Below are 72,089 nucleotides of genomic sequence, written 5' to 3'. Positions count from 1 at the left end.
ATAAATTTACAGCTAAATGTTAGAAATGTATTTAAAGTGCACTAAGAATCTTCAATATATAGACAAATGTGTGTTTAGAATGGAGAAGTCTTGGCCAGGCACGGCGGCTCATGCCTGTATTCCCAGCATTTTGGGAGGCCGAGGCTGGTGAATCACAAGGTCAGGAGTTCAAGACCAGCCTGGCCAAGATGGTGAAACCCTATCTCTACTAGAAATACAAAAAAAAAAGTAGCTGGGTGTGGTGGTGGGCACCTGTGATCCCAACTACTTGGGAGGCTGAGGCAGAGAATTGCTTGAACCCAGGAGCAGGAGGTTGCAGTGAGCTGAGATCACACCACTGCACTCCAACCTGGGTGACCGAGCAAGATTCCGTCTAAAAAAAAAAAAACAAAAAGAATGGAGAAGTTTTTTGTGGGAGTTGGGGAGGGATTGAGCTTCATCATTTTAAGTTTAAGACACTTGGAGCATTTTCTCTTCCAAGGCACATGCACATTCCCTTACACACCCTCTGAATCCCAAACGGCATTCAGCCTGGGTGGGGTAAACATGTGACGACACACCTGGAGAAATAGCTGAATCATCTATCAGTTGCAGTTCAGGTATTTGGCCCTGGCTGGAGGCATAATGATGAGGCAAGGATTCTTGGTTTCTTGTCTACCTCCTCCCCTTCCAGTGCTTTCTTTCAACTTCATAGTTCCAGTTTGGGAGCATTTGGAGTGAGATAGAAGTGTGAGATAAAACTGGAAATATTGGGACAGGCAGACAGAAAGAACTTGAGAGTTTCTCTCTCTCAGTCTGCCATTTTTTCCTCAACACACCAACACGGCTAAGTGCACAGGTATGTTTATTGCAGCACTATTTACAATAGCAAAGATTTGGAACTAACCCAAATGCCCATCAATGATAGACTAGATAAAGAAAATGTGGCACATATACACCGTGGAATACTATGCAGTCATAAAAAAGAACGAGTTCATGTCCTTTGCAGGGACCTGGATGAAGCTGGAAGCCATCATTCTCAGAAAACTAAAGCAGGAACAGAAAACCAAACACCTCGTGTTCTCACTCATAAGTGGGGGTTGAACAATGAGAACACATGGACACAGTGAGGGGAACATCACACACTGGGGCATGTCGAGGGTTAGGGGTCAAGGGGAGGGAGAGCATTAGGACAAATACCTAATGCAGGTGGGGCTTAAAACCTAGATGACGGGTTGATGCGTGCAGCAAACCACCATGGCACATATATACCTATGTAACAAACCTGCACGTTCTGCACATGTATCCCAAAACTTAAAGTAAAATAAAAAAAAAGAAAGAACCTACCTCCATCCTGTATTCCTCTTTAATGATCACCTTCTCTTTTCTCTTTCATACCTCAGCTTCCTGAGATTTGTCTGAAGTCTCTTTCTTACCCTCACATTTGGCTTCTGGACTGTTCATTGTGGCCTGATGTGAGCTTCTATCTTGCCTCTGTAACTGCTTTCACTGAATTCATTAATGACACAACTGCAAATCTAGTGGGCACGTTAAAGTTTTTATCTTAGGCAACATATCTAAGGTCTGATATTCTTCTTCTTCTTCTTCTTCTTCTTCTTCTTCTTCTTCTTCTTCTTCTTCTTCCTTCTTCTTCTTCTTCTTCTTCTTCTTCCTCTTCTTCTTTCTTTTTTTTTTTTTTTTTTGAGATGGAGTTTTGCTCTTGTTGCCCAGGCTGGGGTGCAATGGCATGATCTCAGCTCACCACAACCTCCGCCTCCTGGGTTCAAGTGATTCTCCTGCCTCAGTCTCCCGAGTAGCTGGGATTATAGGCATGCGCCACCACGGCCAGCTAATTTTTGTATTTTTAGTAGACACGGGGCTTCTCCATGTTCGTCAGGCTGGTCTCAAACTCCCGACTTCAGGTGATCCACCTGCCTCGGCCTCCCAAAGTGCTGGGATTACAGGCGTGAACCACTGCACCCAGCCAATCTCCCCCTTATTCTTAAAACTCCTTTCCACAATTTCCTTCTTACCTTGCTGTCCTCTTACTTCACGAGAGTCTTTCCCCTTTCATGTTGGTGTTCTCCGGTGGTCTCTAGGTACCTCTTCTGATTTTATTTTTCATACCCCATGTCTTCTACTCATGCAGTTTCAAATGGTCTTTTTCTGAGCTCTGGGCCCATATTCCAATTGCTTTGTGGAAGCCTTTCACATCTGCTCTGTGGATATCACAACATCAGCCTATCACTCATGTGCTAAATTTGTTCTCTCCTCCAAAATCGGTCCTTCCTCTTGTGTTTCTGATTCTGCTTACCACTTCTACCACACACTTGATCTCCCATGTCAGAAATTTGGAAGTCATCCATAACTCTTTCACCCTTACCACATACATCATTGTCACCAAATTCTCCTGATTTTGCTTCTTAAATGACTTTCAAGCCTCTCTTTTCTTTTGCCTGCCCATTTTTTCCTGCTGTGGTTTAGCTACTCATCATTTTAAATCTTAACTGATTTTTTTTTACTTCCAGTTTCTTTCTCTTTAAGACTCATTTGGTATACTAATATAACAATTATCTTTAAGAGATATTAATCTTAGGTCACTTTCCTGCACATAATTCTTCAATGGTTTCCCATTATTTATAGAATAACAATGGAAAATAGTGTGTTTATTATGTGCTAGGTACTGTTCTAATTGCTTTACATATATTAATTCATATGTTAATTCTCCTAATAATCCTGTGAGATAGGTAACTGTTATTATATTTTTATCTCCACTTAACAAATGAGGAAACAAGGGCATAGAAAGTGTAATGAATTTGCACAGTTGGGGCAGGAATTAAGCCCAGACAGTCTTAGTACAGGGCATATGCTTCTAACTGCCACTCTATTCTGCCTTTTTGTTGCTAGCACAGAATTCAAGGTCGTTGCTGATCTGGTCTCTGCTAAACAGTCTGCTTCACTTCTTGCTCTACTGGCAAAACCCCCCATTCTCCTGCCAAACTGGACCAATTATCATAATCATCAAACATAGCTCCCAATGGTCTGTTTATTTTTACATATGCTCTTCTCTCTTCCTAGAAAATAGTTGCCCATTTCTAACACATGCATTCATGTATTTTGCTTGGCTGGTCAAGAGTCAGCTGAAGTATCACTTCCTACAGGCTAACTTAGGGTTTTCTCTTCTGCTCATCTTCAAATCTGGGGCACATATCTATAACATAACTCTCTAATGTGGTATACTTAGTCTTCATACGTGCAACAGTCCACACAGTGTCTTCTTTGTACAATTGTACCTAAAATGATTATTGAATAAGTGGATGGATATTAAAAGCTATGGTAATAAGTTTATACTTAATTTGGGTTATGAAATGTTCCATTTGTTAAACACTTATCAAGAGGGTAATAGGATCAGAACTGCTGCTCATATGTTAACCTTGTGGTAGCATGAAGTGTTGATGGGACATGAAAGGTCTCAGGCAGTGCCAAGGTATTGCATAATAACGGCTTGATCTATGGTGGTATCAGTGGGAAGACCAAGGCAGGATGGATTTGAGGGGTGCCGTGACAGTTGAATCCATCAGACTTCACTTATACATTAATTCCTAGAACAAATAGTTATTAAGATCTATAGGACACTGATGTCCACAAAGTTATAGTAGTGAGCAAAATATACAGGTTCCTAATGTCAGGGAGCTTCTATTCTAGAGAAGAGAGATGAACAATAAACAGTTTAAAAATAAACAAGAGTTTAATATCAGTCATGAGAACTGTGATGGGGAAAGTATAAACAGTGTGATGTAGCAGAGTTTCTGGGACCATCTCTCTGATGCGGTGATATTTTGGCCATATGACAAGAAACTACCTGGAGGAGAGAAGTGCCACATGAAACCCTAAGGAGAGAACAAGTTTAGTGTGTTTGAGAAGCAGATACAAGGCCAGAATGGAGAAATTATGGAAAGAAATCAAACTACCTGGTAAACGGGTATGAGGTCAGAGATTACATGGAGAGCTTTAGGCCATGGAAAGAAGTTTGAATTTTGTTCTAAGAGTGATGGTAAGAGAGAGAAAGAACACTCATGGAGTGGAGAGAGAAAGAACACTCATGGCTCTGGAACATTAGTAACAATATTCATCAAAATGAGGAAGCTGAGAAGTGCTAGTCTGATGGGGAAAAATAATTTTAGTTCGAGGAATTAATTGATGGCTCTGAAAGTGGGAAATGTGAGTTTAGGGACTGAGAAATTAGTCCCTCAAACTAAAATTCTCTTTCCTCATCAAACTAGTACTTCTTCTCAACTTCTTCATTTTGATAAATATTGTCATTTATATGTAGTCAGATTTCTAAGGAAGACAGTGAAGACAGAGGCTGCAAAAGAGAGAGGACTAAGGACGAAAGCCAAAGATAAAGCCTCAGAGAAGTGGAAATGATGGTAGAGGAAGAGTCCTCAAAGGAAATCTGTAAGGATAAGGAAGAGCTGGCCGTGTTCTCAGACACAAGAATGGGGCCACTGGCAGAAGAGAGAAAATGCTGTTAAAAATGCACAGTAGGGTGACTATGGTTAACAATATTACATTCTAAATTTCAAAATAGTGAGAAGAGAGGAGTTTGAATCTTCTCACCACAAAGAAATGATAAATGTTTGAGGACATGAATATGTTAAATACTCTGATTTGATTTTTCATACAATGCATACATGTATTGAAACATCACACCATACCCCATAAATATGTACAGTTAATATGTGTGTAAAAAATAAAGTTGTGACGGACTAGGGATCAAGGTTAGCTGGGATCAGGCAGCAGCATGTAGGCCTTAAGGAAGCATGAACTGCAATCTGAGGCTGCCTAATCAGGGCAGGGAATGTAGGCAGGGAGAACTTCAGCCAGTTATATTCCTAGACTCAGCCAGGCAGCCCAAAGCCCAGGTCTAGTTTGATCATGCACCAGCACCAGGAGCTCATGCTGCCTGGCCCTCCTCAGTGAAATTGGCCCATAGGTCATCTCCCAGGAGTGAGGTTAAGTTGAAGGAAGTTAAGGGGTGGGCCCTGGGGGTTGACGAATGTTTAAAACAGCCACTGTGGCCTCCTGCAATAATTAGTCAGCAAGGGATGTGTAAAACCATTTTTGAGGATCAGTGAGAGCTCAGCTGAGGTTGGAAAGCTTTGCTTTATGGTGGCCCAGTTTCCATGGTTTCCTTTCTTATGTGGTTTGGAATAGGGAGCAGAGAAAACCAATTATTAGCTACAATAAGTCTAGCTTGATGTTAGAGGCTACTATATGCTTTTTACCCCCGGTGCCACAATATTATTTTAAATTTTGTAGAAAAACAGACAGATTATAGGTCAAATTAAAAAAATTTTTTTTTTGAGATAGAGTCTTGCTCTGTTGACCAGGCTGGAGTGCAGTGCCATGATCTCGGCTCACTGCAACCCCTGCCTCCCGGGTTCAAGCGATTCTCCTTCCTCAGCCTCCTGAGTAGCCGAGATTACAGGTGCCCACCACCACGCCCAGCTGATTTTTGTATTTTATATTTTGTAATTTTGTATTTAGTAGAGATGGAATTTCACCATGTTGGCCATGCTGGTCTCAAACTCCTGACCTTGTGATCCACCCGCCTCGGCCTTCCAAAGTGCTGGGATTACAGGTGTGAGCCACCGTACCTGGCCTAAAATTTGTTATTTTTTATATTAAAAAATTATATATGATTTCAGCCTAATTTTGAAAATCTGCAATAAGTGAAACCAAGGTTCTGCTTTAACAAGCCTACACCAATTTATATTCAATTCTAATTTTAAAATAAATGTGAAAATGTTGGATCACTTGTTATAATGACTTGGGCTCTTATCCTAGCAAGTATGTGCATTGGAGACCAAGAATGTACAAATAAATAGTAATGGTATAACACAAATTTCAAAATTTTTGAGTGACAGGTTAACAATGCCAAGTTTTCCACTGACTGATATTTTAATGTCACACCCCCAACAAACCTATAATTAAAGTTATTTTGGCATTTTCATCTCAAATCCTTGCTTTTGGGGGGTGGGCGGTGTATAATTCCACTTTTTAAATGAGCTTCCAGATACAATTTGACATAAAATACAAAATCTTATTCTGGCAAAAATTTCCCCTCCACCTTTGCATCGTGAAATATAGGAATATGTGACTTGTCAGTTTAAAAAGTTATAAAGGTATTTTAAAAGGGAATTGAAACTTTTGTGTTTGTTTGTTTGGACTTGTTGACCAGAATGTGTATGTGAGAACTAAAGTCCAGCTACTGTACAATTCACACAAACATAGAGGTCATTAGAACGTACAACAGGCAGTTTTGGGAGAAGGGAGTAGCCCCACTTACTATGCTCCTCTTCTTTTAAGAGCATTAATTATTTTATATTTTTCTTTGAGAGAAATAATACTTGCCATGTCATCATTCCTAGGAAAAGTATTTGGGTCTATAGCTATATATTTTAAACAGCATATGAATAAGAGAAGCAACAGTATCAAAATAGAAAACACACATTGAGTCAAGGCAGTGGGTGGAGAATCAATGATCACTCCTTTTGTACACTGTCTCCTTTAATCTTTTAAGCACAGAAATTTCAGGTGGAATTCTAATGCCTTCCTTTCCCATGCATTCCATATATATGTATCTTGTATGTATACATGTTAATAGCAGGGGATAAATCTCTTGAAGAGTCGTCTTCTACTTCCGCTTCCTTGGGTATGGACTCTGACATAGGAGGGGAAAAGCTTTAGATACTTTTGAAGCAAGGAGTTAGATTCCCCCCATGGAATTCAGAAAGTAAAAGGAAAGTGCTTGGGAAAAAATCTTACGCTGAGGTAGGAGGTCATAGAAAGGCCATTGAATTCTTACAGGAAGGTCATGGGGGCAGTGGGAGGAGTCATGGACCAAGGATGATTTGAAGAATGCCATCCTTTAAGGAGGTTTTAAGCACATCATTGGTAGGGAAACATCAATATGGTCTTTCTTGCCCAGACAATTATAGGAAATGTCTCCCAAAACACTTCATAGCCAAGGCTGGGGGTGGGAGTGGGGTGAAAACTACAACAACCATCATTTATTCACATCAGATTAAGTACTGACTCACACATACACATTCTTCCTAAAACTCTTGGTCATCTTATGTGAGCAAGGGCTTTATTTTCCTCAAGAGGAACATTTTTCTTATAAATCTCTTTCCCTCCCTCTCCCCCAAACTTATGCACAATCTAAATTCCTTCAAAATAACAGAGTCTGAGCCTCAAATTCATCCACACGTTTTACAGCTCACTCCTCAAATTCTCTGGTGTCACCAGAACATACAACTAAGTAAGACAAGGAGTGATGTCAGGTGCTACCTTTGAGTTAAATGTAGTATTACTTAGTGCTTCTTGATAAACCTTTATGGCAAATTAGAGGTTTCCCATTTCCCCAGTCGGCTGGCTATAAGATGTTGGGAGGGTGTTTTTTTCTTTAACACAAGGCTCTTAAGAATTTGTAGCAATGCATTTTTAATACTGTCAATAAACAGCTTCCTCAAGACTCAGAGGGGCAATAATGGAAGCTGTTAACATTAAGTGTGAAAAGCAACAGGCTAGCAAAGGTTAATCACATGGCTGCCCACTAATGACCTCTACAGCCCTCAGTTTAAACCCAACAGCACTTGTAAAGACCAATCACGTGAATAATTTCCTGTCTGAGGTAGCCTTTATGGTTAAGAATAAAAGCGGAGCTGATTGTGAATGGAAACCCCCCGGTAGGGGAGGTGGTTATTATTTTTAAGCTGATCTAAACACCTGGGTTTCCCACTGGACCCTATTAAACTTCTCTCATTATGTCTAAATATTTCAATCATTTCTGCAGCAGTTGTGAATTAGTGCATTACTAAGGTAGGCAAGAAGTAAGGAAGGGGGCAGTTGACAAATGGCAAACCCCCCCTTCCCCAAGGTGATGACAGTCAGGTAGGGAGAATCCCAGGCTTTGGGAAAGGATTTGGAGGGGTCATCCCTCCTCTGTAGCTCTCTGACCCCACCCCGCCTCAAGGAAGACCACACATAAAGCCATTCAGACCAAGAAAATTTTACTATTTTAAAGGCCTCCAGATGAGGAGATTCTTTAGCTTGCCCTGGTAACCCATTTCATTGTTTAACAGCCCTCGCTATCAGCCAGCAGTTTTCCCATTGGAAGAACTTAAGTAATTTCTGCTGTGGTTCAGACCCATCTTCCCTGCCTTGTCTTTGGGTGGCTGTATTTTGCTGATCTTTCCACGTTTTATTATTGACTTGGTTAAACATTACTCCTCTCCCAATAAAATTGCTGAAGTCTTTGAAGATTTTATTTTCTACCTCCGACTTACAGATCTGAACATATTTAGGTGAAAAGCCTTGACTAAGGCTCTCATCTTGTAACAATGACATTTTTAGGTTCATGGCAAGGACAGGGCTTAAAAGCAGTAATAGGGCTTCAAGATTCTAATTTGGTACCTAGAATTTGGGTGGTCCTTTGGACAGTGGGTCAATGCATACTCAATGTTTCCTCTCTTCTCATTTGCATCATCTCATCTCTTATTACATTTTTTGGAATAAATTCCTTTTTTCTGAATTATTTTATAAGACCCCATAAAGGACAATGTGTAGCAGAGGTATAAGAACAGGATATGGATACAGAGTTAGATGTCTAATTTAAGATTTTGTCTCTATTTACTTTCTATGAGAACTTATTGTTTATGGTAACTTAGCATAGAAGTTACCAACCACACTAAGATTCAATTTCCTAAAAGCAATACCTGTTTCTTAGAGTTGCTGTGAAGAAGAATGCAGTAACTTATATATACTATCCAGAATGTAGCAGGCATTCAGTATGTGTCAGATCTTGTTTCTTTCTTCTTTGTTAGCAGCCCTGAATCCAGCGTGGTGGCTTATACTTGATTAAAGATTCACAGGAGGCATTCAAATTTAGCATGTTGGAGATTATTTGGTTCCAAGTAGCAAACCTACCACTTGAATTAACTTAGGCAAGAGGGGGATTTACTGTTTCCCATTTCCAATCAGCAGCTTGTCTCAGAGATACCTGGAAACAGGGGCTGTCTGGGGGACTGTCACCAGGACACTCTTCATCTTTCTTCTCCACTCTTCTCCTAGATTCCTGACTGTATTTTCTCAGCTCCACTTCTACTTGGCTTGAAAGATGACCTTCTATGCTCTCAGGCCCGCATCTCTCAGCTTTACCACTAGAGAGGGGGCCAATCCCCTCTGATCTCCAGTTAGAAAACTCTGGGGGTAGGATTTGGATTGGTCCAAATGGGTCATGAACCCATTCCCAAGCCTGTCAATTGAGGTTGGGAATTGGGAGGAAGAACTGTGATTGTCACTTTCTATTAAAGTCATATGGTTGAAGTAGCAGTAGGGTCAGTTTCCTAAAAGAAGAGAAGCATTCATACGACTGTACACCAAGCCCATCCTCCTGTTAGCACGTAGTGCTCAGTAAGCCTTACTTGAAAACAACAGCAAACCAGAATCATGAGTAGATGCAAGGGACAGCAAGATTGAATACTGACATTGATTTCCATTATTTGGCTTTCTCCCCAGGTCCCCAGGGCCCAGGCTCTAATTAAGTCACCTCTCCTTGGTCTACCTTCTCCAGGCTGCACCTGGTTCCAAGCTCACAGCAACCTGAGGCCTGTGATTAAAATCTACCTCTCTATCTCTTTCCCTAAAGGCCAAGCTGTCTTCTGTGGGACCAAAAAGCTGACCTGATGAATTATTCTGTGTCAATAGTAATAATATTTATGATTATAAGGCACATTCCTATGGATGATATTAATATGCTAATGGAAAAGGCATGTGAAAAGAGAACAGAACAGGCATTTTTTCAAGTGTTTTCTGAAGATGCTGCATCTAGCCCACCCCTGCCCCACCTCAGATACACACAAACTCATATAAACTTAAGATGGCGTGAACGTCAGGCTAGATAGGAAGAGAGGGAAAGATTAATGGGAATAAATTATCAAGAGGCCAGGGTCTTGTGGTTATATCTGGAAATCATGCTGTGTGGGAAGACAGCCACTTCATCTAGTACTAGCCTCTGCTTTAGCCTTCCTGATTCTGACACTGTTTGTTCTCTTTGGAGTTCAGGATTTTGTGACATTTTATCAGGGATACAAAATCTGGCAAAATATGGAGTTAACTGAATTTTAAATATTTATTTCCAGCATCGTTTTGCTTCATTTTTATTGGTTTTATAGGGCCAGTAAAATAATCGAGTTATGAATATTTGCTTGGACTGCATAGCAGAGGCACCAGATCTGTCTGACTCGACACTACAGAGAGAGTGAGAAAGAATGCCGGAGTGAAGCCTCTACTAATCCCTGAGGATGTTGCTTTTTCCCCTGTGTCACAGCACTTCGTATTTATGCCCCCATCACTTATTTGAAGGCTGACTTACAGCAGAATAGCATATATTCACATATCCCATTCCAAAGCACTTATTAAGTGCCTACTGTGAGGTGAGCACTGTCTTAGGCATGAACGATTCTGAGATGAGTAGTACAGAGTTCCAGCATCAAGTTTCTTACAGTCTACAGAGGACACATGTAAGTAAAGAAATTACAAAATGGTGCCTACTAAGCGCAATAGAATATTCAAACAGAAGGGGTATGGGAGAGAGACTAGTAAACTGCACAGGGGTTGGGGAGTGAGAAAAATCTTCTAACGAGGAAGTGACATATGAATTTTACATCTGATGGGATTTCCAAGCACACTTGATGAGTCTCATTCTCCCACACTGCAGCAAAGGGTGATCTGATCCATACAGTTGTAGCTCTTCACTAATGATATGAGCCAGCATCCATTGAGAAACCTCTATTCCAGACACTGTCAGGGTGCCACATTTATGATCTCATTAAATCCTTACAACTCTTTGAGGGTGAGTGCTCTCCATTTTATAGATGAAGAAGATGAAGCTTAGAGAGTGAAGCTTGTGCAGGGTCATACAGTTGACAGGAGGCAGTGCCAGGATTCTAACTCAGATGGGTTCGACCCTGGGGCCCAAGCTCTTGCCCAAATAGTGTACATAATCAAGAGAGGCCTCGGGTACAGCACTTGGCACTTTAGACTTTTCACAGTGCTTTCACCTGTTTTGACTCATTTGAACCTCTCTTAAGCATCCTGGGGATGACACTGGCAGGGCATTATCATTCCATTTGAAGACAAGGAAAATGAAGCTTTAGAGCAGGGAGGTCACACAGTCACACAGTTAGTAAGAGGGAGAGCTGGGCTAGGACTCAGGCTGTTTGACTTCTAGCATGGTGCTGCTCCCTTCACTGCAGAATGAATGGAGAGTCAGCCACATACATAGAAGTGATTGCTATGCTCCCCACATGCTGCCCTGCCTTCCACCACCCCATGATCCCACCACCAAGTTTCTGTAATTGATTTAAAAAATCCATAGAAGAGGCTGGGTGCAGTGGCTCATACCTGTAATCCCAGCACTTTGGGAGGTTGAGGTGTGCAGATCACCTGAGGTCAGGAGTTTGAGGCCAGCCTGACCAACACGGTGAAACCCCATATCTACTAAAAATACAAAATTAGCCAGGCGTGGTGGCACGTGCCTGTAATCCCAGCTACTTGGGAGGCTGAGGCAGGAGAATTGCTTGAACCTGAGAGGCAGAGGTTGCAGTGAGCCGAGATTGAGCCATTGCACTCCAGCCTCGGCAACAAGAGTGAAACTCCATCTCAAAAAAAAAAAAAAAAATCCGTAGAAGATTTCTCTACACAGACATGCAGACAGGCAGGGATGAGGGAGCAGGAAAGATGTCTTCTTTTCTGCACCTGGTAGGGATGGGAAAGACCTACCTTATATTCTTTCTCAAAAACTATTCTAAAGAAGGAGGAATGTAGGCTGTTATGTCATGAGTCTAACATGTCACTGAAGAAAATTAGATGGTCTTCAATTTTTATTTTAAAGGAGCAATAAGAGGTGCCACCTCTATAGATGACATATCATGAGAACCGATAACAGTGTATCACTGAATGTCAACAAACCACAGGTTATTATCAAATAGATATGGATGGTTAAAACATGGGCTGTAAATGATATTACCACGTAGGCTGAAAGATTAACCATATCCATTAGTCAATGAGGTGAGCCTTGGTCGCACCTTCAGTGGCAATATCTTTAAGGGTTTCCATAGACAAAACTACTTTCTCCTTGTCAAGCGAGACTCCTCCAGGGTTCAAGGTCTCCCCTTTTGTACTTCACCAAAGAATTCCAAATAAACCTTCATTAGGAACAAACAAAAACTTTCTTCATGTGATTTAAACTGTTCACAGACTTTGAATGTTTAAATCTCACTCTTTTGAAAAAATGTTATCTTATTCTTTTCTTGAAAATTTAATAGCACTCAAAAACTTTTGCTCTAAGGAATATATGGAAAAAAAAGACATATATGGGAGACTCAAACTTAATTTCTCTTCTACTATGACCTCAGGTTGAAGGCTGAGTTTAGTTAGATGCATTTCACAGATAGAAAAAAATATATGAGAAAACTCTAAAGGAAATTCACCTTCTTGGAAAGGTAAACTAAAGCACAGATAAATTCACAATACCAAGTATAATGCAAGTGCTCAAAAAAGTCAGTATTGTAATAATATATGAGAAAAATGTTAAAATTGTGCATTGTTATACATATGTCAGGAATTTAGTAGCTCCCTGCCATTCTCCCTTTTGAGGTCACCCCATGAAGAAACCTTTCTCTAACTTTCTGATCATTCTTCTCCTATTAAGTAGGCACTTCTCCATTGACATTCATATTATCCTATGCATAGCACTGTCACTAAGCTCATTACATTGCATTATGATAAGCTGTTACTATGTCTTCCTCACTGGATTGTAGACCTGGGAATTACCCATGCGATGTCTTCATGCCTAGCATAGCTGTGCCTGATGCAAAGCAGATACTTGGTAAGTATTTGTGTCCTTAATGATCAAATAAGTGAACTTTTGGAACTTAATTCTTAAGTGGAACTCTGTTATAGAGATTGGAAAATCTTTTCTGCTAAAAGCTTTTTTTTGGGTTTTAATTTAAATAAGCCTGGGAAGACTGACTGCTACCTATGCCACTTGGAGTGTCATGATGTACATCAGTTTATTAATTGCTCTGAAATATTTTTACTGAAAAATTTGTCCAACTTTGTTTAATTGAGCTATACTAGATTCTGACCACAAAGTCATGTTAAGAAACACCTAGTAATATACTTGAGCAAATGCTGCTTTGAAAGTTAAATAAAAATTGAAGAAAATTAAATAAAATACGTCACAAAGTACAATTAATACCAGATGAGTGCTAGACTCTATATGGCACCAATTTGAAAAGGAGAAAGATTAGTATGGAATGAGCTGCAAAATCTTTTTGAAGGAAAATGGAAGCTTGAAAGATAGATTGAATCTGGCTGGGTGGAAGGTAAAGAAAAACCATGGTTTTTCACCTCTTTTTCTTTCTACCACCTGATAGGACACACTCCAATTGACAGTGGTGCCTTACTATGGGGTGAGGGTTTTGAGTTGGGGGAAGGAGTTGTGAGTAGATTAAAAATGCTCTTCACTTTCTGAAGAGCTTCCATTGTAGCTGTGCGTTATTGGAGATTCACCACTTTGAGGATTTTAGTCATGGCAGAGGGAAAAGAATATGCTGTCTAGCTTTTCTCCTTAACTTCCACAAGTTACCATGAGTGCAGGTAATTTCGCTTCCATGATTAACCAAATTGTCAATTTTAAGAGACTATGAGGCTTTCAGGCTTTCAAAATGGGCGTATTTTCACTGGGACTGACGAGCATGTCCAATGTCTCTGGCTTGGGTCTCTTTTAAACTCTGTTTTTGACCAAAAGTTGTGTACTTTCTAAAAAAGAATCATGTCTACCATAGCTCAAATTCCCCAGTTGCTCAAATAATTCCTTGTTATCAGGAATGTGCTGAGGCATTTTAGCTATATGATCCCTCTCTTGAACTCCTGCCTCTCTTCTTGTGATTCATTTATATTTTCAGACCCCAAACAATGATTTAGTTAATTTTCATGTCTTACTAATTCCCGAATTTGGCTTTTCTTGTTGTGCCAAACAGTCTGTTTATTAATCCCAGAGATCCAGACTGAGAAAAATGGTTATATTTGAAATAGGTTTTATTTAATCAGAGAATGGTGGCATTTGGAGCCATTTTTGGGGAGGGAGCATAGTCCTAGTGAGTTTCACAATCTTCTTCCCATTCCTTCAGATTTCTGTTTAGGTTGCTGGGTAGAATAAATTTTCAATAAAAAAGAGAGAAGTGTTTTTAAGAGTCCAAAGAGAGAGCCCTACAAACACTTTCCCACTTTTCAGTATGAATTATTTCCTTTTGATTTTTTCAAAGCAAGCAGAGACCAGGCCAAGCTTATTTGGAGGTCAGTCTGAAAATAGGTGGATCTGGATCTCTCTAACAACAACAAAAAAGGCCTTTTCTGGGGCACTCAAGCACATCGTTCACGGCAGACTGTGTGTGTTATTGTTCAGTGTGGATACAAACATATATGATAGGTCACATGTGCAAAGACCAAATCATGTTTATGTAGTGAAATAACTTATCCCTTACTGTGGAAATAGAAATCCCTGGAAGCAAAAATTCTTGGGAACAGAAATTGTGGTTTATACATGACCTGATCTGGGATGCGGGGCTTTTATTCTTTTTCTGTTTATTGTGTGTGTGTGGGTGTGTGTTTTGTTTTGTTTTAGTAAACCACAAAGGGTTTTACTGTAATACTGAGAATAGTCTGTGTATGTGCATTTATTTGTGTGAATGTGGATATAAAAAGCCTCATTTAGACTTTTTCTCACTTCTTTGGTAAAGGCCTGGTTGAAACAACTTCCTATAGTTTTCTTGGTGAGGACAGAAAACACAACTTCAAGCAAACGTTAGGGACGAACTGCTTGAGCTCTCTAACAGCACACGCTTACAACTCACTTTAGAATGAAGTGTAGTGTGCAAACACCTAATTTTTACAAAACTGCTTGTATTCGGAGTTACTAATTACAAACCCTCATGCTCTCCCTTCTTTTTCTGTTCAAATCTGCAAGGTTATTTAATTGAAGTCCTATTTTGTGGGTGCAGATGCATGATGTGTTTGAATCATCAAACAGATTTAGTGTGTTTTGATTGTTGTGTGTGCCTCATTGCTATTCCCAGAATGTCGAGCGGAGCTTATGCTTCTCGGGAAGACTTGAAGCATGAAACAGTAAAAGAGTCCTTTCTTCTCCTCCCACCCCCTCGCCCCCCATTTTCGTTGAAACTTTGCCAATATCAGATCGCACTCTGTCTGTTGCTGCATTAAAATGAAGTCATTCCCTCCCACTTGCCCCCTTCCCTGCTGCCCTTCCCTTTGCTCTCCAGCCCCACAATTTTCTTCCTAAGTGGGGAAACTTGCTTGCTTGCTATGGATGTGAACATCTTTAGTTTTATATTTTTTCCGCCTTTCTCTCCTTTCCATTTCCCTCTCCATTTCTCCCTCCTTCTTTTCGGTGGTTTTTGGATTGGGGGTTGTGAATGGGAAAGAGAAGGGGCCTGTTTTCCTTTCGAGGTGAAAACAGCCTTGGAACTGGCAGGTGCACGGCCCCGAAGCAGCTGCTTGTGACTTGCAAGCTGAAGCGTCTTACTTCCCCCTCCAAGCCAAGAGCACTTCATATAATCCTCTCATGCAATTCACACTGTAATTGCAGAAACCCCAACTGCTAGGGCTCATATTATTATTATTATTACAATTATTATTGTTGTTGTTTTTCACTGATAACAACATCTTCTGCAAACAGGAAACTGTCATGTTAATTAGTTTTTATGTAAGATAAGTTGCTTCTCTGGAAGCACATTTTTTTTTTTTTTTTTTTTTTTTTTTTGCTCTGAGCCCTGTCCCCTGGCCCCCTCCAGCTCTAACCCCCTTGAAGGCCACTCAGGGAGTAGCACATGTGGAACTTTTATGTGGTTCCATAGGGCCTTTTATTACCCTGTGGGCCTCATCCTCTTCTTAAGAAAGAGGCCGGTGGTTAGGTGCTGGCAATGAAAATTATTTTCTTGAACAGCAGCTTGTTTTCTCAAGGTTCTGCTTATTCCTTTGGTGATTATGAGACTAAAAGGTCTTTTTTCTTTTTTTTGTTTTATCCATGAGTGCTTTAGACTATGGAACAATCATTTCATGGTTTTGAGGAAGAAAGGGGGAGGCATCAAAATATGGGGAGATTCTATTTATTCATGACATTAAAAATGCTTAGACAATTAGTAAAAAAATACTTTTATTGCTGATTTTTAAAAATCTGATATTTTGAGAGTCAGAAAATTTCTAAACTATTACTGCCACCTGTGCTAATTTGTAATTTTCATCTACAACTTTGGCCTTTTTCATTATTTATCAAAATCCAGCTATTTATAACCACTGTCAAGATTTTTATCACAGCTACATGCTACGAATACCTAAACTGTTGTTTAAATAGTATTTTCTTTATGTGGACTTTCCTTTTAAATATAATCTACTTGCAAAAGAAATTAATTGCTACAAAAATATCACTTCTATAAACAGTACACAAATGCAATTTACCATAAAGACAAAGTAACTACAAAAATTAAATAAATGCAAGCAATTGCTGTTATATTATTTCGTGTTAGAGGTGTTGTAAAGTATAGGAAAGGTGTTCAAGATGAGCACTGAGACTCTGTTCTTACTATGATCAGAAGGACTGAAAGAGAACTGAAAAGAGAATGACTCTCTCACTTTGTGGACCAGTGGCATTTAATGCCACGCCAGTGTACCACTGCATACTGCTCTCCTCCTGGGGCATGTCCCCACGCAGTGCAGGTCCTGCACTTTGGGAAACATAGTCCACTGTGTTGTTTGTGGCTCAGGTGGCCCAAAGTCCACCATGAATATTTGGCTCTAGAATGGCTATTTATTTTTTAAAGTTGGCTCCTGATGTGTATGAACTATGTATTTCTAGTAAGAGAGAGACAAAAACAATTGCTCATACAGGAGAATTGGGGTCTAGTCGTAGACTAGTCAAATACCGAGCATACCAAAGTTCTAAAAGAATATCAAGGGGAAAACGAGGAGAAACAAGTTCTAGGATCCAAATGGCAATAATGGGAACCAAAACTAGGAGTCAAATGGGATCAAAAGTCTGGAGAAAGTGAAATATAGTCAGAAATGGATTGAGATGGTATTCCAGAAAAAAAAGCATTTGTGATCAGAGCTGAGGTATCCGAGATTTTCATGTAGTAGCAGGTGATGTGCGAGAGAGAATGGCTGGGTAAAACACTGGGTAAAATCAGAGTAGAGAAAGAAGAGCAATTCTTAGCTAATTATTGTGAGTCATGAAACACAACGTCTGAGAACTCCTCAGCTCACCTCCCTACACCCACACCCGCACGCACTATAGAGGTAAAAGGGTTGGTAAACCTCACAGTTTTTCTTAATCCTAAATAAAACATTTTCTAAATATTTATGTCCCCAACCCTTCCACAAGCCCATTATGACTTCACTATGTAAATCTTTCCAGTCATTCTTAATGGTTATATGGCCTTTGTCTCCCCATGACACTCCTCCCACCATGTTATTGAGCCTTCAGATGGAAGGGACAGCCTTGAAGATGCATAAATAAGCTAGAAAATGTTTCTTCAGTAGAAATTTCAGTAGAAATTTAGTAAAGTGATCTCTTTACAACATCCATGATTTTATTCTCCGGGACAATATGGCAAGATGGTGAGTGCTGATGTGTTTCTTTAGGCCTATATCTATTCTGTGGTTGGCTGGTTAATGGCAGTTTCTAAAGTTGATGAAGATTATTATTATTATTATTGTTATTATTATTTTGAGACGGAGTCTTGCTCTGTCATCCAGGCTGGCGTGCAGTGGCATGATCTCAGCTCACTGCAACCTCCGCCTCCTGGGTTCAAGTGATTCTCCTGTCTCAGCCTTCCGAGTAGCTGGGATTACAGGTGCGCACCACCATGCCTGGCTAATTTGTGTATTTTTTAGTAGAGACAGGGTTTCGCCATGTTGGCCAGGCTGGTCTTGAACTCCTGACCTCAGATGATCCACCCGCCTCGGCCTCCCAAAGTGCTGGGATTATAGGCATGAGCCACCACGCCCAGCCTGATGAAGCTTATTAAAGATAACTTTTATGATCAGTGTGTCTGTTTTATATTGGTAAATGAAGATGATCCTAGCATTGTTCTAAGTACTCTGAGAGATAGAAAAGAAACTTACTCAGGCCAGGCATGGTGGCTCATGCCTGTAATCCCAGCACTTTGGGAGGCTGAGGCTGGTGGATTGCCTGAGGTCAGGAGTTTGAGACCAGCCTGACCAACATGGTGAAACCCCGACTCTACTAAATACAAAAAATTAGCCAGGTGTGGTGGCGCATGCCTGTAATCCCAGCTACTCAGGATGCTGAGGCAGGAGAATCGCTTCAAACCGAGAGGCAGAGTTTGCAATGAGTGAGATTGAGCCATTGCACTCCAGCCTGGTAACAAGAGCAAAACTCTGTCTCAAAAAAACAAACAAAGAAACCTACTTAACAAATATTTAACTGAGGACTTACTATGTGAAAGGCTCTGTGGTGGGGGTACAAGCACGTACTCTATTGCAGTGATATTTGATAAAAACTCTGATAAGGGTAAGGACTGGAACTGCATTGAACACATGAGCAGGCCCCTAACCAAATCTTTTAAAGTTAGGACAGGCTTCCCCATAGGCTGAGAACTTAAGGCCAAAACAGGAATCAGTGAGGGGGAGTCTAAAGGGAGAAGTTCAGGGAAGGAGAGGACCCCTGAAGGCCTGGAGGTGAAGGTGTGTGGGGGGAGTTTCAAGAACTTTAAGTAGCTCACCATGGCTGCAGGTTGGGAGGTGGGTGGAGAGCAGAGGCGGAAACTGAAGCTGAAGAAGGGCAGGACTTGAAGGCCATGTGAAGTAGTTTAGATTTGATGCTGAGTGAAACAGAGAGCTAATGAAGGAGTTAAGAGAGCCGGACTGAAATCTGGGAAGAAAGGCTGCCCTGGAGAGGAGCAAGAGGAGGTGGAAATGTAGGTGATGGCACAGAGGGGAGGGTGAAGCATGATGAGGAATCTGACCAATTGAGCCTGAGGGTGCTTGCAGGATGGGTCACACCGGGCCAGGTAGGACAGGCAGTAACCTCGCAATGATCTCCAGGGACCGACGGCAAAAGTGCATCCCAGCAGAGAGGACTGTCCTATAGGCTGAGCACCATGATAATGGCTTGGGGGTGAGATCGTGCAGGGGAGTGGGGTGGGAAGTATGGCAGCCCTTTGGTTTTTGATCAAAGAGAGTATTTTTTGAAGATTTTTGATCAAAGACAGTATTTTTTTGGACAACATTTGGCTAAGTGAGCTGAGTTACTTTCCTATTATAAATGTCCAGTATGCTTCATGAACATGTTTGACTTTGACAATGAGCCTGTAATGTTAAGGGGAGCATCAGTTCTCACCATCTGGTAATGGTATTAATAAAAGATAACATTAATGAGGTACCTAATTTGGAGCAAGCACTGTGCTGAGCACTTGACATGTATTATCTCAATTTTGCTTCCCCAGACTCAATGAGGTCTTGTTATTATTATCTGTATTTTACAGATGAGAGTACTGAGGCTTAGAGAAGGTAAATAACACCATAACCAAATGATAGAGGTAGGATTTCAACCCAGGGTTGATTCCAGAGCCTGAGATAGAAACCAAACTGCCATAGTTAAGGAGGTATTGAACACTGAGTCTAAGGATGAACTGTGTACAAATTAGACATTTCTAAAATGAACAAACACAAACAATTAAAAGTCTTTTGGTTTCTTTCTGCATCTTCCTCTTGGAATTTTGCTGCAGGAAAAAGGTTTGATTAATAAGGGTTATGACTACTTGTTTCAAATTAAACTTGGTTTTACTGAACATGCAAAAGCAAAAGGAAATACAAGTAGGATTTTTTTTTCCAGGTTTTGATACTTAAACCTTTGGAGGATTAAATTTGCCAAAACAGTAAGTAGGCTTTTATTTTTACATTTCACATATGGAGGCCACGCACTTTCACAATCCTTAAATTGGAAAAGATTCACAGAGTTAATCTAATCATTTAGTAGCCATTCCCCTTACTGAAAAACGAAATGTGTCACCAGAATTATTACAACATCCAAATAGTGAAAAGAGTTTACAGATCAAATGCCTACTCTAACTCCTTTAATTTACACATGAGGAAGCTGAGGACCAAAGCAGCTACAGGACTGTTCTGCCCAAAGCCACACGGTGAGTGTGCAGCCCGGGTTCGGACCAGAGTTTCTTCTGACAAGCGGTAAGCTCATAGATGGCCACACCTGCTCATCCTGGATAACAGTATTCCCCAGTGGAATTAACACGATGCATCTTCCTGGAGTATCATTTTTACTTTAAGATTTAAAAGCAAGCAAGCAAATTAAGTAGTCATTTAAATCATATTTATATTAAGCCTAACATGGCCATATTGTAGAGTAAACCATAGGGATTTAATAAACAAAACAGGAAACTTCAAAGAAATGCCTTTTCTTGGAAAGAAGGCGGGAGAGCAAGAAAAGGGACTGCCTCAGCCTTTATCACGTGCGTCTTGTGGTTTAAATGTATTCTCTCTCCTTTAGAGATTTTCCAGAGGGCAAGTTTTTTTGTTTTTGTTTTTGTTTTTGTTTTTGAGACACTCTGGGATCTCTTAGAAGTGTGACGGACAATGGTGAACTATCAATTAATAACATTGTTCATGATTATGCTGTTAAATAACTTTGAGAGATGTCAGAAACATGCCTTGCAGTTTCCATTAATGTATAATTTAAAATTGCCTAAATACATGTTAACAGATCCTTTAATATAATAGATTTTAACTTTTTATCTTAGAAATTTATTTTTTGAGCTAATTTTAATAGATAATATACTTGATTAGTAGTGTGTCACACGAATGAATGCATTTTGCATTCATTCAAGGTTATCTTTAAAATGATGTGAGTAATCTGTTTCATGCCCACAAGTACTATGAATGCTAACACTTCATTCTTAACTCATCTAGTTGTCATTAGGTACAGCAGCTGATACAATCTTCCATTAGACAGTCTCAGAACTGTGGGTGGTCTTGGAAACTATACCATATGAACTATAATACACAATAGAGTGAGTTGGGGATTTTTTTTAGCTTTAATTCTGAATCATGAAGCTCCTATTGGTTGAAATTGAGCAAAATAATAAAAAGGATCTTACTCTAGCATCAACCTATACTGATGTGTTAGAGCAGAGTTCCTTATATACTCTTTGTTACTTAAAGAATTCAAATTTGCCGCAGTTATTTATTTTCTTTTTTCAATTTAAATTGTTTATTTACCTAGCTAAAGGACCTGGAATAGCAGTGCTAGCAAACAGAGGGCACAGTTGACTGTTCACATTTTTAAAAAGCTAAATGCTCATAAAATAAGATATTGAAGAGAAAACAATAATGCATTTTAACTATACTTTTGATTGAACCAGCACTGAGTACATTTCACTGGGACATTTTGGAAGTAAATCATGCAATTCACATCAATACCAAATTGGCTATGCTCACTGTAGTGTTATTATAAAGGGAGTTAACTCATAATGTTTGGAAACTCGATGTCACTTTAAAGGTCTGAAACTTCAGTGTTATATATTTTTTAAAATTTCTTTATAAAAATACCTTTAAGTGCCTTAGATGTAATAAACACTCAGTAAGTAGCTATTGATTCAATTTCCACCAGAAACACACTGCATTGGAAGTCAGAATAGAAGTAAAATGCAAAGCAAATTATCAATTTGATAATTACTAGGTGGGTATGGAAGCAAGTGATATGTATGGTTTTGGCAACTCAAGAAAGATATATCTGCCCACAGAACTCTACACGAGTAATCATTTGCTAATCTCAAGAGAAATATTCTTTAAAAAACAAATCCTTTTGTGTATGTTTATAAAGATTAAAAAATCTTTCAAAACTTCGTTGAAATGACAAGCAAACTATCTTTCATTTCTGTAAATGAGCTACAAATGTATGCTTTTACAATTAAAAAAATATTTAAATGAGAAATCTGCAACCACAAAGAAGTTTAAACCGAAACAGTGCTACTTTTTTTTTTTTTTTTTCTGGCAAAGATGATCCCCTAGTCTTTTTCACCACAGTCTGGAGTCGTTGTAAAGAAACCACACACAAGTTATTCTCTGGGCAGAAGCATTTTAGCTTCCAACTTTAATTTTTTTGTTCAACATGCAGATAGTTTAAAAAGTTTTCTCTCCCGTCTTATTTTGTTTCTTAAAACCCTTCACATCTTAGAAGGATAGAATTATAGTGCTGTTCATTTTGTACCTTCCATCCTACCTGCTGAGTTGGTTTTGTTTTTTAATAACCTAGGCCTAATTATTAAAAATTCAGTTGCTCTTCCTTTCCCTCTCTCTCTCTCTCTGTCCCTCTCTTCTTCCTTTCTTCCTTCCTCCTTCTCCAAGTCCCTCTTGTCCTCCCCACTCCCCCCTTGTCCCCTTTAGAAGCCCCTGGGATGACACTGTTCATTGATGCATCTCCCTCATTAGCATTGCTGCAGCTTGGCTCAGTGGTTTCAGAGGCAATCCGTCATGAGAAAACTGAAGAATGTGCCCCATTTGCATGATTCTGTGCCAGAATGCAACTTTTTCTCAGCTGTTCTTTGTGTAATTTCCCCTTGAGTGTTCAACTTTCCCATGAAGTCCTAGAAATCATATTACGGATTTCCAACCCAATTGAAATGCTCTACAGATTAGTTTTACATGCTTGCTTCCTTCCCCCCAAAACTTCATAGTTCTTCATAAACAGAGCAAATTAGTACATAAAGAACAGGTTTAGCCTTTTATTGTTTGAAATGTAGGGCACATTAAACGAATATTTTTGCTTTGAAAATGCAGGGGTATATAGTATATGTGCAAATATATATTTATTACACATGTCCAAATGAGGTCACAACACTACTAAATACTTAGGCAATTTCTGCTTTCTAGTCACTTAGTGCCACTTGCAAACCACATTTTGTAACCCACCATGGAACTCAGAGCAAAACATAGCAAAAAGCTGGATGAAATGCTCACTATTTCTTTAATAAAGAGAGCTTCCCACGTAAGTCAAGATCTGTTTTGCAGTTCTTGGGTGAACCCATTTTAATAAAAGAAAGAATTCATAGCTAACTAGCTGCTAATTAAATAAATATTCTCACAGCATTTTTTCTAGGTAGAAAACGACAACTAAAACAACTGTGAGATATGCAACCTGTTACCAAGATTTCCATTTTCCATAAATTAAGATAAATGTAATACGGTATATACACAAAACACGACATTCCAGGAGAGAAAACATTCCATTAAAGAATGTTTATCACATTACATTTGAATTAACAAGAAGAACCCAACTTATTTACACACACACACACACACACACACACACACACTCCATAGCCCTTTTTAATGACATGTTATTCTTCTCAGTATTATTATATACAAATCCATAGAGTCTTTTTATTCCCTTTTGACTTTTGGGTGCAGTTAGTAGTAAGAATAAACCATTTCTTCTTATTCCCATTCTAAAAACTGTAGAATAAATTATTAAAAAAATTACTTTTTGACCATTGGTTGGAAAGTAACCATAAAATAGTGAAGATATTCTAAAAGTGTTTTAGTTACAACTACTTAAAATTCTAAATGACTTCATAATCTTTGGGAAGGAGAAGATGAATTTAGAATGAGAAGGCTGCAAATACCAAACTTAAAACCTACTGAGTATCGAACAGAATTAAAATAACTTAAAGATAATTCCCTGTACTAACAGAAAAAAAAGAAAGCTCTTAAAACACAAAAATTTGGTCGTTGAAGAGCCGCTCACACGGTGATTAGAATTAGGTTGCAGAAGATTTCATTAATTATAGGTGACTGATTTTCCCTGGGCAGACAGCTCAGGTCTCCCGGCCCGCTCCGTCCACCCCCTCCCCAGCTCATCTCAAACTGTTGTCTAACCTTTCCCTTAATCCATCTCATCTTGAGCTGATGGGAACTGCTTTCATTCTACCTCTTGTGGAGGTAATGAAACAATCTTCTTATTCACTTGGTTCCTCTGAGCCGGTGACATGCAACAACAACAAAAAAAAGCGAGCGCCCTGATTAATGGCTGCTAATTAGCAATGTTAATGACCAGGTGTCCGAGAGTACGGCCAGCTCCTCTCAGCATGGAGTGATCGCTCAATGAGGGCCCTGCAAATCCATTCCCAGTGACCCTTCCCCTCAGCTGCCAGTAATGAAGCCCGCTTGCTCGTTACTCCCGGGAGAGGCGCAGGAGGAGACCTGGGCCTGGGACCCAAACCCTTGCCTGGGGTCTAGTGGGTCTTCCATTAATTAAGGTTAGCATTTCTGGCCCCCCAAAAGCTCAAAGGTAGAGGAGTGAAGAACAGGGAGATGTACTCAAACCCTCTTTTGTCTAGAGGATATTCTTTTTCTAAATGGAGCCAGTAATTAATTTTAACCATTTACATGGTACATCTGTAATTTTGACTATGTGCTAGCTATACATATCATCTTCTCAATCAGATTCTTTTATTATCCCGAGATGATTCACATGAGTGAAGCAAATCTCATATTAGCTTTCAAATACAACTTTTTATTTGTGAGGTTTACATGCTCTTTTTACCATTCAGCACAGATTACCTAATGACAGCAGAAACTCAGTGCGTCTAGAGGCGTGCTTAAAAAAATAATAGTAATCTTTGAAAATATTTTTTCTAGTTAGAAGGTAGGTTAAGTATATAAGTGCTCTTATCTCTCATATTGGAGTAAGGGAATTATAATAACTTTTAAAACAAAACAACAAAACAAAAACAAGCTTTTCACAGAGCTTTATAGAGAATCAGCTCTATAAAGACCTGAAGAATTATTTTACTAATTAGAGTTGGTTGCTTTTTGGAATGCTGACCAGAAAATTGAAAAGTGACAGGACTGAAGTCTTTGTAGATAACTAACCATTAATTGTATTTGCCAATTTGTGACAGGCTGATTCTGAGTTTACACAATCATTTACTTTCCCATCACTGGAGAATGGCCTTGTACTTCCTCCAAGCAAAGGGAGTGGGGATTCAGTTTGGAAGAAACAAACTAAAATGGAAGAAAGTATGTTATACCATTGCTTTTGTTTTAGCACACTCTTTCTTTTTAATGTATATGTCTCAGGTTGGGATAATACCTTGGCGGATTTAGAAATACTATATATATATATATACACACACACATATATATCTTACTTGCTGACAGGTCGTATGTTTGATATCATTGTGATAAGTTTCTGTTAATGACATTTTTGATACATGTATAATTTATTTTGGTAGAATAAGTGTTATTGTAAAAATTACCAACTGTTCATAGGTGATGAAATACCACCCATAACTGCACTTAATAGCAGGGTTTGAAAAATTGTGGTTACTACTTTGCTCTGGGCTAATAGGTCCAAATAAAATTTGACAAGAAAAACTTCAGAGCTTTACTTCCAAGTGTGGACAGGTCAAGCAATATCATCTCCTAGACCACAGAGGAGGAAGAGGCTGCCTAGATAGGCGTCTGGCTCCTCTTTCATTGGAGCCCACCTTCTGTTGCACTAATATTTGATGTAGATTTCTGGGGAGAGGGATACAATTTTTCTCCCCATCATTAAATAATTTAGTACATTTTCTTTGTAGGAAATTTAGAAAACATTGCAAAGCATATGCATACATGTTCACATGTATTCACACATGCACACACAGCACCCACCATCCTAAACAGAACTATATTCATTGCCAACATGTTGTCATATATTCTAGCTATCTTTTTTTGTGCATAGATACGCTTTTGCTTTTAACCAAAATTGTATCATACTGCAGATAATATTTTATAAATTGCTTTATAAAGTTAACAATCTGACCATAACTTGTCACGACATATTCTTCTACAATAGCATATTATGGCAGCCTCTACTAAGAGCCATGAGTCTCCATTGACCATGAATGGTTAATGACGATTTCTAGAGTGACTACAGAGCCACATTACTGTGATGGCCCCAGTGCTAAAGGGAAGGGCACAGGCTCCATCCTGGCCAGTTCCTCCCTACCCAGTGGACTTTGAGAGTTTGTAGAGGATTGAGTCATATCCCTCTATTAGCTTAGATCCTGCTTCTGTCTCTTCTTTCTACAGTCTACAGACCAGTGCCAAGGAGCCAAAGAGAAGAAATGAGAATAACCAAGGTATGCTGTGTCCAATTAATTAACTATTAGACAACAAACGACAAAACATTGTGACTGTAAGCTTCATGACAGCAGGGAGTTTGTATATCTTTTCGCCTGTGTATCGGTAGTACCTAGCACCATACCTGGCACATTGTAGATAATATATATTTGTGGAATAAATGAATGAATGAGCAATTAAAAAATACATTTGACTGTTTTCTAGTTTCATTTTCTTGAGTGGCAGAGAGAGTAATGGACTTTTAGTTAGTGCCCTTGGAATGCCCACAGGGACATATCTCCAGAAGGAACTCATTCTCATGTTGCATTGGAAGTAACACACGAGCAGATACATGGTTTTATACTTCTAGCCGGAATGCATGAAAACCCTGAGATCTATCTGTCTTCTGCTCCTATGTGGCTAGTCCTGCCTGCTCCTCAATTTGGTCAAAAGAGAAAAACAAAAACAAACAAACAAACAAACATAAAAAGTTTTGAGTCCCAAGGTCCTTAATTTGAACTTACAATTAACGTGCATTATAAATTAAATCTGGCAATTTAAATAATTAAATATTTTGCTTATCTCTTTTTTCCTTTTTTATGGGTTTATGAAACCTATATAAAAACCTATGAAACCTACACAGTCTGTGGATGGAATGTGTGATACTCTAGGAAATGAATAAATACGTTATCAATAGCAGGGGAATCAGTTGCACTTAACGTGACTCAAAGTTAGGAAGTGTGAGGTTAAAAAAATGTAGGGTTCATTGGATTTTTTCTTTCTTTTTTAAATTGAAAAAGTACAAGTTACCCTGGGAAAAATGACCAAGAAATAATAGAAAATAACCACTTTGCTTCAAAAGATGTTTTGCAGCAATTAGCCAAAGAAGAAGCCGTATTCTCTGCAAGACATCCTCCTCTATTGTGTGCAGTAGGGATGGCTGTTCCTTGACCCCTCTCACTCACCTACCTCTGGCGCTTTGTTCAGGGGGCAGAGGCAGAGCAAGACCCTTTTGGTAAATTTATCCTGTTGGAATAGCAAATGGAGAATGCTGTAATGCATTCACCCTTTCCTCTATCCATCCATCGTTGTATTAATCAATCAATTGAAAAGCCTGTTTAAGCATCTCTCTACAGCCTATTATCCACATTGAGTCAAAGAAACATGGCTGCTATGCTTTGCAGCTTGTAGTTCAAGAGAAAACAACAATGGAGGTAGGCACGGAGGATAAATAGACAACAGGTAAAACACTGAACAAGTATGTGAAATGAAAGAATGATAATATTAACATTGTCAATCAATTAACAGGTAGCTATGGTGTGGTAATTACATGCTCAGCACTGGGTTTGGGTGTTCTGCAAGTTAAATAGCTAAAAATCAGGAAGAATTTTTTTTTTAATTAATTACAGTTTTAAGTTGAGAAACTAAAGAAATTTACTTTCCATTCTGGATAAAGCTTTGTGGAGGCAATAGGACGGGAATGAAAGGAGGGTGTGTGTTCCCACTTTGGTACTTGTTGAAAAGAATAAAATAGCTATGATAGGAGAGTGAACAAGTGATGGTTGAGACACTTGGATAACTTTAAAATCACAAAAGTGCAGAGTTGGAATGGGCCTGAAAAATCATTTTTTCAACACTTCCCACTGTATCTAAAAACTGAGGCAAATTCAGAGGTTTGTTTTGTGGAGAATAAGATGTTGGTCAAGTAGGCATGAGAGGAGCCTGTTAAGGGACACAGAAGGAGACACAGGAAGTGAGGCCTTCCTTGGATGTTATCCTGCCCCTGAAGAGGCCTCCAAAGCTGCTCCAAAGGGTCTTGTTCCTTATTTGTAGTCCATTTAAGAAGGCCCTAGAGGAGAATAGGTTGATGTAATCAAAACCCATAGTGAGATGATCTCTTCAGTAACAAAAATAAGAGGCTGGAATTCAGTGAAGAAATTGTATTAATCCAGGCAAATGGTGTGCAAAGCCTGTATTTTGGATGTTTCACTCCTCTAACTTATGCATCAGGAAAAAACAAAATCCTTATTACCTGCTTAGGACTACTAAATTCCAAATCTTAATCAAAGTTCACTGACGTTGATATCCCAGCTTAATATATAATTAACCCATTTTTGAAATCTGGATAAAAGATGAAGTGAATGCTTTTGGACAGACTGGGCTAGCTATGGAAACTAAACTGAATGATCATAATATCATTTCAAAATATCTAAGGAGTGAAGAAATCAAATCTTTGTTGACTACCAACCCATAGTAGTTATTGTGCTAAGCGCTCCAACATTACCTAATTAATCCTTATAATCCTCAAAATAAAGTAGTATTATCCACATATTACAGACTCGGAGGCTTAAAAAGTCAAGTAACTGGACCCAAATCCCAAATAAAGTCACTGAGTGATAAGGAGTGGGTCTTATGACAACAAGCCACTGCTTTGCCACAGCACCATGCTGTCTCACATAATTTGGACATTTTTTTTTCTTTTAGGGATAGATTATCTCAGAGTTGGGTGAAATCAATATTTCTCACCCATGCAGTCCCCCAACCCCCAATTCACTGGGCATACAGGTTATAATGGTTGGGTGGATGTGTGGTTCTTCCTATTTTTGGTACAATCGTGACATTTCATTTGGATATAGTTGTGGATATCCAGAAAGTCTTTATGCTCAGGATCTGGTAAGAAGCCAAGTTGGCTAAAATTTTTCAAGCATCAAAAAGAAGTAAAAGTTTTTCTCACCAGAGAGGATAAAACTCCAGAAAAGGACTGAGGCTGCTGATAAAGTATCTTAGACCCCCATCCTGCCCTTCTGAAATCAAGTTCCAATTTTAGGAGTGCTAATGTGTCAATCTGTACTCCTAAAGTTTTTCACCGTAGACCTGGGATTATGATTTACCGCTCACATTTGTCCTGAGGTTGTGTCTCCCAGACCCCTATGACCATGTCCTTGAAGACGTTGGAAGAGACTGCACTTCTCTTTCCATGATACATGAATATTTCTTCTACCACCTTTAAAAAACGTAATTGTGAGGGGTTTTCAGTGTACAGAGGATCTCCTGGAAGCCCCCCAACTATTTGAGATTGGTTCCATATAATGAAGATATTGATGCCAGATCACAAGGTGATTGGAACAGAGGCTCTCAGTGATTGCTTTTTGACAAGCAAGCAACAAGAGGCTGCTGGATCATAGTGCACCATCTGGGGGAGCTTGTACATGTGAGCTCTCCATGACCATGGCTGTTGGGGACCCCACATGCAGCTCTAGGAGTGTGAGAGCGTCCTGAGGATTCTCTTAGTTTCTTGCTGTTTGAGAGATGCTCAGACATTTTCAGGGGTCTCTGACAAAAAGCAACATCACATTTCCACTCAAGACTGAAAGTTACAGTGGAGCAAGTGAAAACCCCGAGGGGGTAGTTCTTTTAATTTTGAAATCTAAAAAGAGCTAAAAGCTTCTTTCTGCTCTGTGTCTGGCCATTCTAAGAGCCATTCTGCCCAAATAACACCAATTTAACAGAGGGTAGGGAGATGGGAAAACTAATAGAAATTGCACTAAACTAGGATCTTTATAATGATTGCATTTTTCCTAGGTGAGAAGTATTATTCTTTCTATTTTTACATATTAACAAACTGAGGCTCTGGAAAATGAGATGTCACAGAGTTGGTAAGGGGTAGAGCCACATATTCAAGTCTTGGTGTGACTGCGAAATCCTCCATAACAGTGCTGTTCAATATGATAATTATTAGCCATTATAGCCCTTTTAATTAAAATTAAAATTAAATTTAATAAAATATTTAATTCCTTAGTCAAACTTCAGGTGCTCATTAACTGCATGTGGCTGGTGACTAGTATTGAACAATGCAGATATGGAATATTTCCTCCATCAAAGAAAGTTCTGTTGGACAATGCCTCTCTATAACCATGCTGAGAACTTCCTTTGGCAGAAGTATTTGTGGAAAATAACAGTACTGAAACTCTTCTGCTATGTTAGTGAAGAATGGTGGAGGTAAAGGGAAAGATTGATGTACTTGGAAAATCTTTAACAAAGAAAGTAGTTTAGTTGTACACACATAGTATTAACTAAGCCAATGGCAATGATAATAGTAATATCTAATTGTTCACTGCTTCTTGTGTGGTAGGTACTACTCTAAACTTTATGCATATGAACTTATTTAATCCTCACAGCAATCCTACAAAGTAGATGCCATATGATCTCCATTTTATAGATGAGGAAACTGAGGCACAGCGAAGTCAAGCAACTGCCTAAGGTTATCCAGATAAAGGAAAGTAAACCAGGATTGCAACCCAGATAGTCTGGCTTCAGATACTGGATGCATAACCATTATGTCATACAAGAATGTTTTACAGGCGTACATAGGAGAAAGTTTTGAGAGTAAGTTGCTGGTTAGAAATGGAGGTATAAAAAGCAATGCATTGTTTTTTAAAGACAGAATAACCTGAAAAGTAAGCAATACTTCCTTTTGCATGCTGTCTGTGTTCATGTGTGCACAGTATGTTAAGTACACATTACATATAATTTTATATATAAAATACATATTTTAAGTACATACATACACATACATACAAAATTTGTGTTTGCGTGTGTGTGTATACATAGCAGTTTATGAGACCAAGTCAGATACAGTGTTGTTAATGAGAAGTAAATAAGATAAAAGGAGAGGATATTATTATTGGAAAGCAACAACTATTATATAGTCGATTATTGGTAAAATTTATTTTCTCTGCCTGCTTCAACCATAAGTAAAGGAGAAAAATATTGGTTAAGATCAAACCCAAATGAACTAATCTCATTGTTTTTGTAAATTTTCCAGTTTGCAAAGTAGGTTTAAAAGTTTCGCAAATGTTTCAGGAAAATTTTGGAAGAAGGACTTCAGGTTTGACTTGAACGACCAGAATTTAAATTCCTGTTATCTGTGTGTAAGGTGTGCACTTGGAAGTTAAGAATTCTTCTGTATCTACTTATCTAATGCATTCCCAAATGATGTTCATTTGCCCATCCATCTCAGTTTTATCCTCACCATTATCCTTGCAAAGGAGGATAATTTTTCACAGCAAGTACCACGTGCGTGTTGGGGCCATTGCCATTTCAAGTGTTAAGAGTGGTTCTAGGCTGAGTGTGGTGGCTCACACCTGTAACCCCAGAACTTTGGGAGGCCGAGGCAGGTGGATCATTTGAGGTCAGATGTTTGAGACCAGCCTGGCCAACATGGTGAAACCCCATTTCTACTAAAAATACATACACACACACACACACACACACACACAAAAATCAGCCAGGAGTGGTGGCACACACCTGTAATCCCAGCTACTGGGGAGGTTGAGGCATGAGAACCGCTTGAACCCGGGAGGGGGAGATTGCAGTGAGCAGAGATTGCACCATTGCTGTCAGCCTGGGCGACCAAGCAAGACTCTGGCTCATTAAAAAAAAAAAAAAAGTGTGGTTTTATTGATATCATACTTGTCGGGTGGGTTAGTCCTGTGGATATAGCTTTTATTTTAAGTAAATACAGAAGTACTTAGAAAGTGCTAGCACTTATGCTTGTAATTTTTCAATTAGGAACAATAATATGTAAAACTAAATTAAATTTTCATCATTAACAAAGTCCTTTAGTTCTCAAGTGGAAACAATGTAAAACTCTATTTTGTAACATTTTTGCTAATGAGTAGCTTTTTTTTTAAGTATGGGAAACATGACTTTTCTTTTTTAAATAGAAATACAACTAGTATTTTAAGTTCTGTTTGGTATAACTTTCTAAATTAAGATACTATCCATGAAAACAAAAGTCTCATTACCTTTCTGGTGGTATCTAAGCATCACCTTAACAAACTGGCATGTGATATCAGACTACGTTACTATGACATATATGAAAAATTCTCTTAACTTTGCAATGGTTGTAATCTTACCTGTCTTCCCTATCACTATGCCCATTTTAAATACTTATTTTAAACCAAATGAAAAATCTTTATTATAGAGTGTTACAGAATGGAGGATTTTTAAAAGAATTATTCATAAAATTATCCATTTTTTTTCTCAAGAAGATAAAGTGCACTGACTATTACATGCAGGAATTGGTGACTTGAATTTTATCTTTTTGAGCTGTAATTTCAATATTGGAAACAACTTTAGAGATCATCTAGCCCTTCCCTCTTAGAAGCTTTAGTAGACCCACCCCAACACTGCACACAGCGAAGACTTGAGCCTGGATTTTCTCTCTAGGAGGCATTAACCAACCAAAGCTCACCATTTTTTGTTCACTTTTTGACCAAACCTTGGACGCATCAAATCTTGATTTAATAAACATTTAAACCACTTGAGAAATAGATTGCTGTTTTGCTTTGTTTAGCTGCTGCAATCAAATATGTACTAAGTCTCCTGTGCACATGATCCATGCAGTGCTGTGCTGAGTCTATCAAACCACAGAACTAGAAGGGGCCTTTGAGATTATCTAGTTCAATTGCCTTGGCTTTCAGTTGGAGAAAATGAGAAGTGAACGGGTGTTACAGGGCCACACAGCTAGCCAGCATCAGATCTGTGCCCCTATTCCAGATGGCCTGACCTCGAGTCTGGTCCTCCTATTACTGTGCTATTTCCAGTGCAGTGTACAGTTCCGAGGGTATAGTCAGGTGTTCAAACAAGGATCCAAACATTGCTGAGGCCTATTGACTTTTGTTCCTGTTGCCTTATGGGTGGTTGGGACATTGACAAAGCATAAATATTTGCCAAAGAATCATGAATAAGCTCAGCTGGGAATCAACTTTGATATGCAAATGACAGAGGTGGTTATAAACATGAAAAAAAGTTTTTTTTTAAATTAAAAAAATAAGTGGTAAAGCACATGGGGTCAGGCAAGCCATTTAAGAAAATGGCCTTCTCCATGGCATCTCATTGCTTTGGGAATATTGCAGTGGAATGGGAGCTTTGATAATCTCTGCGAAGAATAATGGCAATGGGAAAGAAGGCTGCTTGTCGACAGTAACCTACAGACAAATGAAAACCCGGGCTGTGTCCTGAGAGTTTTAGGTAATCCAGGCTCATAATTTGATTTGAGAAGAGCTACTCCAGGCTACTGTGTAATTATAGAAGCATTCACTCGGCTGGCTCCTGTTCGCCTCATCACGTTCTACTTCATTGCCCTTTATACTAAAGCCCCTGTTGATGAGAGGGCGGAAACAGTAAGTACAAATAAAGCAATTAGCAGGTGGGGAATGCTACCACTGTTTAAGGATAACATACAATCTTTATTGGTACTTATTAAGTAGAAGTCTAGAGCTTAGAGACAAAGGGAAATATCACAAGCCACAAAAATGAAAAGGAGTGTGGGAACAAAAAGAGAATGGGGAAAAATTATACCAATGTTATCTACTTCATATTTCACAAATCTTATCCCAGAGGCTTGTTTTAAAAATACTATTAAACCTCCAATTTATTTATATTATAGTGAGTTACATTCTCAACTAAAATTCACCTTCCAGTTTTCTTCCTTCTTCGGACCTACTCTTTTATGATGTGAATTAACTTGAAAAACATTTTAAAGAGTTACTGTGTTCCATTGAGTTTTGTATTTGGGTTGTAGTTAAATCCGCCAGCAGGGGGAGTTAGGATAATTAACAAACCTTGGCAGGTCCTGATATTTAGAACATAGATACATAGGCACTGTTGGCAGCACTGAAAATGCCCACTGTAGATAAGGAATATAATGGGCAAAAGGAGGAAAGCAAGAGGATTTCAAGTGTTCTTGAAATCCCAGCACACGATATTGAAGATGGACAAGAAAATAGGGCACAGGCTTTCTACCTCCATTTGCAGAGTAATCCACGCACTCTGATTCTTGGTTTACTTATCTGAAAGCAGGGATAATATAACTCTGTTCATCCAGAATGCTATAATTCTCATATATTGGTAGATAGCATTGCTCTTCATGCTCTAGCCTTATTTATTCTGTCTGAGCACCAAGGTAGAGTATAAATAATTGCTGTGCTTCTCAGAGCAGCCACAAGAAGTTGTTGCTTGCATCTGATTTGGGCCTAGTGCCTTTGTCCTTGCATGCCTTATTAATTAAAGCTCTGCTGTCAACTTCAGCTACCTAAACAGGATGTAGTCTCCAATTTGAATAGATTTTCAAGCAGTCAACTTGAAAGAAAGGTATGGGAGTTTGCAGAAAAAATCAATATGTTTTTCCTTTGCCTTAGTAGCAGGAGGGTACTTTGGGCAGAGATGTGTACAGATACCTAGAAAGATAAAGTTTTATACTGGCAGTAGAAATTGATATTGCAAAATTAAATCTTTATCTTCATCCTAAAAAAAATTAGCTTCTTTTAGGGAAAACTTCTGGTTCTCGCTTCAGGTTTTATGCATTCCTTCTCTTTTTCATCCTCCATCACCTAGCAGCCACTTGAGGCAGACCCAGAGCGTCAAAAGTAAAATCTCTTGGCCAATAATACTGAGAAAAATGTTTATTTCACCCTTTGACGGAAATCACAGCACCTTCGTAGGACATTATCTCAGTCAGATCAAATGTCTAAAGATGATCGTGACCAGGCCTTCCCAAGTATCATTCAAGGGAGGTGACTTATGTGGGCAAAGCAGGGCAGAACAGCTTCCAGAAGTACGCAAAATGCTTAGCACTTAGTGTTAACGTCTTTGGTGCCTTTTGATAGTGCTAGTAAATATATAAATATGCATATCACGAATTTTCTTTTGGAAAGTGTACATTGTGTATTTAAAACAGATTTTATTTGAGGATCACCAATATGCTCATGAATTTTTATGATCCCAGACCTACATGTCCAAAAACATTGAAATTCTCAAATGACGAATACTAAGCCATAATTTCATAAACATACAGAATTTTCATTTGTAGTCTCTCTCATTTCCATCATCATCCTCTTCATAATTGCCACTATCCACTGAATTTGTTTTAGTGCTTCATAGTTTTAAAGGTGTTTCATAGTCATGAATTTACTTAATTCTTAACAATCTGTGAATTTGACAGGTGATATAATATGATTTTGCAAATAAACAGACACAGAGAAGCTCTGTGACCTACTCAGGGATGGCTCTGTTTGGGATAGTATTTAAGTGTCTAGGTCAGTTCGAATCGGGTCTCCATCTATTATCAAATGCAAGAAACTGGAAATAGTTTCAGTAACTATTCAGCTCTTGTGTACTGAGTAAAAAAAACGGAACAAAATATTCACACATCCTCTTGTGCCTGGGAATCTTGGTATTTTAGAAATGTGGCAAGTGGTAGAACAGGATACAGAGAGTATGATTCACCTTTCTACCTCTCCCTTTCTCACCTCTGCATCTCTCCTTTTGTGTCAGATTAAAAAATAAAGTAATGGGCAAACCTAGATGGTCGTGGCTGAGCAGAAAGACTTGTGATTGTAACTGCTTAAACCTGTGAACAAGACTTCACAAATAATCCCTATAGATGCCTCTCTTCTCTAAGATCTCACCCCACTCTGGGGCACAAGAACTTGGTTGTACTTTTGGGAAGGCTGTCAAGAATTTTTCTGCTTTGGCAAACCCAGAGGTGCACCATTTCTGCTGTCGAGTTCATCTCCTCCAATGTAGACTTCTAGTAAACTATTTTTCATTACATATTGATACGTAGTTCGCCATTGATTATTGCAATTTGATGACAAGGAACCTTTCCAAGAACATACTCATTGACAGTTTGAAGGGCTGAACAAATGTCTTTTTATGTATGTATGTATGTATGTATGTATGTATGTATGTATGTATGTATTTATGTATTTATTTATTTATTTTTGAGATGGAGTCTTACTCTGTAGCCCAGGCTGGAGTGCAATGGCGTAATCTTGGCTCACTCCAAACTCCGCCTCCCGGGTTCAAGCGATTCTCATGCCTCAACTTCTGGAGTACCTGGGACTACAGGTGCATGCCAGCATGCCTGGCTAATTTTTGTATTTTTATTTTTTATTTTTTTATTTCTTGAGGCAGAGTCTCACTCTGTCACTCAGGCTGGAATGCAATGGTGAGATCTCAGCTCACTGCAACCTCTGCCTCCTGGGTTCAAGCTATTCTCCTGCGTCAGCCTCTTGAGTAGCTGGGATTACAGGAGTGTGCCACCACGACCGGCTAATTTTTGTACTTTTAGTAGAGACAGGGTTCCTCCATGTTGGCCAGGCTGGTCTTGAACTCCTGGCCTCAGGTAATCTGCCCGCTTCAGCCTCCCAAAGTGCTGGGATTACAGGCATGAGCCACCGCTCCTGGCCAAATGTCTTTATCTTTAAAACAAGCATTTCAGTCTACAGTATTTGTAAAGGAGTGGGATTTGTTCTAATTAGATTTGTTCTCATGGAGGACAGCATTGTTTTTATTGGCTTGTGAATGTGACCAGACCAGAGATACTTGCAATCTACCTCATATATGGGTTCTTTAGTTCACAATGTCCCACCTGGATGCCTTTTAGGCTTTCTTGTCCTCATGGTAGCCTGCCACCTCTTTGGGCCTGGGCCTGGCCTGGAGGAAGCCTAAGTGAATCATCTCCTCACAGAATCAGTAGTAGACCATAAATGATGATGAATGCTTCCAGGTTGCCTGGAGCCACTGCACCTGATGCCATTTGAAACTCCCACAGGAAATACTGGTCATCCCATTCCAAGTGTCCTTGAAGCCAGTGGCAAATTCCTCTTGTTCACTCAAAAAGCATGCTTCCTGTTGTTTTTGGGTGGTCTTCCCAATACCTAGACCTGAGAATGTTTAACAGAGAAAATAAGGAGCATATTTTAAATTCTCAAGTAAAATACTCTCTGATTGGTAGAACTTGGTTTTGATAGCATAGTGTGGAAATAGCATGGCTGTTTATTTACTATGAGCATTTTGTGACAAACAGGCCTGATTCAGGGTATGATAGCACCACCCTTCACTCTCTGAAGCAGCCAATTTCTACCAGCTGTTCAGGCCGGTTTCTGACTAAGCAAGTTGTTCCTTTTAGATCCTGTCTTCAAGGCAGTTTCTGATGGTAGACAGAGGACACATTTTTCTCTGCCTGTCCGTGTGTCTGTACAATCATTGGCTGCTGAGACACTCCAGGTTGGAGGTCTATGTAAGTTCCCCTCACCAGCCTTTCTGAACCAGATGCCAAGGACACACCCCAACTGGCTTGTAAAAGCAGTACATCTAATCACATAATGCCTCTATAATGTGGTTTTTTAAATTAAGTGACCCACAGGATATTAATCTGGTGGTAACAACTCCCAAGGGATGTAGCACGGGCAAACACGTCAAGAGCTGCTAGTACTAGTATTAAATGTGATGCTCATTTTGTCTAAACATATGGAAATAAAAATAAGCCATGGGAGAACTTCAGTGCTGTACATGCTATATTGTTCATAAACCTGTCATAAATAAGTGTCTCTTAAAAAGAAACCAATTAATAAATGTGCATTGAATTGCAAGGCTTAAATATTCTATAATACAGGGTCTCTCCTCCCCGCACCCTCCACCAGCATTCCTATCCCTGCCAGGGCCCCCCCCATCCACCTCCTTGTTACTTAAGCTGTTATAACGTTTTCCACTTTGTGACCTGTCTCGGTTTTGTTGTTGTTGATTGAGTTATTTGGTTGGTTCAGAGGCTTGAAAAAATAAAGAAAAAAAAATCTGTAAGCTATAAAATGCAGCTTCTTTCTTCCTTTGTCTGTGTATTAGAGTCTGGCTTGGCACTAGAACCCCACCCGAAACCTCCCACCAAGAGTATGTCATATTTCTATATGCTCATGCATGTTCAGCTCTACCTCTTTTGAAATGATGCCCAAAGCCCAGCAATGTTTACATAAGTAAAAGGGAGTTTCACTTTTATGCTGTAATTTCTACATGGAGCCGAGAGTTTTCCTAGCCATACTTTATACTTTGTTCATAGGTGAACTTTTATTTTTCTAATGTGATGTTTTTATCCAGCTTTGACAACAGATTTCTTTAGGAGATTACACACCTGGAATTAACTTTTTCTGCCAAGAATTACAGTGCACCTGGAAGTACTAAATCATTTTTATCTATGTTTTAGAAGCTTTGTGTAGTGAAATTGCGTATCTCAAACTTGACTTCTCTCTTGAGGAGAAGCTTAAGGACTGGAGTCGGGTAGATATGTATATGCTGGTGCTATGGGGTAAATACATCCAGGGTGTGTTTACTTTTCACCAGCCAAATACTTACTACCTGAACACCATCTCCCTGAGTACCTCACTTCTTAAATGACTCCGCTTACTGCATAACATATGGAAATGTGAGAATGCACTTTCAGCAGATTGCTATGTTTACACCAGTTCTAACACTAATCCCCATTAATGTTTGATATAGTCCCCAACAGGTTTCAAAAGATACCAGACACCGTATCTACTGTGTGTGTGTTTGGCATGATACACACTTAAACAAGGGGAGTGATAGAGAAGGATTTTTAGAGATTTCTTTCCTAAAGTTATTTGCTAACTAGATTATTTTGAGAATGGGAAATACTTTCTATGAGTATGAATGACAGCAAAATATAACATCCTTTAATTTAAAAAATATGCAGGGAGTTCATTATAAATAGCCATACCATTCCATTTGGAGACATATTACATTTTCTGTTGGATAAAGTCTTGTGAGGTACAACTGTAAGACCATCTTCAAGAGATTTAGGATTACGAGTCAGAAAATTTATTACAAACTCATGCCTACACATTAGAAAGATAATATTGTGTGAGTATTAGAAATTACTTACATGATTTCTTGGGGGTGGGGAGGGAAGTGTTATAGGAAATTTAGAGGAAAAAAGTCTTCAATCTTTAGGTTTTGCTACCAGCGTTAGAGCTCCTGCTTTTGTCATGAGACCAGCATATGCTCTCGTTTTCCTGACGTGAAGTAGTATTTCTAGAACAACAAACGCTTTTCATCCCTAGGCATCCTGAAGTTTGCCAAACTGGTTCTGCTTATTCTTGTTGAACAAGGATAATTTCTTCTCTTGGTTGTCTCTGATATAGTGTCAGCATTTTAAAGGCCAAAAGTTACCATAGTGACAAATTACTTGAGTATAAACATTTATTCTGTTTAGACAAAAATGCTGTAAGATTAAGAAAAGGATTAGAAAAATCGTGGATAAACCAACACATTTATTTTGATGGATTTCTTTCTTAGGCAACATAAGAATGATATTATAAGTGGTATTGTAAATAATGTTTAGTGAAAAAAGAGTACAGAAAAAATATAGATACATTAAAATATATCTGCTATCAAATTCAAATATAAACAGTTGAATTTCACAAATTACTATTTTCTGTTACTGTGGTTTAATTTTACACAAATGTGACTAAATTCTGCCCTGGTTATAGATAAACTCATTATGTTCTTTAAGTAGTTCGAATTTCCTGATAACCAGTAGTCAAACTGAAGAACAAGCAGAATTAGTAGCCAAGTCTAATAAACAACTGGGAAAAATTGTATCTGTCTCATCCTCCTGGTTCCCACACACTCTAGTTACATCATTACTTAGCCTGTAAATTTGGAGGCCAATTGGGCTCCAGAGCTTGGGTCAGGTGACCAAAACATCAAAATGTGTCTGAAACTCTACCCTAAAGATGGGGTTTCAGCAGGGCCTCTGGATAGCTGACTCCTCTGCGGCTGCTGTGCAATTTTCGTATTTTATTTCACCTTTGCTTTCAGGCTTAGCTTTTGGTCCCACAGATTGATGGCTGAAGCAAACTCATTGATTTAGGTTTTTCTGTGCAGGTGCATGGGCAAAATTATTTCCTGTACCACATACTACAATCAGTTATGTAATAGCTTAAAAGAAAACAAAAACAGAAACTAGACCTTTCTCTATGAATTGATTTTCATCGGAGATCATTCTAACCCCTTGATTTTTATTTTATCTTTTTTTTTTTTTGGTTTTGAAAACTGTTTTGGATTTTGTTATATTTTAAAACATAATTTAATGTCTAAATCCACAAAACTTAAAAGCCAAGGTTATTAGAGCCACTGGATGCAACTCCTCATCGATGGAGCTGAAATGCTCTGCTCCTCTTAAAAGGAGCGGAATGTGTAACTCTATCCCCTTGCTAAGGTTTCACAGGGCAAGTATAGTGATGACAACAACTACTTGTTTTCTGCAGATGTAGAAAGGCATTTTTTTTTTTTTTACATGTGCAGGAAGCAACAAAAAAACCTGGTTTTTGGGGACAGGTGAGTGAGTTGCCTTGCAAAAAATAAACCAAATAATCCTTAAAGTTGTAGTAACATATATAGAACCAAAAGCTTGACACCTCTGTACACAAACCTATTTTCATGTTCAGATTTACACTTCTCTTGATTGCTACAAGAGGGGCTATGATAGTTTCTGGCTGGGAATTTGTTTCAATGAAGTAAAATCCATCAGAAATGAAAAACGTCCTTGATAAATTGTTATCAGGTATTTAACAATGCTTTCAGGAAGCAGGGACGATGCACTAAAGAAGGAGAAAACTCAGGTGAAAATTAATCTTGTTAAAAACCAAGGCAAACAAACAAACAAACAACAACAACAACAACAAAGAAAAACCAAGGCAAACAAACAAAACAAATTGTCCTTCTTCTTGGATCAAATAATTGCATGAACTCTATTCCGTGACTTACGCAACAAACGTTTGTATGTACTAATTACCATGCTACTGGATAGGGATACAAAGAAAGTAATGAGATATGATAACAATGACAATGATAATAACAGCTACCATTTATGTAGTGCTCACGGCATACCACACTGTACTGAACACTCTACATTTATCCTAATCCTCACATTAATTCAAGAAGGCATTTATTCTATTTTACAGAAGGAGAAACTGAGGATCAAAGAAGATAAATGATTTGCTCACGATTATGCTTCGGTTATGTGGTAAGCCATAGAGAGAATTTCAATCTACATTGGATTTATTCTAGGAACTCTGTTCATAACTGTTCTCCCACATTTTCTGGAGATCGAATAGAGATACAAGTGTTTCTTTGTCCTTGGGAGGTTTTAAGGTTTTACTCCCCGTGGTGGGGTAAACTAGATGAAGAAATAATTGACATTACACATGTTAAAATATCAACAGGACTAAGTGCTTTAGGAAAGTCAAAGTTTCAGAGAAGAAGTAGTTTGGACCAGAACTTTTCTGAGGAACCCTGTGTCTATGGCATCGGAGCAGGAAAGAGTGTAGGTGGTAGATTAATGTTTGGTTATCTTTTCCCCTGCAGGTAATCCTTTGGAAATAACTGATTTCTAGTTTTATTCTGCAGAACTATCACTGAGAGTGCTGTGTACGACAGAGCAAACTACTGTCCCCACAGGTGCCTGCCAAATAAAGTAATAGGTGCTCACGTATTTTCCAGTACAAGTACTTCATTTTTAATTCATGGTCCAGGTCCTCAGTACATGCTGTTACTAATATTAGGTTTCAGCAGAGAATAATGAACGGGAACACAGGCCTGAATGTCTTAACATTTTTTAAACGACGTTTGCAGTGCGAAATTCTATTTCTGGCTTAATTGGAGTCTTTACATAAACAAGAGGAGGGCTCTGCAGTGTTGGGGAGGCATAATAGTCCCACAGCTTAGCAACAGAAAAGATAAGAGTCAGCATGATTCGGAACTGGTAGAAGGTTAATGCAGGCACGCTTTTCCCCCTTAGTTCTCAGCACAGTATTCTTATGTTAGACAAGAAAACGAGAGGTCTTCTGAGTTAGGATTCTAACTAGAAAGCCTAGATCAGCTCTTTGGGGGGAAGCTTTATTCCATCAGAAGAGGAGGGAGAGGAGAACTTGCTCTGGTTGGGAAATAGTACTGTTCAAGTGGTCCTCAAAGCAGGGCTGACTTATCCATTAGGTGCGGCAGGCAGTGTTTACAGGGCCCATGGTACTTTTAATGTTTTAATTACATTTAAAACAAAGAAGAAAAATGAACCTAATGATAATGAATATAAGATGATGATGAATTCAGCCTGGTTTATATTCATCTTTATACCAGTAGAGTTGTAAAGTATAACTTTTAATTATTTTTTGGAAGAAGGGATGATGGCAAAATGCCTGGAGCCCATGAAAGTCATCATGTGGTCCTGCCCCAAAGAGGCCATTTAAACAAGTTAAATGACTTTAGTAGACAACCTGTTTTTTTCCCTTGCTAGTGTTTTCTCACTGTAGATTCTACTTACAGCGAGTCTTTGAGAAAAAACCCCAAAAAACTATGTTGGTTAACAAAAGCATCAAACCCACATTCCCTCTAGGTTTCTAACAGTGCCCTGACTGGCATAGAGTTGGCATTAAACAGTTGGTTGTATATACTGGACATTGATTTAAAGAGAAAGCATGCTGATGTACTTATTCATTAAGTACAACTATTTATTGAGCATCAGCTGTGTGCCAGGCACTGTACTAGGTGCCATGGATATAATAGGAAATAAGACATTCTCCTTTAATTCAAAGCGCTTCAGAGAAAGACAGTAAGAAGAAACATAAAAATGACATTTTCAGGAGGTAGTGGGTTGATAAAAATGAGGTGGGGGAAATCCTTGCTTTCTGAATTTCTTTTTAAAAAGTGTATCAACCTCGCAATTAAAAGAGGTTTTCCTCTATGACATTCAGACACAAGCTAAAATCGTCATAAATACATGAAACAGAGATATTGCATTGTAGATGGTAGCTAAGCTTCTTATTTAAAAATAAAGGATGTTTAATGATTTTTCAGTGAAAGGAGAACTGCTAAAGCTCATCTGACTGGGGTGATTTTGGCCATCCAAGCACTCAGAATTGGTGAGTGTTGTTTCTGCAGAAGGGCCAAAGCTACTGCTGGGCAGCTTTTTCCTCACTGTTGCTGGGCCTGCTAGGAGTCATGATAAATTTTGAGATTCAACTGAAATAAGAACAAATTTCACGGGGGCTCTCCAAGTCACTTGGTTTGAAGTAAGCACCAAACTCAATTCATTTAGTTTCTCATGATGAGACTTTCAGGCAACATGTAGATCTTGCCTGGTCCATTCATATACTAGACATGTGTTTACTACATGCCCTACACATACCAGGCTCCATGCTAATGTTTGGTTTCGAGAGAGGAACAAAACAGACAATGGCTCTGCCCTCATGGAGTTTAGTTTCCCATTTTCCTGTTGGAGAGGGAGAGGTAATACAAATTTCAAACAACAGATGGGGTGACTGCAGGGTTCTAAAAGTACCATTCTAGTGGCTATCTTTTATTTTGGCTTTTTGGTAACAGCAACCCAATTCTTCTAGGCATACGGTCTTATATTGGTCAAGGGATTCTGTCTTTCTCTAGCCAGGAAGTGAGCTTGTGACCCAAGCTTAATCAATCAGAATCTCTTTCCTGGAGTTGTGAGGGGCTTGGTGTTGATTCCGTGAGCATGTGGCCAGATTCTGAAAAGAAGATCCCCACTGATATCACAGAATAGTCATAAACAGCCATAATGGATGGGACCAGTGAGTTAAGGGTAAATTTTGCTTTACTTTGCCATTCATTGGGCTGGGTTATTAAACTAGATTGACCCTAAATTCCTTTCACCTAGTGCTTCCTTTTTGGAAATCAGTAGGGATCATTCAGAAGAAGAATGTAAGCACAGACATGCTGACTGGATCAACATGGTATAATGGAAAGAGCTTGGGGTTGTACTGATTTTGGTATGCATACTGGACAGTTTCTTCCAGTCTAAAATTGGAAGTGTGACACCAGCTCCACAAGGTTTTCGGAAAGTTTAAATCTAGAAGGCCCCATTTAATGCCCATGCCCATGAATGTCAGTTCTTTGCCCTTATCTACTTTCACTTCTTCTGCCTGAGCCCTACCACATACTGTCTTCATAAATAGTATGTTGCCAAGTTGGCTGGAAATTTTAAAATAATGGCAAAAATGTGCAATAACAACTCTGGAGAAAGAGATGAGATAGGGTTGGAAAGCTGATAAGTGAATCTTCAGCCACTTCCTCCTCCCTTCAGATAGTGTGGGCTTGGAGTGAAGTGTGGGCCGGAAATTTGACAATTGGCTAGATCTGTGGCTCGTGAACTCTGCCTGGCATGAACACTTCTATTTCAGCACATCTGTGATTGCCATATCACCAGCATTTGCAGAAATGGAGGATTAATTTTATTGTGCATTAGCTCAGCAGATCTGGTGACATAATATTGCACAACGAAGAAGGATTACTCACCAGTTTCTGGATGCTACATTTTTAGAAACTAACTCCACTTAACGACAAGTGTTGGATCTAACAACTTCCCCCTTTTCCCCACTCCCACTCTCCAATCACCCAACCAACAAATATTCCTTAACGTAAAAACCAGCTCGCATGGGACCAGATGGATGCAATTTTTCTTCAGGATAAAATTCTGGATATTTCCCCAAAGTAAAGATTTTATAATACTTCTTCATTTATTAAAAACAGATGTGCCATGTTTATAATATTGCTCTAAGCCCCCCTTTTTTTGGTTTATGGAAAGCAATTTGGGAAGGTAAAATAATATAGCATTTGTGAGTCATTTCTGAAGAAAAAATGCCAAAACTGTACAGTAGTCTGCAAGCCAGACAGGGGATATGGTCATAAGGAAATATGGCTACATCCCAGGGCAAACAAAGAGGAGACCTTGTTTCTACTTCTGTCATACATCTACTCAGCGTTTTGACATATCCTCTTTTCACCTATGACCTCCTTCTGCAGAAAAAGAGACTCAGAGACAGGCTGTTATTAAGGTCTAGTGGCTGGCAGAACTCAGTTGCACACTGCATCCTATAATCTTCCTACTTGCCACTAAACCAGTACCATTTCCCTTACCTGTTGTCTTTTTAAAAGAACCTTTTCCCCCATCCTCATCTAGGCTACCTCACAGAGCCTTCTTTTTCTCCAGGTAGCACACCTTAAAAACTATTCCTTCCTTTCTCTATAGCCCCTTTGTCCATTCTGTCATTTCTACCTGCTGATGTTTAACCAGCTGCTGGGCTACTGTGTCACTTAAGTAGCTGTATTTAAAGTCTATGGAGTGCGGAGTATACAGTGAATAGGGCCCTGTGGACAAATGCAGAAATGAAATGTGTGTGTGCGTGTTCTTTATTGAGTGCTTACTGCATGCCAGACACTGCTCTAAGTTAGTTTTTAGAGTTTGTTATATTTAATTTTCCAATTTTCTATGAGGTATGAGTTTGGACAGACCCGCATTTAAGCCCTGCTCTATCATTTACTTGTAAAAATATGTAAGCTTTAAGTAGGCAATATCCATATTTTTATGGCTAATTCCTGTAATTTCTATTTGTATGGTTCAAAAAAACAGCTTTATCTCTCATATAGCCAGGGAAGATTTTTTTAAAAATTATTAAAAATATTCTGTCAATATCCTTTGTATTTGAAGCTCTAATGGCAAAACTGGATATATGCCATATTCATTTTTTTAACAGCATAAAGTACAAAGAAAGTGATAAAAAGTACACAAACTGCTCTAATTTAGTTTATGCAAGCAGCAGACAGTAAAATATAATGGTCTACTTATTCTTCTGTGATTGACAGCCAATCCTTGGAGCAATTTGCACTCCGATCAGATAGCAGGTTTTCTCCCATAACCTTGAGGTCCAAGTCTCTCTGCCCTTTATTGTGAAATTATCTGCCCTTTGACCCTTTGAAAAGATGGAGTCCCACATCTTCTAAAAGCCTTCCCTCAGTCCTGCACTGATGTGTACAGTAAATGACTGATTGTCTCCATTATATGACCACGGCAGGCACAGAGAAATACCTAACTCATTTTAGCAAAACTTATCCTAATTGGAACTGTAATCAAAGATAACTGGAATACTCCAGAAACTTACCTGGAGACCTTGGTGTCTTTTGAAGTTTTGGTAAAATAAGTGGTACCTTGTTTGTGCTTGTATTTTCTTTCCTTCCAACAGGGGAGTGAAGAAGAAAAAAAATTGAAAGGAAAGCTAAAGCATGTCTTCCTGCACAACCTTCCCTTCTCTCTTTCTCTGTAGCAGAAGGTGACACTGGGCTGCTGGGCTGGTTCATAGGGTTATGCACATAAAGTCCTTATCACCTGTGCTATTTAAAGTGGAATGGAAAAGTGCAGCTGAAAACATCCTGGGGGAAGCATTCTCTCCTAGGGCAGCCAGGGTACTTTTCATCTTCACCTGAAGGCAGCCCTCACCCAATTTAATGCATCATTTAGCTCAGCATTAGTGAAAAAATCCTCCCCAGGCCTGCTCACAGTGACCCGAGGGCTCCATAGAAAAAGACTGAGAAGGAGGGTTACCAGTTTTCACTTCCTCAGTTAGAAGTAGTAAAGGTAAACTGCAAATGTGGACATGGAGCCAAATGAGAAGGTTGAGGAGTGCAAGCTTTAAATGACAGAAAAGTGCTTTCTTTAAAGCTTCTGGGTCCTACCACCCAGCAGATAGGAGGAGAGCCTCAGGTATAGTGACAGGTATGTAGGAAGGAAAGAAGGGAGGAAGAAGGAAGGAAAGAAAAATTACTGAGAACCCACTATGTTAAGTCTTTTGGCATTCTATCAGCTTCACAGTACCATTTATGTTTTTATTATTCAATTGTAATTTTACAGAGTAGCAAACAAATACTCCAAAGAGTTGGGTAATTTCTCCAAAAATGCACACTAGCAAGGACAGGAACAGGAATTGAACCTAAATTATCTGTCCCAATCTTTCCCTTTGCCCCTTTCAGGTGGCTTTGTTGTTCAGCGTTGATTCCAGGATTTCTACTTGAAACTAGGCCAGAGTTCAATCTGTGGGACACCTCAGCATCCCCCAACGGGGAGCTTACGGCCAGACCAGTTAACTAGAGCTTATCATCAGGGATGTTCAGGGAAGATGCCACTCATACCTATTGGGAGGAAAAGAACAGGTACAGTATGGCTGTTTGTGGGTGGGGCTGTGGCACTAACATGTCCCTATCATGGGGACACCTGTCAGCCAAAATATTGGCCGTACAGTTCAAAGTGAGTCAAAAGCCCATTGCTAATTTCTTTATGCTTTCTAAATCTGAAAAATATCATTAAATGGCAAGACTCTGGTTGCTCATTCTGCTAAACTGTACATTGTGTCCCTGTCTTCAACAAATGTGTGCTTTGGGATTATTATAATTTTGAAATTTAGTTTGATGCTTCTTTAAGTTGGTCATGCTTTATCTTGCTTAGAGTAACTTGCTACAGAACTTCATGCAGTCATTTGATGGGTTTAACGTGATTTGAAAGCAGAGTCGTGTCCCTCTCAACTGATAATCCTCCTTAATATCTGTGTGATACACAACAACAAGATGCAGTTTAATGCTATCTGCCAAAATTGCGAATAATATATGTGTGCCAGGACATCTCTTGCCTCTTGTTATACAGTTTTGAACCCAATGTTTGGAAGTTCTTTTGTGATTTGTCATTTAAGCAAAATATAGACAGACTAGGCTATCTTCTAAGAAGACAGGATAGTTTCAAAGTGTGTAAAAGACACTTGCAGAGAAATTCGAAGTAATTGGGTTTGCTACGCTGATATTTTAGTATGGTAAATAAAACTCTTTCTTATAAAAACTTCTATGATAATTGCTGACATAATTTTTAAAAATAATTTAAACTAGTGGTCCAAGAATTTTGAGTTACCTGACTCTGGTCAAATGCCAACTTCAACATTTATTAGTTGTGTATTCTTGGGCAAGTTACACGAGTTTGCTAAGTCTTATATTTATCATCTGTAAAATGGGATATTAACACCTACTTAAGAAGTTTACTCAGGGAGATGAGGGTTAAATGAAATAAATTGACTAGTGTTTGCACTCAGTAAAAGACATTCATTACATGGAATTTATTATTATTAACTCTAGAGAGCAGTGTGCATTTTTCAGTGTTTTGACTAGCTAGGATTTGGTGATATTATTCTGAATTTAAAACTCTCACAACCGCAAAGGGCAGTAATCATAACGTACAAATTTTTTTTTTAACATGGAGATGTTTGGAAATGGAAATCAGCCAACCTCCTAATCTGATAATTCTAATAGAAATGGGAATCCATGAAGATTGTTATATTAAATCTTTACATACAGACAAGCCCCTATATACAATGCAGATGTTATGATAGATGTCAGTACTGGTATTAAGGTATGCTTCATGTTCGCATTACTAATACACTATGATTAATTCAAATAAACATACCAAGAATATATAGTAGTATAATTTTCTACTTCCTCACCAAAAGAATTATATGTGTCTTATGTTTAAAGAACTCTCCTGCTAAAATTGATGGAAGATATCACATGGCAAATATAATGGTTTTTACCAGAACATGGTAAATGGTTTTTTACTATGGAACGTGAAAAATATCTCATAAAGGAAATTATTTTGATGTTAAAGGAGGAGCTAAATAGTTATACACAAAATAACACCCATCAGAGGTTTGTTACATATGAATTTTATCTATGCCTTTTTTAGGCATATTTGTGTTTTTAATGGCTACTATGTCTTTAGATAATGAGATATCTGAGCAATTATCTAGTGAGTTGGATAAAACACAGGTTTCATATTTAAATGTGCACTTATTTGGTAAGTAACTAAGACTTCTTAGGTTCACTTGCTTCTTCTGTAATTATGGATGGGGGTGCCTTCCTGGTGATGTCAAGTTTGTAGAGAGTTTGTCAAGTAAGATTGTGGAAATTAGAGGATTCTGTGGACAGAGTACTATACAATGTAAGAAATTCACTAACCTTGCCTTCTTCCTGGGTAAAATAAATCTCCTTCTTGTAGTGTCCTACTTATTGTGCCTAGGGACATTCATTAGAATTTGGTGAACAAATATATGTCAAAGGCTTCATGTTTGAGAATTTCTTTAATGGATATGATGAAAAGTAAAAGAGCTAAAGATGCTACCGTTGTCTGCAGATTGACTAAGAGATTACCAGTGACTTTTAAAATGCAAGTTATGACAAATTTTTTTCACGTATTTATTTTCTCTAAAACCTTTCTGTTACTGCTTATATTAAGGAAATATGGAAGATGGGACAATTCACATTGTCCTCAACTGAAATATGTTACCTGTTTTACATTTATTTCATCTGAACAAAATTAATTATAATTTAATTTCCTTTCACTTTTCAAGAGCTTGACCCTTAAGTAAATAAGAAATGGATCTGCTTGCTTTTTAAGTTTATTTAATAATGTTTTTAAGGATAAATGTTCTTTAAGAATGGAACAGTAAATATAAGTTCCAAAGATCATTTGTATAATGCATGCATATAGTTCCCCAATAGTTTCCTTTCTGATCCTCCAAATCATACAAAACCCAAATTTTCTGATTTTAAATACTTTTCGTTTCAGGTAGTCTCCGTCAATTTCCCTTTACAAGTATGATTAGTTGTAAATATGGCCAAATTTTTTTTGGTCTTAATAGTTTGAATATCAATAGATATTTTTTGCTGATAGAAATAAGGACAACCAAAAAAAAAAAAAAGAAATAATTTGAGAATGAGGCAGAGAAAAGTGTTCTTTATAAATAGATGCTTTCTGGAGTGGAAATTCATAGTTTCAAAAGGAATTAAATCACTTAATTAGGTGGGGAATGGCATAGTACAACACAGACTCAGACACTGATTTCCCTTTCTGAAACATCTTTCTTGTTCCAGTTTTCTCTTTAATCCTCTGTACTAATGATGAATGACATCATTATTCATATTACTGGCTTCCCAAAGTGAACTGATATTTGGCATAACCAAAAAGGTACAATATCTAAAAGCACTAGGATATTTTAAAACCAATCTTCTCAAGAAGAGATGATTATGCTTTACAAGAGGAAATATTTCTACCATTAGCCTTATTTCACTAACAAGTTTCTGGCCAAGAAGAAAGCAATAAATACCTACTCATGCTCAACTAATCTCAAATAACTTTTTAACAATCCATTTGTTTTGAAGTGCCAAATGCAAATTCAGGATGTCACCTCCCTGCCATTTCTTTATCACTTTTGTTGGATTTACTAGTACAAAAGAAATATGTCTTACAAAATTACTCTTAATCACATGGATTGAGATCAATAGTAAAATAAAATGTTACATGTCGTCAACTGAAACATTTCATCACATTTAATCTAACAGATCAGATTTGGGAGGCTACAAAATATGAACAATTCACATGAGAACAATGAATGGTAATTACTGAAGATGCCTATAAGATACATTTCATCAGTTCATGCCCTTTTGTTTTTCTAAGAGATGTTATGGTCTACCATCTACTCTTTAATATCGTCTGTAATATCATGATCAAGAACATTTGAGCTGGAAAGACAAGATGCAAGTAATTTACATTATGATTTTTAAATAATGAGTTATCTCATTATTATTATTTTTAACAAATAATGCTTGTAAAAGTTCCTACTTGACTAGAGTTTTGACTAGTTGTGACAACCAGGATCTCTCATCAGAACTTTGAGTTTAAAAGAGATTAATTTCAAGCAGATGAGTACTTCCTCCTGGGACAGCCTTCTCCAACCCAATGACCTTAGGGTTGAGTAGCTAAGCATATTTTTCTTACCTAAAAATAAAATCTAAGTTTTTTCCTTCCTTCCTTCCCTCTCCTTCCTTCCTTCCTTCCTTCCTTCCTTCCTTCCTTCCTTCCTTCCTTCCTTCCTTCCTCCCTCCCTCCCTCCCTTTCTCCTTTCCTTCCCCCATTTTTTTGGGGGGGTAATTTCTGGCTTTTGCTTTTCATATCCCGTTCTGTTCACCTACAAAATGAAAATGGACTCACTGACCTGATGTAATCAAATGTTATAAGTCAATATAAGTACAGATGTTGTATGTCAATTTAAGTACAGCCAAGAAATTGAAGTTGGATTAAATTGAATGAAAGTTTGGGTCTAAAGTAAATATGAGAGTAGACCTAAAAGGAAATTTATAAACTTTCTCTTTCTTTAATATTGTGATAGGCAGAATAATGCTCTCCACCCTACCCCAAATATGTCTGTGTCTTAATCCTTGAAGCCTATGAGCATGTCACATTACATGGCAAAGGGAAATTAAGATTGTAGCTAAAATTAAGTTTGCCAATTTGGTGATTTTATGATAGAGAGATTATACTGGATTATCTGAGCAGAGCTGGTATACTTGCAAAAGTCTTTAAAAGTAGAAGAAGAAGACTGAAGAGGGGTCAGAGTGATATGATGTGAAAGGAAGTTGATCTCCCGTTGTTGGTTTTGAGGATGGAGGAAGGCATCATAAGCCAAGAAAAGCAGGAAGTCATCAGAAACTGGAAAAGTCAAGAAAACAGATTCTCCCTCAGAGTCTACAGAAGGGAATTCACCTCAGCTGACACCTTGAGTTTGGCCCAGTGAGACCTGTGCTGAACTTCTAACCTATAGAACTGTAAGATAATAAATTTATGTTTTAAGCCACCAAGTTTCTGATAATTTGTTGCAGCAGCAATAGAAAACAAATACAAAATATACTCTCTTTCCTATAGTAATTTCTCTTTAATAACTTTTGGTGGGGAATAATTTGTAAGGGAATATATTTATCCTAACTTTTGGCTATGATAATAGAGGAATTGGCTAGAATGAGTCAAAAATTATATTTTCTGTTACCTTTGAAACCAGCATGTTTGCAGAATGAAAGTTTTTATTGTTTTTCTGCAGCATTTTATTTATTATTTTATTTATTTATCTATTTATTTTTGAAGCAGGGCCTCACTTTTTCACCCAGGCTGGAGTGCAGTAGTGGCACAATCACAGCTCACTGCGACTTCAACCTCCTGGGTTCAAGCCATCTTCCTGCCTCAGCCTCCCGCATAGCTGGGACTATAAGCGTGCACCACCATGCCTGGATAATTTTTAAATTTTGTTTTGTGTAGAGATGGCGTTCCACTATGTTGAACTTGAACTCCTGGGCTCAGGTGATCCTCCTACCTCAGCCTCCCAAAGTGTTGGGATTACAGGCGTGAGCCATGGTGCTCAGCTCTGCAGCATTTTATATCTTATTTGCAAGAGCTGTGTGGACTTTCATTGGCTTCTTTCTTACCCTGGGTTACCCTGGAAAGGAGAGATTGAGAAAGGAGCTTGCATTCAGGTAGTTTTTTCAGGAAGTGACCCAAGGAATCAATAGGTAGAAGCAATTGTCATTGGCTCACATTACCCATTGAGGGTTGCCTTGGGTGGTGATCTCCCCTGCACTTGAGCTGTGCATGCATCCATGCCCAGTAAACTCCTGTGGGTATCCCACTTCTTCAGTACCAGAAAAATGCCACAGCAGGCTAATGATATGCCTGAGGAAATATGTGGTCAGTATTGGAACTCTTTACCCCTTTTACCAGGTAATTGTTCACCACAGCCACAACTGCAAATGGCAACTGAAATAAGACTGAGAGGAAGTGAGGCAGAACATAAGAGGCACCTGATTCAATCCATTCTCTGCATATGTTAAGACTAATTTGTCACTGAGTCTTCAAAGTGTTGGCAGCTGCAATCACTCCAAAAAGGACCTTAATACAAAGGATTAGTATAATAAGCTGCAATCTCCACTGCTGCAACTGAATCTGAGGTCATAATTGGTATTCATCATCTAGCTTCTCCAACACCCATTCTAGATTTCCCTCACCCTTGCCCAGCACTTCAGTTCCTCTAGACTGCCTGCTTGGTGGCATGCCATCTCCATCCTTGAAAGATCTGAGCTCTTAGCTTCCTTGTCCTTACTGGGCTGTGATTGCTAAAATTGGCTATTGACCAGTATCACTTTGCATAGAAGTACCCAGAGACCCCCAGTGAATCCCTGTATTCCAGATTCTCTCTGTTCTCAGTGTATGGTAAGAAACCCTACTCCTCAAGATAATCACATTTGCTTATCTCCCGAAAGTATAGTAACTCCTTTCTTTGCTTGTTAGGTCACTGGCATGAGGAACCCAAAGTAGAAGCAGGCGGTAGTCATAGTTTCTGCCTCATTGAGATTCTTATCATTTCCTTTTCAGTGAAAGCAGTACTCCTCTGGGTATCAGGACCTCTGAATCCTATAAAACCTAAAGGTGCAGGGACAAGAAGCACACATTCTGTAAGTAGACCACTGAGAATCCAGTGGGAATGATGGTGAGAGGGTCAAACAACTATATAGACCTGTTTATTTTAGTTACTGGGGGCATAGCACCACTATTTGTTTAATTAATATATTTGTTCTTGGTGGACAATGTCCCAACTTCACAGAGGTCTTTGCCCTGAGTTAGCACCTTAGTTGAACCTTTAATAAGCAATTCCATCATTATAAGTAGGTGAATTTCTTTCAGGTGATGCACTATATGGTAGAAATAATGAATCATTTGGTCATGAATTGATTGTTGCAAACTTTCCTCTGTAAAATGGAACCCTTGATTTTTAGTGATAATATATGGGAATCCATATAATCAAAAGGTACATTATACGCCTTTGAATGGTGGTGCTGTCAGACATGGCAGACAGGAATATCAAAGGCATATGGGAGTAAATATCGACTCCAGTAAGGATGAATCATTGCCCCCTCCAGGGTGGAAGGGATTTGATGTAATCAACCTGCTACTGAGTATTTGGCTGATCTTAGGTTTTGCTTCTTTATCAAAGGATTCACGCCAGGTTGTTAACAGTTTGGCAGGTTGTGTATTCAACAGCAGCCTTAATAAGTGGGAGCCCATACTGTTGGGTTCTTCCATGCACAGCCTGTATTCCTGTTACCGTTGGTACTTCATTATTGGACCTAATGGATAAACACATTGGGTGGTCAAGGACAGTGGCTGTCTGACATCCACAGGATGAGTCATCCTGGTTGTCTGGTGTCTCCTCTGACTTTGATATTCTCTGGTGGGCAATAGCATGAGATCTGTGCTCACTTCAATGGGTCTGTCACTTGCTTCTCTAGACATTTTTTTCCTCTCTGATCTTCCAAATTGGTTCCTTCCAAGCCCTGTCCAACCAACCAAGCTGTTTGGCAATACTCAGGAGTCCATGTAGGTCCTTCTTAAGCTACTTCTTCTTGCATAAGAAGTAAATAATCAAATTTCCTACTCTCAGCTCTGTCCACTGGAAGGACTGTCCCTCACAACCGACATTTAGATCCATCCCTAAGTGGGGCTATGGTGCAACAGAAGTCCATTTTCAGTTTGTACTGACATAGTGTATACAACCCAGCTGTGAACTGAGACCGAGATTTTTTTTCTCCCTCATCAGCTTACTGTATAAATACTTCCCATGCCCTCAACAAGATTTTAGTTGTGAGTTGATGTTCAGACATTGATGACATAGAGTTAGGTGGTGTGAGTATCGGAAGTCCTGCTCATGTAGCATTTTTGTATTCTCTGGCTCTGCTTGGTCCTGATTTTTAACCATTTCTATTCTACAGATTGCTGCTGTATTTGTCTGTCATTATGATTTGGTAGATCTAAAAGTCCAGTTCATTATGGGCAGCAAAACTTACATAGCCATTCAGTCAGACACTTAGTCTCTGTAAAGGCTCAGTAGCAGCCAGGGGCTGCTTTGCAAAAAACGAATGTAGTTTATGCCACAGAAGATGGGGTCTTGCTCCAAAATATAAAGGACTTTTCTGCTCTGGTTTTGTATTGGCATTTTCCAGAGACCCTACACCTGTGTTTACTATGGATCAATATATTCACCATGGACACGGGTAGTGCCATGGATCCTGTTGATTATATAGTTTAAAGAGTAAGGCAGCTTGCAGTGCTGCCTGGATTTGCTGTTGAGCCTTCTTTTTGCTCTGAATGCCATTGAAACTGTGAGCCTTCCAAGTTACCCAGCAAATAAACAGTAGTACTCCTCAGAGCAGTATATGCTGTCTCTGAAATCCAAAAGAGATGACCAAACACTCTGTCTTTTTCTTAGTGGTGGGGAATGTGAGATGAATCAACTTATTTTTTATTTCAGAGATGTTATCTTAGACATGCCCCAGATTCTTGGACTCCTAAACACTTCATCAAATATGATAAAGCAAATGTGGTAAGATTTAATTATAAAATCTAGGTGGCAAGAGCAAGACTAAGCAAAAAGAACAAATCTGGAGGCATCACATTACCCAACTTCGAACTATACTATACGGTCATAGTCTCCAAAACAGCATGATCCTGCTATAAAAATAGGCACACAGACCAATGGAACAGAATAGAGAACCCAGAAATAAACCCACATACTTACAGCCAACTGATCTTCGACAAAGCGAACAAAAACATAAAGTAGGAAAAGGACACCCTATTTAACCAATGGTGCTGGGAGAATTGGCTAGACACATGTAGAAGAAGGAAACTGGATTCTCGTCTCTCACCTTATACAAAAATCAACCAAGATGGATCAAAGACTGAAATCTAAGACCTGAAACCATAAAGATTCTAGAAGATAACATTGGAAAAACCCTTCTAGACACTGGCTTAGGCAAAGATTTTATGACCAAGAACCCAAAAGCAAAAGTAACAAAAACAAAGATAAATAGATGGGACTTAATTAAACTAAAAAGCTTCTGCACAGCAAAAGAAATAATCAGCAGTTAATCGGCAACCCACAGAGTGGGAGAAAATCTTCACAATCTATACATCTGACAAAGGACTAATATCCAGAATCTACAACAAACTCAAACAAATTAGCAACAAACAAACAATCACATCAAAAAGAGGGCTAAGGACATGAATAAACAATTCTCAAAAGAAGATATACAAATAGCCAATAAGCAAATGGAAAAATGCTCAATACCACTAATTATCAGGGAAATGCAAATCAAAACTGCAATGTGATACCAACTCACTCCTTCAAGAATGGTCATAATCAAAAATAAAAAAAAAAATAGATGTTGGCCTGGATGTGGTGGAAAGAGAACACTTTTACACTGTTGGTGGGAATGTAAACTAGTACAACCACTATGGAAAACAGTGTGGAGATTCCTTAAAGAGTTAAAAGTAGAACTACCATATGATCCAGCAATCCCACTATTGGATATCTACCCAGAGGAAAAGAAGCCATTATGCGAGAAAGATACTTGCACATGCGTGTTTACAGCAGCACAATTTGCAATTGCAAAAGTATGTAACCAGCCCAAATGCCCACCAATCAACAAGTGGATAAAGGAAATGTGGTATATCTATGTGTGTGTGTGTGTGTGTGTGTGTATATATATATATATATACAAACATTCCATGGAATACTACTCAGCGATAAAAAGGAATGAAATAATGACATTTGCAGCAACCTGGATGGAACTGGTGACTATTATTCTAAGTGAAGTACCTCAGGAATGAAAAACCAAACATCATGTGTTCTCACTCATATGTGGGAGCTAAGCTATGAGGATACAAAGGCATAAGAATAATACACTGGACTTTGGGGACTCAGGGGAAAGGTTGGGGGGTGGCTAGGGATAAAAGACTACACATTGGGCACAGTGAACACTGCTCGGATGATGGGTGCACCAAAATCTCAGAAATCAACACTAGAGGACTTATTCATGTCACCAAACACCACCCGTTCCCCAAAAACCTATTGAAATAAAAATTTAAAAATTTAAAAAAAATTTAAAATTCTCAATAAAAATCTAGATGGTGAATTCTCAGAAGTTCACTGTAAAGCCATCTCAACTTTTCTGTATGTTTGAAATGTTTATAATAAAATAAAAGGAAAAAATGTTTGTTGATATGTTGGACACCTGAATCTTTATAGGCCTTCTCTTCTACCTGTGCTATGCATGTATCTAATTAGCACTAAATAATATTGCATTGTCTGGATGTACCACAGTTTATTTATCCATTTACCTATTGAAGGATATCTTTATTGCTTCCAAGTTTTGGCAATTATAAATAAGGCTGATAAGAACATTCATATACAGGTTTCTGTGTGGGCATGAGTTTTCAGTTCCATTGGATAATACCAAGAAACGTGATTGCTGGATCATATGGTTGCATCCAGTTTGCTATCTTAGCTAAGGTATGGGGTGAAATTATGGAGCTTCCACTTGGTGCTTTTTACCATAATAAGTCTTACTTAATAGGTCAGGGGACCAATGAAAGGCCTTTTAAAAGTATTTACCCTGTTACCACAGGGTAAATGAGCCCATTGGACTCAGTGTGAGATGGTCTTGAGCCAATTCCTTTAAAAGAGTAAATATACACTGGCGTGGTGGCTCACGCTTGTAATCCCAGCATTTTGGGAGGCTGAGGTGGGCAGATCACCTGAGGATGAGAGTTTGAGACCAGCCTGACCAACATGGAGAAACCCCGTCTCTACTAAAAATACAAATTAGCTGGGCGTGGTGGCACATGCCTGTAATCCCAGCTACTCAGGAGGCTGAGGCAGGAGAATCGCTTGAACTCGGGAAGTGGTTGTTGCGGTGAGCCGAGATCAAGCCATTGCACTCCAGCCTGGGCAACAGGAACAAAATTCCATCTCAAAAAAAAAAAAAAGTAAATATACACTATGGGAAAGAGAATACTGAGAACTTTCAAGTCCAGTTGGATAAAGAGACTAAGCTGTTTCTTGTACCAGGGGATCCAAGATGCCATCATGGCTCTGTGGAATGATTAACTTAAGGATTCCAGATGATAATTCAAGCTTCAGTTTTCTCCTTTAACATGAAAATATTAATCACACCTATTTCATTGGGTTACAATAAGGATAAATGAGATAATTCTGGCATTCAGCATGTTCTCAATTCATGCTAGCTATAGTGTTAATGCTAGAGCTAATGTTGCTGACTTTAAAAATATGTTTCTTAGAATTGACTCCATAAAAGAAAATACTAACAAACGACAGGAGGAGGAGACACAGAAGAAAGGGGAGAACGGAAAGGAGGGGAAAACATACAAAAGTATAAAGAAAAAAGAAAGAAAGATATAAAAACAAGAGAAAATGATTTTAAAATGACAAAAAGAAAAGAAAGAAAGGGAGAGAAAGAGACCTCAGCTACCAGGGTGCTATGAATAAAGGTATGAAACATGCCAGAGACCATGTGAAAACAAATGTTTTTCTGAATGTACTATAAGACTGTTGCATATTTCAACAACCGAGCACTGGCTTTGGCTCGAGTAAAGCCAAAGGTTCAGGTTTAAAACTATAGTCATGAGAGTGACACCACCAGCATGGCAAACAGAAGCTTCTGAGTCTCCCTGCACCCACAGATGCACCAAATAAACATCTATCCATGGATTGATTCCCTCTGAAAGAAAGTCAGAGACCAGTTGAGAGACTCCTACCCCCTGAGCAACTAAGAAAACAACATAAAACAGGTAGGAGACGCCCAGGCACACTTGGGCACAGACCTCACCCTGGGCACTATGCCATAAAATTGGAAAAGGAGTCTCCAATACCCAGTTTCTCCCCGTGGAGAAGAGTGTCTGGACCTCACACGGAGGGCCTTGACCTCATGCTTCCTTGTTGTTTTATATACACCGGGGATTAGACACACACGTGTCCCCCCAGGCTATAGGAAATAAAGTGGTGGTCTTATGTGGATTTTCAGGCACCTCCAGGTATTTCATCCCCCAGGAGCAGTGCACAGAAGAGGCTTTAAAAAAACCACAGCCCTCTATTGCCTACTCTCACCATAAAACATTTTCAGTGGCTGCCAAGCAGGCAAGTGGCCTGGCTTCAAGCTAACTTGCATTGTAGAGTTAAAGAGACAGCCAATTATTAACTCACCACCAGTCTGGAAGGAGTTTGCACCCATATTAAGCACCCCAAATTTTACCACATCCACCTAAAAGACTGTATCATTAATCTCATGGCTCTTGGAGCAGAGGGGACTAGCATATACACATCTCCCTAGATAGCAAGAAAAAAATAGTGTCTTTAAACATGCATGCAAGCACCATCAGGGACTTCATCCCTCTGGAGTGGTGCAGAGAAGGGGCCTAAAAAAATGCAACTCCCTGTTTCTCCACCAGAAGGGGTTTAGGACACACACTGAGAGTACCAAATTGTTAAAGCTTCCTCCTGAAGGGCTCCATCCTAAACCTAGTAGCTCTGGGAACAGAAGGAAATAAACATATGTGAGTCTTCCCTAATCCCAGAACAAAGAGGTGATTTTTAAATGGGCATCCAAATACTTCCAGGGGCTATAACCCCTTGGGGCAGTGCAGGAAAGAAGCAGGCACATGGAGTTCTCCCTTTCTCTTCAGAAGGGGCTTGCCACACCCACACTCAGTGGCTACTTGACAGCTTGGCCTCTAATAAACTTGCATCAGGAAGTCCGTGAGGCAAGCAAACGGTAGCTCTCCATTACCTGAAGCCAGAGCTTGGCACTTATCTCCCTGGCTTGCCACAGAGATAAATTCAGGCCTATCCAGTCTTTCTGAGAGGAGTTTGGCCATGCACCATGTGCCATAACTTCCATAGCTCCCACCCAAGTGACTGTTTCCTTAACAACCTTCCTCTGGAAGTTCAGAGGACTTTGCTATTTGGAGTAACCCAAGGCCATAGAAAACAAACAGGTGGATGTATAACGGGCCTACTCCCAGAAGCTATCTCTCCAGCATCAGAAGGTGCAGGCTGAACATGAGTCCGGGCATTTGCCACAGATCTTCTCCTGGACTCGTCCAGAGAGAGTGGGATATAGACACCTGAACCCAGCCTCACTGTGAGACAGAAAGATTTGGAACTCACACCGACTCCTCCAAGCTTTCCAGCTACATCTAAAGAGTCTGGCTTCCCTCAAACTGGTCTTGGGATACTGACAAGACATGGTACATCCTAAGTTTTAGGGGAATGTATTAGTTCATTTTCACATTGCTGATAAAGGCATACCCTGAACTGGGCAATTTACAAAAAAAAAAGAGGTTTATTTGGCTTACAGTTCCATGTGGCTGGGGAGGTCTCACAATCATGATGGAAGGTAAAAGGCATATCTCACATGGTGTCAGACAAGAGAAGAGGGCTCGTTCAAGGAAACTCTTATTTTTATATAACCATCAGATCTTGTGAGACTTAGTCACTATCATGAGAACAGCACAGGAAAGACCTGCCCCAATGATTCAATTACCTCCCACTGGATCCTTCCCACAACATGTGTGGAAATTCAAGATGAGATTTGGGTGGGGACACAGCCAAACCATATAATTCCACCCCTGACCCCTCCCAAATCTCATGTCCTCACATTTCAAAACCAATCATGCCTTCCTAACAGTCCTCCAAAGTCTTAACTCATTTCAGCATTAACTCAAAAGTCCACAGTCCAAAGTCTCATCTGAGACGAGGCAAGTCCCTGCTACCTACGAGCCTGTAAAATCAAAAGCAAGTTAGTTACTTCCTAGATACAATGGGGGTACAGGTACAGGCATCGGGCAAATACAGCCATTCCAATTGGGAGAAACTGGCCAAAGCAAAATGGCTACAGGCCCCATGAAAGTCCAAAATCCAGCAAGCCAGTCAAATCTTAAAGCTCCAAAATCATATCCTTTGACTCCATGTCTTAAACCCAGGTCACACTGATGCAAGAGGTTGGTTCCCATGGTCTTGGGCACTCTGCTTCTGTGGCTTTGCAGGGTACAGCCTCTCTCCCGATTGCCTTAATAGGCTGGCATTGAGTGTCTGCGGCTTTTCCAGGTACATGGTGCAAGCCGTCAGTGGATCTACTATTCTGGAGTCTGGAGGACGTGGCCCTCTTCTCACAGCTCCTCTAGGCGGTGCCTCAGTAGGGACTCTGTGTAGGGCTTCCCTTCTGCACTGCCCTAGCAGAGTTTCTCCATGAGAGCTCTGCCCCTGCGGCAAACTTCTGCCTGGGCATCCAGGCGTTTCCATACATATTCTGAAACCTAAGCAGAGGTTCCCAAACCCCAATTCTTAACTTCTGTACACTCACAGGCTCAACACCATGTAGAAGCTGCCAAGGCTTGGGGCTTGCACCCTCTGAAGCCATGGCCCAAGCTCTATGTTGGCCCCTTTCAGCCATGGGTGGAGTGGCTGGGATGCAAGGCACCAAGTCCCTAGGCTGCACACAGCATGGGGACGCTAGGCCCAGCTCAGGAAACCACTTTTTCCTCCTAGCTCTTCTGGCCTGTGATGGAAGGGGTTTCCATGAAGACCTCTGACATGCCCTGGAGAAATTTTCCCCATTGTCTTTGTGATTAACATTCAGTTCCTCATTACTTATGCAGATTTCTGCAGCCAGCTTGAATTTCTCCTCAGAAAATGGGATTTTCTTTTCTATGGCATTGTCAGGCTGCAAATTTTCCAAACTTTTATGCTCTGTTTCCCTTTCAAAACTGAACACCTTTAACACCACTCAAGCCACCTCTTGAATGCTTCGCTACTTGGAAATTTCTTCTGCCAGATGCCCTAAATCATCTCTCTCAAGTTCAAAGTTCCACAAATCTCTAGGGCAGGGGCAAAATGCTGCCAGTCTCTTTGCTAAAACATAACAAGAGTCACCTTTGCTCCAGTTCCCAACAAGTTACTCATCTCCATCTGAGACCAACTCAGCCTGGATTTCATTGTCCATGTCATTATCAGCATTTTGGTCAAGGCCATTCAACAAGTCTCTTGGGAGTTCCAAACTTTCCCACATTTTCCTGTCTTTTTCTGATCCCTCCAAACTGTTCCAACCTCTGCCTGTTACTCAGTTTCAAAGTCGCTTCCACATTTTCAGGTATCTTTTCAGCCACGCCCCAATCCTGGTACCATTTTACTGTATTAGTCCGTTTTCATACTGCTGATAAAGACATACCTGAAACTGGACAATTTACAAAAGAAAGAGATTTATTGGACTTACAGTTCCATGTGGCTGAGGAGACCTCACAATCATGCCAGAAAGTGAAAGGCACATCTCACATGGCAGCAGACAAGAGAAGAGAGCTTGTGTGGGGAAATCCCATTTTTATATAACCATCAGATCTTGTGAGACTTATTCACTATCATGAGAACAGCATGGGAAAGGACTGCCCCAGTGATTCAATCACCTCCCACCAGTTCCCTCCCAAAACACATGGGAATTCAAGATGAGATTTGGGTAGGGACACAGCTAAACCGCATTGAGGACCATCAAAAACAGAGATAGCAATCTGGACAAACACAAGGATTAGAGAGGCATCTTAAAATCTCTGGCTGGATTAACTGGTGAAAACCTTCTCCATACAAGCTTAGTCTAACAAGATGGAGAGGTAGGTGTCTTATCTAATGTACAGAAACCAACACAGAGAATTAAGTAAAATGAAGAAATAGGGGAATATATTCCAAACAATAGAACAAGATAAATTTTCATAAAACGGACCCAAATGTAGTGGAGTTTCGTGATTTACCTGACAGGGAATTCAAAATAATGATCATAAAGATGCTCACAGAGATCAAGACAGCAATGCAAGAACAAAGATCTTCAACAAAAAGATAGAAAGTATAAAAGAGTACTAAACAGAAATTAAAGATCTGAAGAACGCTATAACTGAACTGCTGAACTGAGAAATTCAATGGGGGTGTTCAATGGTAGTAGTAGGCCAGGTTAAGCAGAAGAAAGGGTTGGTGAACTTGAAAACAGATTACTGGACATCATCCAATCTGAGGAGCAAAAAGAAAAACATGAAAAAGAGTGAGGACAGCTTAAAGAAACTTATCAAACACCATCAAGAAGAATGACTTATGCATCACTGGTGTGCCAGCAGTAGAAGAAAGAGAGAAAGGAATGGAAAACATATTCAAAGAAGTAATGGCAGAAAACTTCCTAAGTCTAGAAAATAAATCAGAAAGACAGCTTTAAAAACCCTATAAGGATACTAAATAAGATAAACACAAAGAGAGCCACACCATGACATATCATAGTCAAACTGTCAACAATTGAAGCCAAAGAGAGAGTGTTGAAAGCAGCAAGAGTAAAAGCAAATTGTGACATATAGAGGAACCCCTATAACTCTATCAGTGCACTTCTCAGCACAAACCTTGCAAACCAGAATGGAATGGAATAACGTTTTCAAAATCCTAAAAGAAAAAGACTGCCAGTTAAGAATACTACATTCAGGCAATCTTGTCTTTCAAAAACAAAAGAGTGATAAAAACTTTTTCAGACAAAATCTGAGAGAATTTATTACACCAGATCTGCATTACAAAAAAATGCTAAAGGAAGTTCTTTAAGCTGAAGGACAAGGATGCTAATTAGTATCATAAAGTCATATGAAAGTATAAAACTCACTGGTAAAGTAAGTATGTTGTCAAATACAAAACACTTTAATACTATAATGGTGCTGGGTAAATTGATAATATCTGTACAATAAAGATAAAAAAGCAACATTATTTTTAAAAGGCTACGATAATTACCTATGGAATATATTATAAAAAGATGTACAGTGTGAAATCAAAAACATAAAACGTGGGAAGATGGGAAGTAGAAGTGGCGAGTTCATGTATATAATAAAAATCAAGCTGTTCTAAGCATAAATAAATCTGTTATAAGAGGTTTAATGTAAGCCTCAGGGAAACCACAAAGCAAAAGCTTATAATAGATACGCAAAAGATAAAAAGAAAAGAACCAAAGGATACCACTATAGAAAGCCATCAAACCACAAGGAAGAAAGAAAGAGAGAGCGAAGTGAACAAAAGATTTACAAACAACTAGAAAACAATTAGCAAATTGAAAAGAATAAGTTCATACCTATCAATAACAACCTTGAATGTAAATGGATTAAATCCTCCAGTTAAAAGTGTAGAGTAATTGAATGGAGGCTGGGCATGGTGGCTAACGCCTGTAATCCCAGCACTTTGGGAGGCCAAGGCAGGCAGATCACTTGAGGCCAGGAGTTCGAGACAAGCCTGGCCAACATGGTGAAACCCCATCTCTACTAAAAATACAAAAATTAGCTGGGCGTGGTGGTGGGCGCCTGTAGTCTCAGCTACTTGGGAGGCTGAGGCAGGAGAATTGCTTGAACCCTGGAGGTGGAGGTTGCAGTGAGTTGAGATGGTGCCACTGCACTCCAGCCTGGGTGACAGAGTGTGACTGCATCTCAAAAAAAAAAAAAAAAAGCATAGAGTAATTGAATGGATCAAAAAACAACAACAACAACAAAAAACACCCAAATATATACTGCCTACAAGAGGCTCTACCTTACCTGTAAGGGCACACATAGATTGAAAATGAAGAGAGAGATCCATCAAAAATGGCAACTGTCGAACAGGAAACCACTCCTACTTCTAATCCCGTGACTACAGAAGAGGAGAAAACAGAATCTATTCAGGAGGTTGCTAACCCAGAACACTATATTAAACAACCTCTACAGAACAGATGGGCCGTCTGGTTTTTTAAAAATGACAAAAGCAAAACTTGGCAAGCAAACCTGTGGCTGATCTCTAACTTTGATACTGTTTGAAGACTTTTGGGCTCCATACAACCATATCCAGTTGTCTAGTAATTTAATGCCTGACTTTTTAAGGGTGGTATTGAGCCTATGCGGGAAGATGAGAAAAACAAACTGGGAGAACGATGGCTAATTACACTGAACAAATAGCAGAGATGAAGTGACCTCGATCGCTTTTGGCTAGAGACACTGCTGTGCCTTATTGCAGAATCTTTTGATGACTACAGCAATGATGTATGTGGCGCTGTTATTAATGTTAGAGCTAAAGGTGATAAGATAACAATATGGACTAGTGAATGTGAAAACAGAGAAGCTGTTACACATATGCGGAGCATATACAAGAAAAGGTTAGGACTTCCTCCAAAGATAGTGATTGGTTATGAGTCCCACACAGACATAGCTACTAAGAGTGGCTCCACCACTAAAAATAGATTTGCTGTTTAAGTAGACACCTTCTGAGTATTCTCGTAGGAGACCGCATCAAGCAGTCGAGATTTGGGAGCTGAACCAAAGCCTCTTCAGAAAGCAGAGTGGACTGCATTTAAATTTTGATTTCCATCTAAATGTTGCTAAGATATAAGAGAAGTCTCATTCGCCTTTGTCTTGTACTTTGGTGTTCTTTTTTTTTGGCTAGCGTGCCCACTATCCCAATCAAAGAATTACAGTACGCATCCCCAGAATCCATAAATGTGTTCCTGGCCCACTCTGTAATAGTTCAGTAGAATTACCATTAATTACATATACATTTTACCTATCCACAATATTCAAAAAACAACTTGGCATTTTTATACTTTACACACACAAAAAATACTGTTGATGTTCTGTTGCATGCAGGCGCATATTTTGCTGGTTTGAAAGATTATGATGCATATAGTTTTCTAGCAATTTTCTTTGCTTCTTTTTACAGTATTGTCTTTGCTATACTCCTGCTGATGGCTACTAGATTATAATTTATTTGTTTTTCTACTTGATAACATTAGTGATTCTGATTTCAGTTTTTCATTTGTTTTGCTTTTGTTCTTTTCCTCATGTAACATTGGTGAAGGATCCAGGAATATGACACACAGGTGGAATAAACATTAGTTTTGTGCAAAAAATAAAAGAAAATGAAGAGATAGAAAAATATATTCTATGCAAATAAAACCCCTCCAAAAAAGCAGGAGTAGCTATACTTACATAAAATGAATTTTAAGTCAAAAATTGTAAAAAGAGACAAAGATGGTCATTATATAATAGTAAAGGGATCAATTCAACAAGGTGATATAACGATTGTAAATATCTATGCATCCAACACGGAACACCTAAATATTTAGAGCAAATATTAATAGATCTAAAGGAAGAGATAGACTGGCAATACAATAATAGTAGGGAGCTTCACCACCTCACTTATAGCAAACAACATTATCATTCAGACAGAAAATAAAAATATAACATTAGAGTGAAACTACACTCTAGACCAAATGGCCCTGACATTTACAGAATATTTCATCTAACAACTGCACAATATGCATTTTCTCATCAGCACATGGAACACTGTTATGCCACAAAATAAGCCTTAGAAAATCAAAAAAATTCAAATAATAACAATTATATTTTCTGATCACAATAGAGCAAAACTAAACGTCAATAACAAAAGGAATTTTGGAAACTATACAAATACATGGAAATTAAACAACATGCTTGGAAATGACCAATGGGTCAATCAAAAAATTAATAAAGAAATCTAAAAAATTTTTTGAAACAAATTAAAATGGAAACAATGTACAAAAACCTATGGGATACAGCAAAAGTAGTACTAAGAGGGAAGTTTATAGCAATAAACAAATACATACAAGATAGAAATATTTCAAATAAACAACCTAATGATTTCCATTTCCTCGGGAATGGAAAAGCAAAAACAAAATAAATGAAAAATTATTAGAAGAAAAAGAACATAAAGATCAGAGCAGAAGTAAATGAAATTGAGATAAAAATACAAAAGATCAATGAACTAAACAGTTGTTTTTTGAAAAGATAAGCAAAATCAACAAAGCTAGAAAGTGAGAATAATAGAGAAGATTCAAATAAATAAAATCAGAGATGAAAAAAGAGACATTACAACTCATGTCACAGAAATATAAAGGATAATTAGAGACTATTATAAACAACTATATGGCAACAAGTTGGAAAACCTAGAAGAAATGAATCACTTTCTGGACACATACAACCTACCAAGATAGAATCATGAAGAAATAGAAAAATTAAACAGATCAATTACAAGTAACAAGATTGGATCAGTAATAAAACATCTCTTAACCAAAAGAAGTCCAGGACTAAACGGCTTCACTGCTAAATTCTACCAAACTTTTAGAAAACTAATTCTAATTCTTCTCAAGTTATTCCAAAAAATTGAAGGAGAGAGAATTCTTCAAAACTTATTCTGGGAGGCCAGTGTTACCCTGATAACAAAACCAGATAAGGACACAACAATCACAAAAAACAAACAACAACGACAACAAAAAACCTATAGGCCAATATCTCTGGTGAACACAGATGCAAAAATCCTTAACAGAATACTAGCCAACCAAATCCAACAGCACATGAAAAAGATTATACACGATGATCAAGGGGGTTTTACCAACCAAATCCAACAGCACATGAAAAAGATTATACACGATGATCAAGGGGGTTTTACCCCAACGATGCAAGACTGGTTTAACCTATGCAAATCAATAGATGTGATACATCACTTCAACAGAATGAAGGCCAAAAGCTATACGATAATCTCAACAGATGCAAAAAAAAAGAATTTGATAAAATTCATTATTGTGTTACAATAAAAAGTCTCAAATTAGTTATAGAAGGAATATATCTCAAAACAATGCATGCCATATATAATAAATCCATAGATAACATCATACCGAGTGGGAAAAAAGCCTTTTCTCTAAGATCTGGAACAAGACAAGAATGCCCACTTTTACCACTTTAATTCCACATGGTGCTAGAAGTTCTAGCCAGAGCAATCAGGCACGAGCAAGAAATGGGCATCCAAATTGGAAAGGAGGAAGTCAAATTGTCTTGTTTGCAAATGCCATAATTTAATATTTAGAAAAGCCTAAAAATTCACCAAAAACTCTTACAACTAATAAACAAATTCCGTAAAGTTTCAAGATACAAAATCAGGATGCAAAAATCAACAGCGTTTCAATACAGCAATGGCAAAGAATCTGAAAAAGAAATCAGGAAAGCAATTCTATTTACAATAGCTACCAAACAAACAAAATTTCTAGGAATAAATTTAACTGAAGAGATGAAAGATCTCTACAACAAAAACTATAAAACACTTATTAAAAATTAAAGAGGACATACAAAAAGTGGAAAGATATTTCATGTTTATGCGTCAGAACAATTAATATTGTTGAAATGCCTATACTGTACAGATTCAGTGTAAACCCTATCAAAATTCCATTGACATTCTTTACAGAAAACAATTCTAAAATTTGTAAGGAATCACAAAAGACCCTGAATAGCCAAAGCTATTCTGAGCAAAAAGAACAAAGCTGGAGACAGCACACTACCTGATTTCAAAATATGTTACGAAGCTATAGTAACCAAAATCGCATAGTACTGGAATAAAAACAGACACATATACCAGTGGAACAGAATAGAGGATCCAGAAATAAATCTATGCATTGACAGCCAACTGATTTTTCACAAAGGTGCCAAAATCACTCACTGTGGAAAGGATGGTCTCTTCAATAAATGATACTGAGAAAACTGGATATCCATATGCTACTGTAGCACAAAACTAGACCCCTGTCTTTCACCATATACAAAATTAGACTAGAATTGATTAAAGACTTACATGAAAGACCTGAAACTATGGAACTATTAGAAGAGAACATTGGGGAAATGCTTCAGAACATAGGTCTGGGCAAATATTTTTTGAGTAAGAACATAAAAGCCCACAAAAGCAAAAATAGACAAATAAGATTACATCAAGCAAAAAGGTTCTGCACAGCAAAGGAAACAACAGGGTGAAGAGCCAATATACAGAATAGGAGAAAATATTTGCAAACTATCCATCTGACAAAAGATTAATATTTAAAATATGTAAGAAACTTAACCAACAGCAAACAACCTAACAGCGAAAAATCCAAATAATCCTATTAAAAATTTGCATGTAATCTGAATAGACATTTATCAAAAGAAGACATGCAAGTGGCCAACAGGTACATGAAAAAATGCCTGACATCACTGATCATCAGAGAAATGCAAATCAAAACCACAATAATCTATTATCTCATTCCAGTTAAAATGGCTATTATCAAAAAGACAGAAAATAACATATGCTGGTGAGGATGAAGGGAAAGGGAAACTCTTATACACTGATTGATGGAATGTAAATTAGTACAGCCGTTACAAAAACAGTGAGGAAATTCCTCAAAAAAACTAAAAATAGAAGTACCATATAATTCAGTAATCCCACTACTGGGTATATCTATCCAAATGATAGGAAATCAGTATATTGAAGAGATAGAAGAGATAGCTACACTCCTAAGTTTATTGCAGTACTATACCCCAGCTAAGATATGGAATCAATGTAAGTGTCTATCAACAAATAAATGGATAAAGAAAAGGTGGTATACATATATATATATATACAATGGAATATGATTTAGCCATAAAAAAGAATGAAATTCTGTCATTTGCAGTTGTGGCAACGTAGATGAACCCAGAGGATATTATGTTAAGTGAAAAAAGCCAGACACAGAAAGAAAAATACATGTGCTCACTTACATGTGGGAGCTAAAAAAAGTTGATCTTATAGATGCAGAGACTGGAATAATAGTTACTAGAGGCTGGGAAGGGAGGAGGAATAAGGAGAAGTTTGTTAAGAGGTACAAAATTACAGTTAGATGGGGGAAATAAGTTCTAGTGTTCTATATATAGCATAGTGGGGTGACCATAGCTAACAACAATTTGTTGTATATTTCAAAATAGCTAGAAGAGAGAAATTTGAACGTTCTCAACACAAATAAATGATGTTTGAAGTAATAGATATCTTAATTATTCTGATTTGATCACTAAACATTGTATACATATATTGAATTATTACATGTACTCCATAAATATGTACAATTATTATGTATCAGTTAAAAATAAATTTTAAAAACCCCCAAACCATAGTCACGATTATCTATTATGCCAATTATGTATTGCTTCCTAGTAAAACCACTCCACAGTGTAATGGCTCACAAAAACATTATATTATTATCTCATGTATCTATGGGTTGACTGTGCTCAGCTGGACGGTTCTTGCTTGGGGTCTTTCGTGTAGTTACAGTCAGAGATCAACTAGAGTCCTCTGAAGTATTGACTGAGCTGTATGTACAAGACGATTCATTCAAATATCTAGTAGTGAGAGTGACTGTTGGGCAGAGCACTCATGTGTGACCTCTTCACATGCCTGAGCTTCCTCAGTTTATAGCAGCCTCAGGGAAGTCAGGCTTTTTGTTCGTGGTGGTATATAATAGGAAAACTCCCAACTGTTTTCTCCTGTTATACTATCAACACAGAATATTTCTGGTCACCAAAATGTGGGAGTTTTCCTAAACCAAGCAATTATCCAGTGGACATCAACTGAGTGTCCTAGGACTCAACTCAATTTTGAAACTATCTACCTGGAGATAACATTAGGTCCAATAGGTTAATGGCTCAGTCTCACAAGACTGCCCCCTACTTAAGTTGCCAATCATAAGTAGTAGGTTCCCAGGTTACCCACAACTTCTGTCTGCCGTGGTTGCAAACTAGAGTTTCCACAACCCCCTTCTTGGGTTTGAACATTTGCTAGAGTGACTCACAGAACTCAGGAAAGTGGTTTATTTACATTTACTGATTTGTTATAAAGAATACACCAAAAGATACAGATGAACAGGCAGATGAAAGAAATGCACAAGGCAAGGTATTAGAGAGGGGTGAGGAACTTCCACGCACTCTCTGAGTGCACCTTCCTCCCAGGACCTCCATATGTTCAGCCTCCTGGAAGCTCTCTGAGTGCTAAAGTTCTGGGATTTTTATGGAAGCTACATCATGTAGGCATAAGTGACTGTTAACTCAATCTTCAGCCCCTCTCCCCATCCTAGATAATGAGGCGTGGGGCTGAAAGTTCAAGCTTCTAATCATGGGTTAGTACCCATTAACCATGGGTTAGCACACATTCAGGAGCCCACCAAGAGGCACCACAGAAAAAAATGCTCCTAGAACCCACAAAATTCCAAGAGATTAGAAGCTCTGTGTCAAGAACTGGGGTCAAAGACCAAATTATTAGAACAAGTGCTTCCCTTAGCATCCTGATTACTCAGGAAAGTACAAGGGTTTAGAAGCTTGTGCCAGAATGACTGGGGTGAGAGACCAAATACATGTGTCCTATTATATCACAATATCACAGGGCTCCAAGGGAGCAAGGCAGAAGCTACCAATTCTCTTAAAGTCTAGCCTTGAAGCTGGCCTAACTTTGCCTCTACTCTACTCTGTTGGTCAAGTAAGTGACTAAGGTCAGCCCAGATGCAAGGGGAGGGGAAATAGACTCCACTTCTCAATGGAATGAGTAGCAAAAACTTTGTACTTATCTTTAATTTTCTGCACTTCCTCTCAAAAGATACCACTATGTAGGACACCAGCATGATTTCTGGGCCCCCATGAATCAACAGAAACACTGTTAGAAGATCATTGTATGTGTGGAGTTGAAAAGAGAATAAAGTCGGGAGTGGTAGCATGCGCCTGTAATCCCAGCTACGCAGGAGTCTGAGGTGGGAGAATCACTTGAGGCCAGGAGTTCAGGGCTGCAGCATGCTATGATTGTACCTGTGAGTAGCTACTGCACTCCAGCCTGGAAAACATAGCGAGACCCTGTCTGTAAAGGGTAAAAATTATAATCTTTGTTCTTAGGAGGCTTAACAATTAACCTGGAAGGAAGATAAATGCTATTTAGAATGAAATATCTTACTCTGCTTCCACATTCTAGAGCAGGAGCAGTTAAGGCACCAGATGTCTCAAAGACCACTGGATTTTTTTTTTTTTAAGGCTTATTACATTACAAAAGTTGGTAGAAGTTTTGAGATGAAAAAGAAGACCTTCTTATGTCCAATTAGGAGAAATTTAGCCAGAATGGCTAAATTGCTTTGCATTAAGATATTAATGGTAATGGTGGATTTTGGGTAGCAGCAGGCAGGTACTATAACTCAGAAAAAAAGGAAAAAGTGAAGAAAATAACTCAGAAAAGAATTATTAGCATGACGGAAGCAGACAAGGGTTTTGAAGAACTGAGAAGTAATCCTAAAATTTGCTTGGAACGACATAATTACTTATTACTGGGTAAACAACTTTTAAGTTCCCTCAATACAGAATTAAATACACAGTGTTTATAAAATCCAAACCCACAGTATTGACATTTTTGCATAAAAAGTCTGTGCTGGTTATTAATTTAAGCATTTATAGTTTGTTTAAGAAAATGTGGCTTCTTAAAGTAAATGTCAGATTTATGATTCAGCTTTTAAATGTGGAATTA

At 38.7% G+C, this 72,089-nt stretch overlaps 1 long non-coding RNA gene and 1 pseudogene across 1 annotated transcript; both read left to right on the top strand.

Moving 5' to 3' along the window:
- The first annotated feature begins 41,095 nt into the window (after positions 1-41,095).
- Positions 41,096-53,285, top strand: LOC131381047 (uncharacterized). Its single transcript, XR_009209466.1, has 3 exons — positions 41,096-41,158; positions 46,963-47,142; positions 53,225-53,285. It is a non-coding gene; the product is annotated as an uncharacterized LOC131381047 (long non-coding RNA).
- An 11,057-nt stretch (positions 53,286-64,342) lies between these two features.
- LOC116480331 (eukaryotic translation initiation factor 4E-like) lies at positions 64,343-64,984 on the top strand (annotated as a pseudogene).
- Positions 64,985-72,089: the final 7,105 nt, after the last annotated feature.

The sequence above is a fragment of the Hylobates moloch genome, unplaced genomic scaffold (assembly GCF_009828535.3).
Source record: "Hylobates moloch isolate HMO894 unplaced genomic scaffold, HMol_V3 SCAFFOLD_13, whole genome shotgun sequence".
In the NCBI taxonomy this organism is placed as follows: Eukaryota; Metazoa; Chordata; class Mammalia; order Primates; family Hylobatidae; genus Hylobates; species Hylobates moloch.
The sequence above is the reverse complement of the archived record's forward strand: the minus strand, read 5'-3'. Positions and strand labels throughout refer to the sequence as shown.